Below are 70,947 nucleotides of genomic sequence, written 5' to 3' on the forward strand. Positions count from 1 at the left end.
GCTGCTTAAAGGTACAGGAGGGCTGCAGGCAACCCCAAGTCTTTCATTTCACCTATTTTGAAATGACCCTGGTGATGCAGGCTGAAATACAAGTGAATGGACTTAACATGTTACGGAACCTTATAAAGATGCTGCATAGTAACTTCAGGGCACTTTCTTTACAGGCTAACATTGCCTGCGATTGCTGCAAAACTGGTGATTGAGTTAATTAGTGGTGGATGTTAATCAGCAAAGCCTCCTTACACTAGGGCTGAACTACGGAGGAATCTTCCTGCATCTAGTTAATTTGTCAGCCACATGGGGGCACTGCAAGGCTACGAAAGGCTTCTGTCTGCCTTGAGTTTTTTTCCATTGATGCAACATGGAGGGGAAAAAAATAGATATATAGTTCAGAGTCTAAAGAATATGCAAGCTTCTCAACTTACACAGGGCTCTTTGACGGGCAGAACAGATGGGTTCTCTTTTGGGTTCCACAGGTTTGCAAAGTGTAAAGAAAAAGATACAGCTGCAAATTATGTTGCAAAGAATGTTGTCAGATGAAGCATGTTTTGTTCCTGTTTTCTTTTAATAGTTGAGGTGCAATTTTAAAACAGTTTGGTTTTTCCCCAGCATTGAATGGCTGCCTTTATTTAAAAAAGTGCTGCTTGCATTTTAAATATTGTAAGGCTTGATGAGGTTTTTAAGATCTGTTGGGCCTTTGTAAGGTGGGCTGTTTTCAGAATTGTGGGGTAAACATATTTCAGGTAATATGTTTAGGGCTGCAATCCTTTAGTCTCCTGACAAATGGAACACAGGTGGAATGAATTCAGAGTAGGAGTATGCAAGATTGCATTTTGGAATAACCCCTATAATCACAGATGCCACTTCTGTGTACTGTGCTTGATCTTAACCAGAGTGCCATGAAATGTTCTTTGCACAAGATTTATCCAGCCTTTCTTATTACCCAGCCCCCCATTCTCCCCCACCCCACTTCCTTTGATCAGAACACTATGAAACATGAGTGATAGCATCCAGACTGGGCCATTCACAAGTGCATTGGGAATGAATCAGTTAAAAGGGTTTATTTGCATCTCACAGGGGACCCCTCAGCTTAAAAACCCCTCAGGTCTGAGTTGTCCACTTCGCAACGTGGATCAGGTACCGTGCCTTTCACAGCTATACATCTGCAATGCCCATATCAGTAAAGCTGAGAGATGGTGATTGCACTTTTACAAAGGGAATCTGTCCAGGAAACTGAACCTGAGTTGTCCTAATCCTAATGTCATGGTGGGCATGTTATGAGTGCAGCCAGCTGGAGCTGGGGGTCAGACTAGATGGCCCAGGAGACCCCTTCTGCCTCTGTGTCTGTTTCTAATCTCAGTCCAAAAGGCTGGTCACTCCTCTATTTGTTCATGGCTCTGAGGGGTTTGAGGACAGCTGGGTTAGCCTGTTCCTCAGTGGGAAGCAGGTTCAGGGCAGGTGAGAATGATGGAGTTTGTGACAGAGAACAGATGTGTCTTATGGAACTCACTGTCACCAGATGGAATTAATACCAGTACTGCAGAAAGCTTTAGAAGCTACCTTTGGGTTTAGCTGCAAAGTCATGCCCAGCCCATCACGCCCCCATGGACAACATTCCTCCAGGCTCTCCTGTCCTCTGCCATCCCCTGGAATCCTCCCAAGCCCACACCCACTGCCCCAGTGACCCCATCCAGCCACCTCATCCTCTGCCATCCCCTTCTCCTGCTGTCAAGTGCTCCCAGCATCAGGGGCTTCTCTGGTGAGGTGTTTCTTCTCGTTAGTTGGCCAAAGTATTTGAGTTTCATTGTCAGTATCTGACCTTCTAAATAAATAGAGGTCCACCTAGCGCAGTTGTTGTTTGTTTTTCGGCACCAGGCTAAGACCTTTTTATTTAAAACTTACTTTAAGTGTTAATGTATTGTGTAGGATTTTAAAATTTTTAAGCCGAGATGCACCGGGTTTTAATATTATTAGTGTATAACTTTGTTTTTGTATAATTTTGTATATCTTTGTTTTTGTTGTAAGCCGCCCCGAGGCTTTGTTGCAATGGGGGCGGCATAAAAATGTTTTAAATAACCAAAGAGCAGTCAGGGTTGATTGGGAAGAAGTGCTGATCCCTAAAAGGGTGGGAGCTGTGGCAACCCCATGTCATCCCCATGCGGACTTGTTTTCTGGCCTGTCCCAGCTCTTGACCATCGCATGGTCCATGTGAGGAGCAGCATGGGACTGATGGACGAACTCATTGACATCTGGAGGTCAAACCTGATCGTTTTAATAGGATCTTACCCAGTGGCTTTCCAGTGCTGGGCAGGTTGACACTTTCAGAGCAACTTCCTCGTTTAGCCTAAAGCTCCTACTGTCAGTAGCTAAACCTTTGGAGAGAGGCATTTCGGCTTTGGGATGTGGGGGAAAGGGAACAGAAGCTGGGAAGGCTACAAACAACTGGTGACTGGAATGGGATCAGAAGTGATGTGGCCTCCCCCAGGGCATTGTGGGAAATTTAGATGCTGGCAGTTCTGGTGGGAGCTGTAGGGAATTCAAAAGCTTATCAGCTGAATTTAAATTCAGGAAACCAGAAGGGTAAACACTGATTCATAATCAGGTGGAGAAAAAAATTCTCAGGTGTTTGTGGCAGGGGGGGGGAGTTTGTTTTGTTTTTTAGGGGGAAAAAAAAAGAATACAAGACATTTTTCTTCCTCAGGGGCTTATCTATCTACAGGTCTACCTGAAGAAAGATAAGAGTCCAAGGAAGGCAAACAAATTGTCTTCCAAAACAAACACTTTTTCTTCAAGACTTTGAGATCTTTTCTCTATTTCAGTGAGATGTTTTGGACAACATCAATACCCAAAGAGTACAATTCAGCCTGGGTCCAACCCTAGGGAAATGGCAGAAACGGGGTTGGTTCTGTGTACTTTCTCTGCACCACACAATTCTGCAAACATCTCCCAGTTTCAGGCTTCCAGAAAGCTGCTGCTTTAGTCTCGCTTGCTCTTCACCCTGCTTTTCACAAAACTTCTCTCTCCTTGAGTTAAACTTGGAGGTACCTTTCCAATTCCACCCACTTGCCTGACACTGGAAGCTCAAGATTGCTTGGGTTGCTTCTTCCCGCCTAATTTTTCCTCCTCTCAGCATGGAGATTTCTTTGTGGCAGGTCTGTTTGTTTTAAACTGTGCCTGATTGATTTTCTCTTTCCTGCTTGCACATGCACGCACAAACTCCTTTTATGATAATATAAATAGATTTAAGCCAAAGTGAAGCTATTAAGTTCTCCACTGCCAATTCCTTTCCCACCCCGGCTCAGGATAGTTATTGTCTTGGTTTTCATTTGTTTTTGTTTAGTTCACCCCGCTGTGTTGGAATTGCAGGAGTAGTATTTAAAGAAGTAGGGTTTTGTTTTTGGGTGTGTGGTGTTCTTCCTTTCTGTGCCCTCGAATCAAAGGAGATACATGCACTGCTGGAACGAAAGAATGCATTTTGGGTAACAGTTACGCCAGGCAGTTTTGAAGGAATTGGGATGGTGCTTGTAGATGCAAAACCAGGGGAACAGTATTTTGTTTTCTGCTGGTGGCTGTGTCTTTTGCAAGCTTGGTATGCTTTCATTGCCCTTCGGTGCTGGGAAGCTTGCTTTCTTGGAGTTCTTCTTGGTAATCCATCGGTTCTCTCATTCCGCAAGAGTCTGTCCTGTCCCTTTTCAAACCAGGGCTCTGTTCCTAACATTGTAGGATCATAGAGGTGGATGGTACCTGAGTTTATCTGAACTCACCCACAGCTTTCCCACTGCTATTTCACCCTGGTAGGTGAGTGTCAAGTCTCTGCCTGAAAGACAAAGGAAAGGTTTGAGGCTGTCTGTTCTACTCCAGGACAGCTCATACCACCAGGAAACTCTTCTGATGTGAAATTCCCTTTCTTGTAATCAGTACTCATTGGTTTGAGTACTTACCTTCTGGGTGATGAGAAAATATGTCGTCTAGAGAGACAAAAGAGCCAGGAGAGTTTAGCAGATCCTGGGAGATCCTGGTTCTCGTCCCCACTTGGCCACAAAAATCTTTGGGTGACTTTGGGCCAGTCGCTCAGCCTTACCTACCTCAAAGGTTGTTGTGAGAATAAAAGCAAGGGGAAGAATACCCTGTAGGACAAATAGGCTTCATTCTTTCCATAGCACCAGAACCACCACCAAAAAGACACTGCCTTGGTCACCCATAAATAACATCCATGCACCTCCGAAATACTGTCTCAGATGGTCTTCATGAGTGAGGAGACGTGTGCCCATGGAAAGAGACTTAGCACTTTGGAACCGATCCCAGGCTGAATCCTTGGATTTGTGGGATTAAACTGCACCCTTGGGCGGCAGGGCTGGGCCATAATCCCACACAGTGTATTTTTTGTATTTTTGTATTTAGTGGTAATTTATTATGTTCTATTTTATTTCAATGTTTCTTATTGTGTTGTAAGCCGCCCCGAGGCTTCGGCAAGGGGCGGCATAGAAATGTAATAATGATAATAATAATAATAATAATAATAATAATAATAATAATACACCCATGAGACATGCTGTGCAAGCTTAGCAATGGCGAAGTCGATTACTGGAGATGGACCAGGCGGTCAGGGCTGCCTGGGGTGGATTCTTTGCATGCCTGAGGATAATTGTTTTCTTAAACGAGTTTCTCTTTTTAAACATTCTGTAAGTTGGCCACCATACAGTTTACATTTCCTGCTGTGGAGACAAATACTAAATTATATATATATATATATATATATATATATATATATATATATATATATTTATTTATATTTGTGTGTGTGTGTGTGAATGAGAGATAGATGGGGGAATAGGCCTACTGTACCAAGTGAGGGTGAGTGAAAACAGTCTAGCTGCAAACAAAGCTGGATCCCAGCTTGAAAAACAACAGAAAGGGGGAGAGAGATTTCTTTCTCTAGATAGGAGAGAGCTGACATGCTACGGAAGATCATTCAAGACAGCTCACCAGCTGCTGTGTTTATACAGCAGAATAGTTAGAATTCAGCAGGCCTAGTGGTCTCATCCACAGCCGTGGAAGACCTTCAGTTGGGTCTTGAGACGAGCTCAGTGAGGAGCACCTGGAAGACTAGACTCCCTCTTGGGGATTTCCAGGGAAAAGGATCAAATTGGCAATGGTATCTCCCAGAGGCACTGAAGAACGGACACAGTGATAATTTTGTTAATTAGAACATTTTTTTTAAAGTCTGGGTGTTGAATTCCGTTCCAGAATGGCCATGCCAGTGTGCCTCTTCCTCTCTTGCGTGATTGACCCTGCCAATGCCAAGAGAGTCTTTGAGCCAGATGAATGGCTGGAAGTCTCTCGAGCAACCAAGTGGCTATCTCCTGTGGTCAGGGGTGGTACTTGGGCCTACACACAAACATGGCCATTGGTCGCTGGCTTTGCTTCCAATGGCTGGTCTTGATAGAAGTGCCTTTCCTGCTTTTGGAGGGGGGCAGATGATCCCCTTCAGCTCGGGGAGCTGAGATTCGGCTGAGGTGAGGATTATCCTAATGTTCCCAGCTGAGCCTGCCTGAACCTCAGTGAAGTGTCCCTGTATAATTAAGACTGTCAGTCAAGGCTTGCTACCTGAATGCGATGCACTTTGCAGCTCCGCAGGACGGCACAGAGGAGTTCGCTGAACTGCAGAGAGATGCTGTGTATCCTGTCTCTCCTTGCCGTCTCCACCTCCTTATCTTTTATTGCATTTCTTGGACTAGAATTAAGGTGGCTCCTGGCAGAGCGAACGTAAGGGAAGCAGAAAGAATGGAGAAAACACTCTCTTTCCAAGGTGGGTTTTGGGATCTTTCTCACAAAGGTCATGAGGGTTGGCCCTACCCATAAAGACAAGCCAGGAGCATCCTTGTTGCCCCTTTTTTAAGCTGCTTACTACTTATTACCTTGGCAGTCTCTTTAGCTCTGAGGCATGGTTCATTGGTCCCCCATGATGTAACATGCAGTGGATTTGCATGCAGAAGTTCCCAGGTGTGGTCCTGGTTTAGATTCATTTAGGCTTTTGAAGTATTTGTGTACAGTTCTTCAACCCATTGTTCCTGTGGTAGATAGCAGTGCAATGAAATGAAACAAATGCAAAATAAACAAGGCGAGTATTTTCTCTCTTTCTCCCCCACCCACAACACCCAGAGAGAGAGAGAGAATTAAAAGAAAATGTCTCAAAGGTTTTCCCTGGCACTAAAAAGAGCATGGCAGACCAGAATGGCTCCAATGCCATGTCTTTGTGTGCAGGTCTCAGGGTATACCTGTGCTAAGTACGGGTCTTGAACTAAGTCTAATGGCATGGTATAGGGCTAGCCAGGCTATGCTTAAACTAGGGTGGGGAGAGACTAGCCATGAAATGGAGCCTGGTACTGGGATCAGGGCTGGGGAACCTGGCCTACTCTGGATGTTCAGCGGTGGTCCGCATTGTCCCTCCTAACTGGCTATCTTGGCAAGGCCTGGTGGCCAGGGTGGTGCAACAGCTCCTGGTGGGCCACAAGTTGCCCAGCCAGATTTAGAAGGCTCAGATCTGTGCTTTGAAGAACTGGAATAGTAAGAACACTCAGCCTGGACCAGCAAACTGGAGCGAGCCAGTGCTGGGGAGAGAGAATCAGGAGGAGTGATGAATACACGGGATGCAAATGAATTGGGTTGAAGTTTCCAGCCGAGTATTAAAAATGGAGGATGACACCAAATGGGGGACAGAAGGGAGCATGGGTATAGGTACTGCGTGCTTGTGTTCTTGTGGCTGCTCACAGTTCTCCATCTTATTTGTGGCTTGAGAAATTGTGGGGCATTATTTCTCTCCACGTGAAGCACAAGCAAAGGGAACCGGTTTGGGGTGATTTTATTTCCCTTCTGCAACTGGACCAGTTCATGCAAGGGAGGGCTGGGTGCCCTGGAATTAAATATTGGGCATGATGGCTTGAGTCATCCTGGAGGCCCAAAACTGGAGCTGCTTGCTTCACCACTAGGCTTGCAGGCAATCCTTGGGGTCCCAGCTGCCAGAGCCGCAGAAAGGATGTGAGCCATCATGGGGCTTTTCCAGGTTGGCCACCTGATCTGGAACAAGCACCTCATGGAACCATCCGGTTAGCAACGGTGGCTTTCTGTGAACAGACAGACAAATCTGTAACGTTGCGGGTGTTTGCAGGAAATTTAACTCTGTGTAATTCGCTTAGTTCCCTTTAATGAAAACATCTCCAAACTATGCTGAAATGAGATTTCAGCGAGACCCAGTGGATTCCTGCATTTCATACCTAGTTTGCACCTATAATTAAATTCCAGAGGGATAGCAACATTAGCATGTTACAGCAGAATCCAAGAACAACAAAAACATCTTGTGAAAATATTAGTACTATCAGTTACATCACGGCTGAGACTTTCATGAAGTATTTGCCTCAGTGGGATTCTCTTTGCTTTCCTGTTTCTTGCACGCACGCATGCACACACACAAGACGTCTCAGTGCTAACCTAGAATTTTTGAGCAACTCTGATCCTATTTGGAATGTTTTAAAGGGGGAATGGGCAAATTGATGGAGGCGGCTGCAGTTAAGGGCAGCACCTAGTCTTGCTGGCGATGGGCTACCTCCTTGACCGCCGGTGGCATGCCTGCCTGCACACCCCAGTTGCTGAGGAGCATGGGCAGGAGGAGGTCTTGCACCCGTCCTGCTTGAGGATCCTGTGGGCAGCTGGTCTGCTGCCAAGTCTACAGGGTGCAGGACCGGATGGACCCTTGGTCTGATCCGGCACGGCTTTTCCTATCACTCAGTCAGAAGCAGTAGTCACCTGCCTTGCGTGATACACTCCAGCAATTTCCACACTCCTCACCGCAAATGGGTGGACAGAGTGGGCAGATGGGAAGGTCCTTCACTGCCTGATCCCATGCAGAACTCTTGCTGATCTCCTGAAAGTCAGCTTAGAGGTCCACTGGAGATCCTGAGATCTCTTCAGTGGTCGCTCAGTGGGCAGAAAGTCTGCCTTCTCTCCTTGCTAGTGTGAAAGAGCGCTGGGGAAAATGTTCTTGCAGTGTGGTGAGGAAATGGCAGCTAATCGCTAGCTAGGTGGACCCATGTCCAAGGTCAGTGTGAGGCAGAGTTCTATGCTGATAAATATTGAGAAGTAGGACATTCAAGAAGAGACTGGGCAGCCATTGGAGTGGTGTAACATGGTGACCTGCAATAGATGGGGTTGGACCGATGGCCTTCATGGCCCCTTCCAACTCTACTTTTCTGATTCTTTGAGTGGGACCACAGGGAATGTCCCTTCCACAGTCAGGCCTTTGACATGACTCCATGACACCAACACATGCTATGCTTTCAGCTGCCGGAGTTCCCAGGCCAAGGCCTCCGTAGGCCTGTTTCCTCTTTGCTCATGAATGGGCTCACGTCATTGGAGATTGGACTGAATAAGTAGTTCCCTAACTTGTACTTGACCTTTTGGAGATGGCCTTGACGACTGGGACATGCCTGGGAGAACTTTTCAAACAGAGTCTCTTTGTTTCTGATAGGCCTGGGGTAACAACCGATGCCAAGAGCCCTTTTCAGAGCATATTGGCTTTTTAATGGGCATCAGATGAATCTTCAGATGCATTCCAATTTCTGTGTGTCCAACCTGCAGATTCTGCCGCAAGCCAACCATTTTCATGAAATGAGGGCTCCAGGAACTTTGGGGATCCTGGTCCCCAAAGCGATTGGCTGAATGCTCTGGGAAGCCTTTCAGCTTGTAGGCCAAAATCCTTTCCTGTTCCATGGAATTGCAACAGCTTGCATTAGTGCTACAGTGCCTTGCTCTAAGGACCATGTGTGCAAATCCACTTTTGCACAAGTGGAACAAAACTGTCCTGCAACCCCAAAGGGCATCCGATTCCACCAAAGAGCGAATGATGGAGCAAAACATGCCTGGCAATTTGCATATTTTGGATGGAACAGGTCTAACAAAAGCCACGTGTCTCTAGATCACTGCTATGTGGAATCCGTGGGTTAGGATTTTTCTCATGTGGGCTCATGAAATGTGCACATGCCCCTTATTCATGAAGTCCTACATGAGCAGAGTCAAATGAATGGGGTTTCTAGAATGGTCATCAGTCTAGTCTTTCGCAATAAATGCCAGGAAGCAGCAGCAGCCAATGGCTAGTTCTCATTTCAGGCGGGACACCAAGTGCTCTGTGGGCAAATGGTTCTCTTGCTGACTGCATGACTTGGCCCTCATGTCATGCACAAAAAGGAAAGACAGAGCTCTGCTTTTCTGTTTATAGTGACCAGAAAATGACATGACAGTTCTGAGCTATTTAGGTCACATGTACTAGGGAGGGGTCAGGATATGATTAATCACACAGAGAGGGAACTGTAGATGCATAGCCAGTTAATCTGCAGCAAGGGTGGATCTGAAATTTATTTGTATTATGTTATGCTAATGTTATGTTATGTTATTTATTTATTTAAGCTGTCCTGAGGCCTTCTTAACAGGATGGCACATAAATAAATAAGCCTCAGATGAAATTGTATATTCACATACTGACTGGGAATATTTTTAATTGTCTCCTTCTCCCCCTCTACCTCTTTGCAAGGTAAACAAAAATGATTGTCCTCTATCAGTGAACAAGCATAGTCTTGAGAGAGAATCTCCCAGTCCCAAGAGCCTGGCACCCTTTTCAAGCATCATTATTTCCCTGTTCACTCTCATGCAGATTGGAATGTCCTTTTGCAGGGGAACCTTGTAAAGCATGCTGTCATTATCCGAAAATGGAGGGGACATTCTGTTTCTTCCCCGCAGAATTACTTGGATACGAATGTCGATCTAAGCCAGTTCAACCAAGGAATAAAGAATTGAGTGGCTCAAGTGGATAGGGTTACAAGCCAAGATTTCTTTAAGAAGCCCGTGCCTGCACAAAGCTAGGTCATTTTACCGGGTGTGAGTCCCACTGAACTGAGATTGTTTGCTCAAGAGGAATGCTCACAGCAGTAATGGGGAACTTGTGGCCATACAGATATTATTGGATTGCATCTCGCACTACTCCTTAATGTGGTTTCTGGGAGCTGTAGTCCAACCCTGTTTGGAGGACCACCTCTTTTCCACCACGGGCGTATAGCTGAGTTGGAAAAGGTGTGGCTGCCAGATGTTGTTGGACTGAAACTTGCATCCTCAACTCCTAGCCAGTCTAACGGACAGCAGGGCAACTTGTACTCTGGCAACAGAGGGAGGGTCACAGGGACCATGCTGCTTGTGTGCAGGGTCCACCTCCACCTTCGTCTCGGTCTTTTGCTAGATGTGCCCTGCTGGATTTAGCCAAAGGTCTGTCCATCCTGATCCCCAAAGTGATTGGCTGAATTTCCTGGGAAGCCTGCAAGCTTGTGAGCCAGAACTCTTTCCGGCTCAGGTCCTCTAGGATGCCAGATGCCAGGGTGCACTACATCTGGTTCTGGAGATTCTGGTTCCCTACAGCTAAATGGAGATTCCGCTTACCTGTAGTAACAAAAGGCTTCCTTATGGAGACCAAGCATCCCTCTGGTCCAGTATCCTGTTTTCAACAGGTGCCAGCCCGAAGACCTGGGAACTCCATAAGCAACAAATGAAGGAAGTAGACATCTCTGACCATCGTCCCCACATGGACTGGCATTGAGAGTTCCTGCTTCCAGTCCTGCCAACCAGGCCAAATATTTCATTTCACCCCCAAGGTTTCAGAGAGGAAAACACTGGACCATGCTTGGTATTAACACACAAAGAACTACTGGCTGGGAGTCGATTCCTGCCATTACCCAGAGGAGAAAATGCTGCTATATCTGAATAGGACCCATCGCTCCCAGCTGGAAATGTCAAGAAGGCAATAACTTTTTGGGTAAAGATATGCCTTGGAGAGGGCAGGGGAAAGGACCTTGGGAAGGTCCTGGCTAGTTTGACCTTAGGAGCAAAAGAGACCTGAGATGATGCCACAGAGCCCTTCCTTCACGAGGCTTGTGGGGCAGACTGGAGATTCCAACCAGAGGAATGTTCTGTCGGGGCTCCAGGTGCTCCCATGTGAACCCCTCACAAACTTTGCAATGGGCCTCAGCGTTCTTCCTTTGTCCCACTGCGCTCCGACATCAGCACGCCAACTGGGATTCTTGATGGCATTGGCATGTGCGTACAGACTGCTACACAAATCCTTTCTCCAGGGCCACCTCAAGAGGAAACCCTGCAGCTGCAGATGGTGGAGACACAGCCCTTGTTGCAAGTATCTCAAATCTCAGTGTGCTTTCAGACCTTGCATGGTCAACATTTTCTATCAATTTCTTCAGCTTCTTGCTCAGGATAAAAGCCTGTTGTTTTTATCTGCTATCTTTCCAACATGTCCAGGGGCACGTGAATGGAGGTTGGAAACCAAATCTGAGGAGGAATGTTCGGAAGAAATGAATGGGCTTAACCTGCAGAAGAGAGGAGCAAAGGAGATGAAATAGTCATACTTGGAGGTCTGGCACACAGAAGATGAAGCAGATGGTTTGATGGGACAAGAACTAGCAGGTGGAAACGGTGGGTGAGAAGAGCTTGGCCAATCATTAAGGGGAGTTTTCTTGGTTGCACTTCCATTTCTGGAGAATGTAGACCTAGACGGGCAACCTCTGACCTTCTGTGTAGATGGAAACAGTAAAGTTCAAGGAAGGGGGTACAGCATCCTTTACTCAACTTTTGCTCTCTGAAGAATCGCTTCATTGTTTTCATCTGCCGATCTGTGTTTTTAACAGTCAGTTGGGGAGTTAGCCTCCCTTCCTCCAATGCAAATCGATCCTTCTTTAATAATCTCTGCAGAAGCACTGTGTTTGAAATTGCATAACTGCCCATAATGTGCAGTGAAATGAAAACACAGTCTATATTAACTTTGTCTTAACATTCTGCTGTAAACTAGGGATGGTTGGGTCACTCCATTTCCTTTCCGAACCACTTTTGCAACTCTTCTGTCATGAGTCAATTCCTTCCAATTTCCCCATCAGTGTGAGTTTTCCTTTAAACCATGCATTTTCACACACCCGCATTTATTTTCATGTTCAACATACCTATATATTCTATAACATATTTATGTTTTTATGCAGTTTCTCTAATGCACTCTTTTGTACACCGCACTCCCTAATATCATGGAGGGTTCCATGCAGAAAAGTGTGTGTTTCATCTGCAGCTTTCCCTTATATCAATTTCTATACGCAATTTCTGAGCTGAAAATTTCACTGAAAAATTCAGCAAAGAATACAGATTGAAAGATAACTCTATTCTGATTTGCATCTCAGACTGGGAATAAGGATTTAGTCACATAAAAATACAAAGCAACTGGAATTCTCCCACATGGAGTTTGAGTGTTCTCATTAAAAGAAAAGAACAGGATTATGAATGCATGAAGAAACAAATTTTGGACTAAAAGAATCAGAGGGAAAGGGGTAACCAGCCCCTTTTCCAGACAGATGGGATGGAGGGGAAAAAAGAAAGAGCAGAAGGAAGAATAGCAAAACTCCACATACCTGTAATTTAAGTGTCGTTCAGCTGGAGACGGGGAAATAGCAAGTGAAGGGCTGAGTTCCTCTTGGTCTTTGGTTCATCCCTGCGTTTCTCTCTAGAACTTCATTTACCGGCAGTCACTGCAGATATTGCATAAGAGAGAAGGTCTCCTGGCTTCTTTGTTTTCAATTTCACTTCCTTCCCCCTCGTTTCTCTCTCACCAGCCAACTGTCATGGAGTATACAAGCCCTTACATGGCGAAGCAACTTTCCCCTATTTTATCTTTGCCTTGACTTATTCCACCTGAGCCTTCTTTCCATTGGGAGCAGACAACCTGAAAATGCCCAGGAGCACTCCCTTCTCCTCACCAGGCTGCATCACGTTAAATCTGGCTGTGCTTTTCTGGTCCCAGTGGATCACCCGAAGTCTCAATCCCTGCGTGGAGGTAGGTGACTTGGAAAGAGCAACCGCTGCTTCCTCTGGAGTCTCTTTTCCTGTCTAGAACTCAGCGAACAATTCTGGGGGTCATGGGTGTCTCTCTCTCAACTTAATTCGGGACTGGCCTGGTTTGTTTCCCTGCCTGAGGTGGAGCAACGAACTGCTTTCCCCTGGCCCTGAGAAATCAGTGTTAGGATTCATGTGTCCGCCTGTTTAGACAGTCTGCTGGTTTCAGGAGTCCTCTCTTTGAAGAGCTGTCCAGTCCAAGTCCAGTTTAAATTGAGATAAAGAAGAGAGACTGGGGCACTTTTGGGTACCAGGATGTAGCAGTAGGCATGGGGTTTCCCCATCCTACTGAGAGCAACTGCATTTCTCTTGAAATCATAGTCATAATCTTTAAATGTGTATGTAGACATACAAATCAATACATGCAGGTTTTGTGGACTCCTCTGTTCTGCCTTGCCCCCCTTCCTCGCCAGGTGTCCATCTCTGTCTCTGCCCAGATCTGGTGAAGTCTGTCTCTAACCCAGGGCAGAAAATTCCAGAGTTGCCTCTCCTTCTTCCTGGCCGTAGCCTCCATCCCTACTTACTCATCTACTAAGGGATTTCCTAAATGTCAATCTACACTGATTCCATTTTTACTAGTGTGGTCAAACTGTTATCTTTCTCGATCTTCCTCTCTGACTGGACCAGTGAAGTAGAGAGCAAGTTCAGTGATACTTCCCTCTTCCATAAGGAAGGGCAAATAACATGATCCTCAGTGGTGCTTACTCAAAAGCAAATTGCCTTTAAGTTCAGTGGAACTTAATCTTGGGAAAGTCAGCCCAGGAGAGGGGATTTGGTTGCTTTTGGGTGGAGGAGAAGGGGGGATTGATCCTCCAGGAGGTGGGAAAACAGCAGCTAGCGACAGCAAATATTCTTCTCTAACACTGACTTCATGAGCAGGTAGGAGAAAGTGCCAACGTCCCCCTTTAAAAATCTTGGCTTGTTTGTTCCTCTCCAACTGTACACAACTGATGCCTTGGGAGGGGATCTTTTTAAGAGCTGTTTTGCTCCATGCACCCCCATTTCCAACTTTTCCTGCTTCTCCAGCAATTATGCTCATGCCACAAGTTCACATTTTCAACACAGTGCAAACTATGTTGTATTGATTGGTCTGTGGTCCAACAGTGGTTAATACATCATGCATAAATACTCTGGCAGAGCTTCACTGTGAATAGAAGGGCCTATAGGGCAGCTCCACCCCCTTTGAACACCCACTGAAATTGGTGGGTGAGAGATGGATTTGAACCCAGATCTCAGCAGTTATTTCCTTTCAAGGGCCCCCAGTTATATTTTATTTATTTATTTATTTTTCGATTTATATCCTGCCTTTTTCCTACAAAGGGCTCAAGGCAGCTTATATCATCCTCCGTCTTCTCCCCCCAACAACAACCCTGTGAGGTAGGTTGGGCTGAGCGTCTGACTGGCCCAAAGTCACCCAGTTGGCTCCATGGCTGAGCAGCGACTAGAACCCAGATCGCCTGAGTCCCAGTCCCATGCTCTTCACCACTACACCCCACTGGCTCTCAGTTATATCTTGGTCCAATGCTCACTACATAGATCTCTTTGGTGTTTCCATTTAACTTAACTATATTTTGTAAATGCCTTGTGAATGCTCATGTATTTTATCTCCTCTTCCCAGGTGGTCCCAGGAACCACTTATGAATGCATGGAACGGAACCTCAATGGGATTCCACTGGATATTCCAAATACTACCCAGAGCCTGGATCTGAGCTTCAATCCACTGAAGACTCTGATGGAAAACAGTTTTCTTTCACTCTTCGCATTGAAATTTCTGGACCTCACTAGGTAAGGTGATTTATTTGGTATCTCATGTCACCAGTCCAAGTGGGATTCATGTATTTATTTATTAGATCTGTATAAAAGCTGCTGATGAGCATTATACTTTCTGGGTGGCTATTACAATAAAAATATCAATAGCAACATGAATAAAATAATACAGTTAGAATAGTACAACAAATGCACAAGATAAAACACAATTTAAGCAAAATTTAAATGAATAGAATTAATACTCCACGAGAGGTTGGGCTTCCACGAGAGGTGGTTGAGGCCCCATCGGTGCGGGTGTCCAAGGATAGGCTTGGACGTCCACATGGTGGGCATGTCATGAGCGGAGCCGGTTGGTGCCGGAGGTCAGTCTAGATGGCCCGGGAGACCCCTTCTGACTCGCTCTGTTCCTATGTTTCTAATACATGAAATAAAAACTAGAATAAGTATTGCCAAATAAATAGTTTAAGGAGTACCATAGGTACATAAAAAAAAAGTTTGTCCGGTGTCCAAAACTCAATGAAGTAGGCATCTGATCGCTCTCCAGTGGCAAGGCATTCCACAAATGGTCCTTCTCCTTGCAGCATCCCTTTTAGCCTCAACCTCCCTAGGGAGGGGCATGTGTAGGAGGCCTCCACTGAACATGGTGGACTTATGGCCAGGTGTTCCATGTGAAGGTGCCTGTCTGAGGGTGTCCATTCCACACCTGGAACATAAAAGATGTCCTCTGAAAAAAGTCTAGTTAGATTTATGTGTCCGACACATTGGAGGTCAGTGGTAGAACTCCTGCCATGGATGTAGGAGGTCCCTAGTCGAATTTCTAGCATCTACGGTGAGGGCTGGGCAAGGCCCTTCCTGAAAACCCAGGTAACTATTGTGAGCTATTGCAAAAAATACCGAGCTAAAGTGACCTGTCCTTGTGTTCCTAAATGATATGTGAGAAAACCAGTTGGGGGAAATCCACTGGATTTCCTTGAATCTACTCCTTGGACCCCAGCCTGCCTTCTGTCCACTTCATGCCAAGTGTCTGAATGGGGATGTGGCAGGAAGGGGGTCCAAGCAGAGTCCTGCTTCCTCACATAGATGTCCTTGCATTCTTCATGCAAGGATTACATAACTTGCTCAAACAAGTCACTAGCATTCCTGAGAATGTGCAAACCTGACCTCAGCTCAGCTTGCCTCCTGGCGAGGTCTGGGCACAAGAAAGAAATCAAGTGAGCAGAAAAGAGCCAGATTCTGTATTGCATGTCACATCCCTACCTAACGGAAGTGGGCTCTGAACCATTTAAGCCTTTAGGGGTGAACATGGTTCAGAACAAAGCCAAACGATTCACCTGGCACTAAAGCTAAATGTGGCCTCGTACCTCCTCTCCGGAGAAATGCCATTGACTGGAGGTGGACTCGTTAGCAAAGGGACTTCCTCCTCTGCCCCGTCCTCCTCCCATGCTTCGCCACTCCTCCTCCAAGTTCACTGGCATACTTCAGCCGTGTAAAATGCCTCAGTGCAACGATTCCTTGCCTTTACGCGGCATTATTCCCAGAGGGATTATAGTGTGGGAAAAGATAGCTGTGCTCTCATGGGAATGGCTGATGACTCATGGGGGAAGCCATCTCCACCAGCATCTTTTGAGAGACACTTGTGGCAAGACATGGGCTTCTCCAAACCACTACACAGTGGGAGGCTGATGACTGAGTCAGGCATGGCCTCATCATGATAACTTCGCCTTATTGTCAAATATTCACAATCATGATGCTTACCTTGCCCTGCAGAATATCCATAATGACCGTCCCTTTCAGCTCACAGAGTGGTGAATCTACTTTTTTTCACCCACCCTTTTTTCACCCAATGATTTGCATCATTCATCAGTACTAATGCACCAAAGACCCAACATGCATATTTTCCATCTTTCCAGTGCAGCATGAAAGCAAGGATCCTCATTCAAGTGCTGTTTCCTTCTTCTCCTGCAGATGCCACATTCAGGTTATTGAAGATGACGCTTTTAAGGGCCTCTGTGACCTTTCTGTCTTGATCTTGACTGCCAACCCTATCCAGTTTCTGGGTCCAAGAGCCTTTCATGATTTGATTTCCTTACGACGACTGGTTGCTGTAGAAATCAACCTATTCTCACTGGACAAACTGCCCATTGGGCACCTGAAGTATCTCCAGGAGCTGAATCTCAGTCATAACCACATTGATTCCTTGAAGCTTCCAGAATATTTCTCCCACCTCCTATTTCTCCAGTGGATAAGTCTCCACTCAAATCATATCTCCTCTATCTCTGTAGGAGATCTGGATGCCTTGTCAGGTCAGAACCTCACGTTGGTGTTGTCCAACAATGACATAAAGTATATTGAGCTCAACGCCTTGAAAGGGGTCCATTTCCAGCAACTATCTCTGAGAGACTGCTTTGAAAGCACCACCATTATGCAAGACTGCCTCAAGAATCTGTCTGGCTCACACATAAATAGCCTAGTGTTAGGAGAGTATAGGAACAAGAAGAAATTGAACAGCTTCAGCAAAGATCTCTTAGATGGCCTATGCCATGTGCCCTTGAAGGAGTTAAGTCTTATTAACTTTGAGGGTGACCTGTTGGACACAAACATACTCTCGGCTTGCTTGAACAATATCTCCACTGTGAGGCTGTTGAACATCGGCATCAAACATGTGTCACCTTTCCCAGCAAACACCAGCATACAGCGACTTGAAATCAAGAATAGTGATTTGAAAACAGTGCCAGCTGACAACCTGTCTTCCTTGAAGGAACTGAGGGTGTTGCGTATCACCCACAGCCCCAGAAGGCTCCTTCAGTTTAAAGAGGGCTTCAAGGACATGAAGAAACTTGAGATCCTGGATTTCAGTGAAAACTACATTGATGGTTCTGTTTGCTGGGTCTGCCTCATGCATGAGGTTCCAAATTTGAAGTCCTTGAACCTTAGCTTCAATGTTGCTATCCGTTTACCTCCAGAGTGCTCTGGTATCTCCAAACTGGAATACCTGGATTTTCATTGTACCAGACTCTTTAACCCAGGAAAGCTTTCTGTTTTCCAGTGCCTTTCCAATCTCATTTACCTTGATATTTCCTACACCCATACTGACATTATGATAGAGTGCCCATTTTGTGGCTTGGATAACCTGCAAGTTCTAAAAATGGCAGGCAACTCTTTTGATAACAATCAGTTGGGTAACCAGTTCAACAACCTTGCTAAGTTACAAATTCTGGACATTTCCAAGTGCGAACTGAAGCATCTCTCACTCAGTAGCTTGGCCCACCTTCATGACCTACGAGAGCTGAATGTCAGCCATAACAAACTCCTAGTCCTCCATTCAGAAAACTATGTATCCCTCCATGTCCTCACTGTCCTGGATTTCCATAGCAACCAGCTGACTTCTCTGACAGAGAAGGATCTGAAGAACTTGCCCAGTAGCCTGAAGAGACTGGACTTCTCTCAGAACCTTTTTGATTGTTCCTGCGACAACCAGAAGTTCTTGAAGTGGGCAAAAGAGCACACAGCTCTCCTACATGCCGAAAACGTGTTCTGTCACAATCCCATGAACTTAAAAGGTGTCCCCATGGTTAAATTTGACCTATCTTCCTGCCAGGTCAGCACCACCACCGTGGCTGCTACAGTTAGCATCTCCTTGGCTTTGGTGTTATCCTTGATTTTGGTTTATAAGTACTATTTCCATCTCTATTATATGATGGTGTTGCTCACTGGAGACAATCTCACCACTGAGAAGGAAAATGGCTATGATGCCTTTGTAATCTACTCGAGCGAGGACCAGGAGTGGGTGAAGAGAGAACTGGAGGAGACCCTGGAAGTGGGAGTGCCTCGCTTCCGCCTCTGCCTCTTCTATCGAGACTTCCTCCCAGGTGTCTCCATCATCACCAACATTATCAAGGAAGGCTTCCAGAGCAGCAGGAAAGTCATAGCAGTTGTCTCCAGCCACTTCCTGGAAAGCCGGTGGTGCAATTTTGAGCTTGAGGTGGCTCAGTCTTGGCAACTGTTAGACAGCAAAGCCAGCCTTGTCTTGATTGTTTTAGAAGGAGTGGACAAGAAGGTCATACAGCAAAAACTGGGGTTATTTCGCTATTTACGGAGGAACACTTACTTGGTGTGGAAGGACCAAGAAGTGAACCGACACTTGTTCCTGAGACAATTGAGGGTTGCCCTGCTTGAGGGCAAATCATGGACTGCGGAAGAGCTGAAATTAGCATTATCCAACTAGCTGTGTGTCCACCTTCTGCCTGTTTGAGCTGACCATGGAGTGCAAGAAGATGCCTGGCAGTGGGTACTGTCAGGGGTGCCCCTTGGGAATCTGGAAGATGCTCTGCTGGGATGCACTGGCATCTGCTCCAACTATTCCTGCTGATGGGGGACCACTCCTGGTTCTTTGTCCCATCCATGTAATTTGGTGCTTGTATTGTATCTCTGCTTTTACCTTTTGAGTAAGTCCTGTAGCAACGTTGTTAGCTTGTCCTGAGAGAATCCCCTGTTTCACATCCCCTCCTCCCAGTTGTACATCTTGGCTATTCCTAGAGCTTGCCCACCCACCTTGGGACATCTGGTCTTGAGACAAGCATCTCTGATTGACTCATCTCAGTCTCAGGATGGCCCACAATCCCAGGCCGTGCTGTACGTTCTTCTGAATCTTCTGCAGACCAACCAGTGCTGTACGTTCTTCTGAATCTTCTGCAGCCGCCATTCTCACTCCAAACACAGGCAGGTGAATAGATTCTTGGGTGGTGCCACCACCACACCTCAAATCTAGTCCAAACCAAGCACCAAACTCAGCACAGTCAACAAGCCACGCTGGGGCTATGGAGACAGGAGAAACCTCCTGTGGGGCCATTGACCTGCTTCCCCTGCCACTCAAGTTGGGGAGCACATTGTGTCTTGCTGTGCTTGCTTAGCCTCTGAATTGTAAGGAGACACCTTACTGCCATTTAGATGGCATCATGTATTCTTTGGGAGAGTGTGAAGGACAGCCCTCCTTCTACCCTGCATCTTATTCCTCCAGGTGCAGTTTGTCTGTGATAATCACCACAGTGCAAAGAGAAGAGCACAGTTGTAATTTATGTTCCCTGAGTGGGTAGCACATACCCCGCATCTAACCGGAATTCTCCAGGTGTGTCTCTCATTGCCATGTCATCTGTTTATTTTAAGTATTGAATAGACTGCCTTTTAATGCATAGACCTTCACAAGGAGGCATTGGAGGAGATGCACCACAAGAGACAGCCTAGGAGGACGTGGATCAAAAGTAAGCACAGAGGGTTGTGTCATTATTTACTTCATTTTACACTGCTCAATAGCCCAGGCTCTCTGGGTTGTTAACAAAAGCCAAAATCGAACCACTGCTAAAACCGCACGTTAATTTGAAAGAGTAAAACTATAAAAGCAATTGCTATGATTTGGCATAAAAGCACGACAGCAGTAGGTAATAAAAAACCAGGTTTCACATGTTGAACTATTTAAAATACTATGGTTTTTGCTATAGAAAGTTCTTTACCTGGCACCCAAAAGAATGCAAAATAGACACCAGGGAACTCTTCTGGGGTGCTTATTCCAAAACTGGGGTGCCACAACCAAAAAGCCCCCCTTCTCATAGCCACCCACCTCCGTTTGTTTAGAAGGGGCTCCTGGAGAAGATGGTCTCATGTTCTGGGTATGTACGTATGTTAGTCCTACTTTGTTGTGGTTACCTGTTGTCAAGTTGCCCACTTTCCAAAAAACATACCTGTTCTTTGGATACTGGGAGAAAAGAACATATTAAACCATGTTTAACCCCAGATATACCGAGAGCAATAGGGTGCAAGCTAAACCTTAGCTCTGATTCAGCATGGCTTTTCTTAGGTTCTGAATCCTTGGCCAAGCATCATAATGCCCTCAAACCGGATGCCTTTGGAAAGAACTGTGTGGTGGGTCAATGGCCCCGTCATTGTTAGCTTCTCGGCTCCCAGATCTGGTGAAACAGGCAGTTGATTCCAGAAATGAGTCACTCTTTGATCGTTCACCAGAAATCGAGGGTGGGGTAATTGCCCATCTGCTGGTGGAACTGGGTATCTGCTAGGAGTGCTTTTCAGAAATGTGTTTGTATGGTGTAAGCACACAAGTACTTATTTCAAGTATATAAATTATTATTTTTTAAATATCTGTCTTGTTTTGTTGGGACCTTTTGGGCCATAGCAAAGATTGCTGGGAAAGGTGGGGGCGTGGCTAGAGAAAGCGTCTGGGTAAGCTTTCTTCTCCAGTGCAAAGAAACACCCATCTTTTCTCTGACATTTATGAAACAAAAGACCCCTTCTTCATTTCAAACATTCCTTAAGTCCGTTGGAATGATCAGGCCTGAATGTGAGAGATTAGACTTAAGTCCCCTGTCAATGCTTCCTTCCGACTAGCTGACAACGTATGTCTTCAGAGATCCCCTGAACTCATGGCTGAATATATTAGTCAGAGGACAACGGACGAGTACCAATTAGGCTGCAAAGGATGCAGGTGGATTTGCTAGCAGCTGGGTGCATGGTTGAATGTAATCACAAGGAGCAGTGGTAGGTTTGCGCCTTCCTTGTCGGCCTCGAAGGGAGACAACCAAGGACAACTTTGGTCCCAAAGCTCTGGCGTGCAAATAAGTGAAGCGAGATGGCAGCGACTTGCTATGCTCCTTCAGGCAGCGTGGCCGAGAGATGCCTCCACTCAGGCAGCCTGAGGGCTTTGGCCCCAAGTTCAGCTTTTGCTTGAAGGAGGGGGTGTGGGACAGGAACTGGGAATGGCATCCCATGGCGCAGCATGCTTTGCGTGCACAAGGTCCAGTCCTGGGCATCTTCCATTAAAGGATGGGGTGTGAAAACGGTGGAAAAGGTCCCTCATTCTGGAGAGTCAATGTCAGGATCTAACTACAGAGGAAGTTGGATGCAGTGTCTGCAATTCTTCGAAATTTATGATGAATATGTAGCTCTCCCACTAGAGTACTGCAGCTTGCACGTAGAGAGGAGTAGGGGATGCTCTTTCCTCTAACAAAATCCCCACGAATTCCACCTACTTTGTGGCAAACTTTGTATATTTTAAATTAGGGTGTCAGTGTAGAATGCATTAAAAGTAGTGCATGATTGCATCTAGAGGTTTTGTTCGGAAACGATGTGCATTTTCATGGATTAATCAGAGAAATGGTCATAGAATCATAGAATAGCGTTGGAAGAGGCCGAAAGACCGTCGGGTCCAACTTCTTGCTGTTGCAGAACACCAGGTTACGTGACCCCACTCAGATGACTGTCCAGATGCTTTTTGAATGTCTCCAGCGAAGGAGAGTTCATGGTTTCCCCAGGTAGCAGCTCCCGTTGTTGTATTGCTCCGACAGTCAGGAAATTCTTCCTGGTGTCTAGTCTAGATCTGGATTCTTTTAACCTGAGTCCATTTCACATGGCAGGCATGTCACAAGTGGAGCCGGTTGGAACCAGGGGTCAGGCTAGATGGCCCAGGAGACCCCTTCTGACTCACTCTGTTTCTATGTTTCTATTCCATGTCCTGCACTCTGGAATGGATGAGAAGAGATCCTGGCCTTTCACTTTGAGACATTTCAGGTACTTGCAGAGCATTAAAAGAACCTAAGGAGAAGCTTACGCAGAAAGCATACTGATTCGTGCCCCAGAGCCAAGACCACCTGGTCACTCAAACCAGGAAGACATGTGCCGGGCTGCCACATAGGATCAGCATCAGTTTAGTATGTTTCCTCAAGGGGTTTGAACTAATACTCCCATCATCCCCAGACAGCAGGGCCAATGGGCAGGGATGAAGGAGGCTGTAGTCCAAAGTATCAGGTGGCCACTACGCTGAGAATCTCAATAGCTCCAAAGCCCCTATCCCAGGTAGTCAACTTTCCCATCTCAGATGGAGAAGGAACCTGGGGGCAGATCTGAGCAGAAAGCCAGGAAGAAGGGGCAGCTGGTCTGGGGGCTGGGAAAGTTATAGGAGGCGTCTACTGCCCCCCATGGGGTATTAACTCTCAGGGTAACTTCAAAAGTGTCCCTGAGGGCCGGGCACCCAACAAAGAAGAACTGCTCCCCAAGGAAGCAGTTCAGAGGAACTCCCTACAGGAGAACCACTCTGGAGGAAAGGGAAGGCGGCTGCCCCCTCCTTTTGGAGCTTGGTATGGAAACCGGCTGGCAGGCATCGACGGAGGTTTTTGTGCTGAGGGCAGATCTTGTTGTCTTTCTTCCCCCCGCCTAATCTCGAGCGCTTCCCTTGCTGACCCAGTTTCGAGAAAAAGACACACGCAGCACCACAATCCTCAACTTTAATAGGTCTGTGGCATCGAAAGCGGGTCTTGATGCAAAGTGGAGCTGGCAGGGGAGTGGAGCAGCGTTCCTGCCACTTCTCGAGCGGTGCCAAGTTTGTATTCAAGGTGGCTTCAACCTTCAGCTAGACATGCTGTTATTTTCATCCATCTGCGTGCTTTTATTTATCTATTGTCTCCTTTTAATAGTACAGTTGCTACCTGCATATATTAGTTGGATCCATACCTAGTGCGTCTTTCGAACCTGACACAGAATCTTCCTAAAACATGCAAGCAGGTAAGCGCCTCTTCAGTTATCCAAGTTCCATGACTTGGAAAGTAAAACTATCCACACAAGCACTTTACAACTTTTACGGAAGGGTAAGAGTCTCTCTCGTTTCCAAGACTGCCATCAACCCAAGAAAGAGTGAATATTGTTTTAGTGTCTCTGCATCAAACAGGTTCCCTTTCTGAATGTTAAACTGTTCTTCTTCCTGCAAAATTTGTTAGATAAGTAGACTCTGCAGGGTGCATTGTTCCCACTTTTTTTAGGGTGGCCAAGAGGGACTGGTCCCCAGCAGCAATAATAGCCAAAGCTAGCAAGGTTCTCCCTTCTCACTTTCAGTTGACAGACCGTTCCTTGCCAGAGGCTCTTAATTCTCCAGTTGGACATCCAGCAAACCATAACTCACAAAGAAAGCCTCTGAGCATGCACAGAGCAGTTCATTGGACACAAGCTAGGAACTAGTGAATGCTCCTCTTGAGTAACCCTGGGCCCCACCCTTCTAGCTGGCTAACCCTTCTCTTTGGATGTCACGTCATGGGGTCGAGGATCATAAGCCGTCCAGTGCCTGTCACTTTGGGATGGGGCACAATCCAGGGTGGATGCCTGTGACCCTCTGAGCTTGGAAGATTGCAGGCATTCTATGGAGGATGGGGGAAGCCCAGCAGGGCAGCATTAATAGTGCTACTCTGGAGGGGGAAGGAAGGGGGGTGCACTAGCTGCACAGATTTCTTTCCTGCCCTGCTCTTGGGGAAATGGCAGCTTGTGTGCACGTCTGTGCACGTCTGTGCAAATTCACAAATGTGCCATTTTGTGGTGCAGCTGCTGGGGGGAATGCATTTTTGGTAGTTTTCTATAGTGACCTTTGCATAAAGCTCCAGACTTTTTTAAAGTGCAGTCTGCAAGTCCATGGAATCCATGAAACTTGAGAAAAGCAATTTCACTGCACAATTCATGCGCTGGATTTCTAGAAATCTGGAGTCTTTGGGCATTGCAGACCTTAGAAAAAAAAAGACAAACCCTAAACCTATTATTTATTTAAAAAATTGTAGGCCGCCCATTACTGTTGTCTCTGGATGGCTTTCAACATTATTTCAATCTTCAATAAAATAAGATAAATCAACTATTCCACAATGACCATTATTTAAAATAAATTAGTCTTACACAATTAAAATTACTATGTGTTAAAATGTTGGCTGAATAAAAAGGTCTTGATCTGGTGCTGAAAAACATATGACAGCACCAGGCAGACATCTCTAGGGGGCACATTCCATAGTAGGGGCACCACCGCTGAGAAGGCCCTCCTCCGAGTGCTCTGTCTCCTGACCTTGTATAGGATTGCATCTTAAACCTTACTCATTTCAGATCCTAATGGTGAATTAGCAAGGCCTGCAGAATGTGGAAGGGTGTTGACATCCCTTTAGTCACCATCCTGAAAGCACAAGAAGATTCCGTCATGCAGGTAATGTGACAGGCCAGATGTCTTCAGCTGACCAATCTGTACCCTGGGAACCTCTGATGTCACTTCTACATGTCATTTCTGCAGCACTTGCTGCTGAATCAGCTTGGAAATACAGACAAGTGAAAGGCTTGGAGGTCATCCCAGCCTGTATTGTGCCTAGCTGTTGGTAGGAGTTCTTTCCAGGAAAAGTGGCTGGCAGGTTTGGTTTATCTCAGGTCCACAGCTGGCAGGTTCAAGAGCTTTCCAACCCTCCCTTCCAAAAAGCAACCTAGCCCTTAGATGGATTCCATCATTTTCTTTCACTGCTGTTCTAGTAACTCTGAATATTTGTCAAGAGGTTTATCCTTTTTTTCTCATTCCAAAGTAGTTCCAGGTTGCTCTCAAATTGAGTGGAATAAACAGAGTTAATAAGAGCACCTATCTCTGGAAGCAGAGAGGTTTTTGCATGGGGAGATGAGGAAAGAATGGCTGAGACTAAGCTGCAAGATTTTGTGGTTTAATGGGAATGGTCTGTGGAAAATTTGCCCTGCAGAGTGCCTCAGGGGCCTGTCCCCCATTCTCGCCATTTTCCCTCTGCCTTCCCTCTTCCTGTCTTTACCACAGCCTCTTTTATAATAGGGTATTGCAACTGACAACTGTTCAGGTCTGTAGATGTGGTAATAAAATACTGGCCTATTTGCGTTTAATGAAAAAGGGAGTTTGTTTTCACAGCAATTTATGCTGCATTAGCTACTGCTGAACATGGTTCAACTTCACCTTTCCTTCCCCTAAATATTCCGGTGTCTTTAAAATGTTCTAACATGAATTACTGCTTTGAACAGGAGTGGGTAGGTATAAGCTGCTGAAGAGCTGATCGTCTTTCCAGGGTGGGCAAATAGAATAAGTCCACTAAATGGCTGGTGAGGGCGATGTGGGAAAATTAGCAGGACAATGTTTCTCCATTTGAGATGCCTCCCTTTCAGGGAGGAACACAATTACTCTCCGTGTTGGCATAAGGTTTGCTAAGTGCTGGACTAAACTCTCCTATTGTCTGTAAATTCAAGCTTCGGGTTTTCTGTCTCATTTTCATGGCACTTAGGAATTTCGCTTGCTGCTAGTTATTGAGTGCATCATACTGTGAAGAGGGCAAGGGTTTCTTGTGTTTTCCCACTTTTGCATTCCATCATTCCTTTACTGACTGCAGCTGCCTGAACTTCTTGATCAGGAGAAGCCCCATGGGGGGTGGTTATCTCTTGGCATCTTCCTCTGGGCTGTAACTGAAGAGTAAAAAGCCAGGGAGGTTGCAGAGCACTCTGGGAATGATTGCAGAATGGATGGCAGGACGCCCATCTACACCACAGTCACGAGCTAGGGATCCCCCTTCGTGTTTCCAGAGTCACGGAGAGTTCTTCAGCAAAAGCTCTCTCTTCTCCAGTGCACTTCCAGGAAGCACAACCAACACAGAGTGAGTCTCTGAGCATGCACAGAGTGGCTTGTTGCACCCAGTCTAGCAACGACCTCCAAGAACCCTCCTCCTGAGTACCCCCTTTTGGAGACAGACAAGCCTCTTCTCTGCCCATCTCCCCTCTGCTTGATCGCCCCATCTTTCTTCACACTGCATTGTGGTGCCAAGAGTCATACCAGGCTCAGCTGGCCGTAGGACTTTGCTTCCATGCCCCTTCCCTGCATTTGTAAATCCCGACCATTCTCAATGTCCTCCCGAACACCTGGGAACAGCGTCCTTCAGATACATCCCTCTGCTTCTTCCATGTCAGCGGCTGAGAGTTCTGCTTCCCAGGGACCCTCTTGCCTGATGAGTCTGAATCTGTTGACCTTGGACAGCACGCCAGGAGTAGCTGTCCTTTGCATTCCCAGCAACCCCTTGGACACTCTTAGGAGAAAGATGAGTGCGAGAACCAAACTCAGGGATTTGACCAGCACTTCATTCTTTGAATTCCCTCCCTACAATTTTATTTCTATCAAACTGAATGAGAGCACTCAGGAAAAATATGGAGGGAATTTATAACTGAAAGCAATTGTCTGGTTACCAGGACCTCTCCGATGCTGTAGGCAGTTGTATTTACTCTCACTCTGCCTGACTGGAGAAACTGGAAAGTGTGGGCGCTTCTTCCAGTAGTTCATAGATGAAAGTACGAAGGCTGAGCCGAACTGGGCTCAGATTGTGGGCACAATGCCTCCTAGAATCAGGATGGGAGCAAACATTTGGGTTTGCTTTTTTTTCTCGTGAAATTTGCATTTGTATGAGTTCAGGGGGCTTAATTTTTCTCACTTGCTTCCATTTTAAAAAATGACTGCAAGGCAGGACTTGACACAGCTCTTAGCAACCAGACCGCTGTTCATATGCAAACGCAGACTCCGATGCATTGTTTTCATGAGATGTTCTGCCCTGTATTTACATAAGAGGACCTGGTGACAGACCATTCCAAGCTACCTCATACCACATCGGTTTCGCTTCCTTTTTTAGGTGGACAAAAATGAGAGAAAGCCATCTTACTGTACTGTACAGTTGTGTCTATTCAAACCTTCTCACTTCCTCTTTATGACTGTATTGCCTTTCTTGGGCCTTTGAATGTGTTTTATTGGTTGCTGAGGTTCTTCTTCTGTTGGTGGTACCCTGGTGCAGTTAAATTTTTGTCAGGAGCTCAAGTGTGTTTTCATACCGATCGTAAGCTTTTGATAATGATAGAAAGGCTACATACATAAAACAGGTTTTTGAAAACTTGCTGTAGATTGGGAATCATCTGGGAGAAACTTGGTCACTTCCATGTTGCACATGAAACCAAGCATCTGGAAATCAGCGAGCACTTGGGACATGGAAGCAGCAGTAGTGCAGAAGAGAAATGTGGGGGAAGGCTGCTGGAGAAGGTTACGAGGGCAGACTTTTAAGTGGGTGGAGAGCACAGAGGTACTGATCATGTTGAGGGAACAAGAGGGATAAAGTACCAAATAAAGAAATATCTCAACAGTGGAGCACCTTTACCTCTCTCTGGTGGGCTCTAATGAGAATAGAAATGGCAAAGATAGCAACCCAACACAAGTTGCTATCTTAGTTAGAGCCAGAGCTACAGAAAGCACAGTCATTACCCACTTTTGAATGAATGGGTGAGTACGGGGAAATGGAGCTGCCCTTCACAGTCACTTGGGCCACCCGTCTGTGCAGATTCGTGCACTTGGGTGATGCTCTTCAGGCGTCCTGTGTGGACTTCTGCAGGGAGGACCAGCAGGGAGGCGCTGGATTTCTATTCCATTCCTAGAGGGCATATTTGAAGCACATTTGTGCATAGATGCCCCCCTGAAGTTCTCCACCTTTTTTCTGTGTGGCTCGGGTGGTGGCAGCTGGCTAACTTCCCCAATTTTTTCCAGGGAACAGAGAAATCTTGCAATGGTTTCTCAGAGACCCGGACTCCCTGTTAACAAATCTGTGCACGGCTTCTCTTTTTTCCATTAAAAAAGCAAAAACAAAACCCTCTTACTGTTGTAAATGCTTTGATAGCAGCAACTGGGTCATCAGAACAGCTATCATTTTGCTTTCTAGCATCGTTCAGCTACTGCCAAGGTGCAAAGTGTCAGACTCGGGGCAAATCCAACTTTCCAGGGGCGAGAATTCTTCCTGCCGGGGTTCCTTTGGTGGGGGGGGGGGGGAGAGGGGCTTTTGGTCAATCACTTGTGACTTTACCAGCTTTTTCCATTTTTCCCCATTCAACAAGATTGGCTTAGTTACAGCCAATAAGAACTTTAAGCAAAGATATCTGGGTGCCTTGGGTATTTTTTTTTACCCTGATCCTTTTGCTCTTAGCCTTGCAAATTCCTGGCATGGAGTCTTGTCAAACTTGCACCAGATAAAATCCAATGGTTAGACTTAAAGAGGTTTTGTGTGTGCAGTGGTGCGAGTGAGGGATAGACTTTTCTGACTGATGGAGTGAGAAGACGACATCTCAGAAAGTGTTTCAGAAAAATACCTTCTGAGAAATTTCGCCTTACCATTTGACTTGAAGTAAATGCTGCTTTTTTGTGCTCTCAGGTCATCTCCAACTTAAGGGATGAATGACTTCCAAATGTCCCATCCTTGGCAGTCCTGCTTAGATCTTAGAATCATAGAATAGCAGAGTTGGAAGGGGCCATGAAGGCCATCTAGTCCAACCCCTGCTGTTGCAGGACACCAAGTCACACCATCCCACTCAGAGGGCTGCCCTGTTTCTCATTGAATGTCTCCAGTGTGGGAGAGCCCCCCACCTCTCCAGGCAGCTGGTTCCACCATCCTTGTCAACTCCTTGAAGGAGCTGATCCATTCCATAGTTGGTCTTCCCCTTCTCCTCCTGTCTTCAACTTTCCCTAGCATGACGGTCTTCTCCAGGGAGTCTTGACTTCTCATGAAGTGCCTCAAGTATGGCAGACGGTGTTGTCAGTTTTGCTCCTAGGGAAAAACTCTGACTTGATGAAGTGAATAGACTTTCTATGGTGCAGTGCTACCTGTTTCCATGACAATGCACAGAACTTGGATCAAGGGTTCTGCAAAAAACCCTGTGCTTCTGGATCCTTTCCATCCAAACCATCGTGCTGTTACCACCAGATATGTTAGCTTACCCCACTTTGGGGAAGTGAGCAGGAGAGAATGGAGAGTGTGTGAGAGAAATAGACACAGGCCCCTGGAATAGATCCAGGAATGGATGGTGGAGATGATTAAGGGCTTAAGGAAGGATTGACCTATGAGGATGGATTAAAGGAACTAATTATACACAGCACAGATAAAGGATGACTAAAGAGCCGATTTAATAGCCGCCTGCAAAAATAGTTGGTGTCAGCACAAGAGGAGGAGGTAGTAATTCTTTGGGATAGTTCACGAGGAGTAAGAGATGCAGGGAAGTGGGTTGAGGAAGGGGTGCTTAATCCAGTCACTGGGGCACTTGGTTCAGTGATACACAGACGGAGGAATGCGAATGTGATGAACTTCGAACCTCAGAGGCCTTCCCTGAAGTATCTGGTGGTCCCTGGCAGAACAATCTTGGGGACCAGAGAATTACTTTCTTAGTTCCATTTCAGGGCAAGGTTACAAAATCCAGTTTCTGAACCTAAACATGAACTGGAATGCAGTTTGCTATCAAACTTGGTACAGTTTTTAAAGTTTATTCTGCATCTTGGTGGGAGGAAATCTGTGCTCCAAACACATCTTTTAAAAATGCTCACAGAAAGGGCTTTATTTATTGGAAAATCAGTTGAAGTGCTTTTGGAAATGGTGCACTTAAAAAAACATATACTAGGGAAAGTGGCGTACAAAATGCATTTGTACTGGATAGAGATAGGTGCACAGCCGTAATCCAAGTACTGCTTGCTTCACAGTTGGACTACTGCAATGTACTCGGTTTGGAGCTGGTTTGGAAGTCCATGTTCAAGAAGCGCTTGGAGCTTGCCCTGTTGTCTGTCTTCCCTCCCATGGCAGAAGGTGTTCTGTTCCTCAGGAGGCCCTTCTGACCTGCTATTCCCTGGCACCATTCTGCTGGTACCAGAATTATGGAGAAGGCCTCCTTTGGCGATCCCAGGGATCTGATGGATAGAGGAGAAACTGATCTGCTAAGCATTTAGTTTGTGTAGCTCTTTGTGTACAGCTCCATATGCCAACCACAGAACCTGAGCCTCAGTGATTGTCAGTGGCCGACCTGAGACTTCGTGTAACACAAGTGTGAGACACAGAGCTAAGTAATCCATTGATCCTACTAATTCGGTAGCACCTTCAATTATTCCTATTGCACCTTGATTAGGATTTAGGTATTTTACTATAAACGGCCTAGAGTGCATTCAATCAAATGGCATAGAATAAATTCATAAGGGTGCAATCCTGAGTCTATTGTAGACATAGGAAAGGTCCCACTACTTCCGTATGCCTGTTCCAGGTCTGCTGCAGTTCATAGTTGGGAACAGTGAAACGAAGCAGAAATAGGCCAACAACACGAGTTTGTAGTCTTCCCTCCCCTCCCACTAATTGTAAAGAGGAAAATTTGCTTGAGAAATCGTCTTTCCATCAAATGTTTCTCATTGCCACGGTCGCCTCCTCAGAGCGAAAGGAAGAAGGGAAGTTGTGCGATTCTGTGCCACGACTTGCTGAAGAACACGTTGGCAGACAGAGCAGGAGAGTCATTCCTGGTGTGTTGTACAAACCATGCACCGCCATGCACAATTACCTGGTGAATCAGCAGGACAAATTGCCTCAGGAGCTGCTCCACGCTTCCACAGCAAAGTTCAACACAACTAATGACGATAATATAGTAATTTTTTAAAAAGGAAAATAAAAGGAAGGAAGAAATGGGAAGCAGAAAGTTCCGGAGATCTGATAAGCATCGATCAGTCCTCCCTCCCTGCCATTGATGTGGAAATGGAGACTGGGACTTGAGGGTCTGTTCCTCATTGCATTGGTTCTCCCAGAACGTTGCATAGTCATAATAAGAAGAGCTGAAGGAATCTCTGTGGGGAGCTTCGCATTTACACACCTCATTGTGTAACCACCCCATACCAGCAAATTACATTTGAGATGGGCTTTCAAGCCACCAGTCTCTTTCAAAACAGGACTTTGAAAATTTGCACTCCCCTGGCTCTCTGGTGCCTTAGAGCCTTTGAGAAAATGGGTTATAAAATATATTTCTTGCATGCTTTTTTATTAAGGGGAAAAAAATAAGAAGAAAAAGAAGAGAGAGGGAGAAAAAATATCCTAAAAGCATAAAGACTATTTTATTATCTGCTCTTTCCTCCTTTTCTTTATTTACTAAAAGAACCTCCAGGGCTAATGTCGGTGCTTTTGGCCGCTGGGAGAGGAGAAGATTGAAGACTGACGCTTGAAAGGCATTCGTCTTGACTGGTTTTGTACTCCGACATTTTTTTTTAAAAAGCCAGTTTGGATCGTGCTAGTTAAAATCTCCACTGGGCTCAAAGCGGAAGAGAAAAAGAAGAGACCCGTGGAAAGGTTTAACAGCTCATCAGACTCTTCAGTGTGGAGGACGGAGAAGCCAAGATGGTGGTTTGGACATCCCTCTAGAATTAGGGGCGGTGTGCCACTGAGAACCCACTGCTGAATATCTGGTAATAAGGGCTATTGCCCTCATGCCCAGGGACATCTGATAGGTCAGCACAGGATCCTGGACACATACACCCTTGACCTGATCTACCAGTGTTCTCCTTATATACGAGTGGTCAAGATGCCGGGATAGATGAGGTAGACAGCCATCCTAAGCAACTTTTTTGGAGTATCTTTAACATCATATGAACTGGACCTTGAGCCAGAAATCAGTTTGTGGGATTTGCCAAGATAGTCAGGATGTTGTAAACCCACAGAGCACAAGAGTCTCTGAAAACTGGGTGGATGGGCCAGAATTGTTGCATTTTGCATTCTCCGACATTCTCCACCAGAATTTTTTCTCACCCTCCCCTCATTGGTAAATTCCCATCATTGCAAGCTGAAGCAAAGTTCCCATTTCACTTCCCTTGCCAACTTCAGTAGGTACAGCTATTCCCAGTATGAAAACCATCAGCGCGTGGTTCTTGTTCATTCCACAGGCCCCTGAAAGTGAGAGAAGCACCAACATGGTGTAGTATGTATGTATGTATGTATGTATGTATGTATGTATTTATTTCTATCTTGCCTTTTTCCTACAAAGGGCTCAAGGCAGCTTACATCATCCATCTTATCCCCACAACAACAACCCTGTGAGGTAGGTTGGGCTGAGAGTCTGTGACTGGCCCAAAGTCACCCAGTGGGCTCCATGGCTGAGCGGAGTAGTTTTCAGTCCCCTTGCAAAGCCTTTTAATCCTCAACTGATCAGTCAGATTTAGTGACCTTATGCTTTCGGACAGTGTTTTATTTTTCCTACGTTTTTCTTTTTCTATTCTGGATGTTGTTTGAATACAGAGTGGTATATAAATATTGTAAATAAATAAAATAGGGTGGTTGTTAAGGGAGAGGAGGCTGTGAGATAAAAAGAGAAGGCAGCCTTTAATGGACCACTAAGGTTGGTTGAAGCCTGGATGGATATATCTCTCAGTTTTGGCTTTCCCCACATTTGCAGTGGATGGGACCCTGACCTTAAAGTGTGCATTTAAAAAATCAAGCTTCTTAAAAAGACACTCTTTCAAAAGGACATACTTCAAAGTATTCACACTTCCCCGCTTCAGTACAAGAAGTGTGCATTTTTAACACCTTTAAGATGTGTACTTTAAGTTGTACATGTTCAAAATAGTGCATTTTCATGTTTTCGCTAACAGAAGGTGTTTTTTAAAATGTTCACTTCACCCTTTCAGGTAAACAAACAAAACACACACACACAGCAAATGAGACAGGCAAAGAACCAAACTGAGGGTTGAAATAAAGTGGGGAGAATTTCAGCATGCTCTTTTCCCCATCACTAGTGTTGAAACAATGGGAAAGGCAAATTCATAGAAACATAGAACAAAGAAACAGTGTGAGTCAGAAGGGGTCTCCTGGGCCATCTAGTCTGACCCCCACCTCCAGCTGGCTCCACTCAAGATATGACTACCATATGCATGTTTAAAATTAAACTTGTTTTAATCCATTGTGGATTTCTCCAACATTTCTAGTATGTACACCCAAATGCACATGTATATTAATATTTTATTGTTGTTGTGCCTATAGCCAAAGCTGTCTGGGCAGTTTACAGCAATAATCATAGAATCATACACTCAGGTCACCCATCCCACTTCTGACCAGGCCTGGCTCTGCTTAGCTTCCAAGATTAGGTAGGATCAGGCACTTCAGGCTACATGGAAGATATGGAATTCTCTGCTTCGGACTAAAAATGAAATAAAAGCAAATACTGTAAAAATGTCTTTTTACAAAATTCTATTGTGCAGCCACAGCATTTGGAACGCTTCTTACAGATCTGGTGACTTCATCTCTAAGAGGTTATCAAAACTGGAAAGAGTGCAGAGAAAGGCTTGGAACAGACGAAGAGGTGGAGAACCTTGACTATGAGAAACAGTTTTGAGTTCAGAGGTGTTAAGAGGTTTGAATTCCATATCAGAGTAGCACTCTACTCTAGGCCTTGAAGGAGGAAAATAGATGTGTTCAAAGCACTATTGTCCAGCAGAAAGAAGAATAACTGGATCCTGGCTCAAATCAAGCTGTCATACTTTAGGTGCATCATGAGAAGACAAGATACCCCAGAGAAGACAATCTTGGTAGGGAAAAGGAGAGGCTGAAGGAGGAAGACCATTTATGAGACGGATTGGCTCCAGAAGAGAATTCACCAACTTGAGATTCCAAGGGTTCAGCAGTGCTTTCCATTCCTCTGCATGGAATCCAGAGAAGGCTTTCATGTGTCCTCATTGTGAAGATTGTCCAACCCTTTAGTCTCTTGGATTGCCCCATTAACACATGGGCAGAGCATCCTACAAAAGGTCAGCAGATGTGATCGTCCACCAAATCACCACCAGTTCCTTGAACATCAGCAGAACCTCAGGCCAGGGGCCCACCGGACATTCTGCTCCTACAATGGCCAGCAGGTGGACCAAAAGGAAGCCCACAAACCGGGCATGAGAGCACCTTCCTGTCCATGTTCCACAGGAACTGATATTGAGAGGCACGCTTTCTCTGACACTGGAGGAAATGTGCATTCATTGTGACAAGCAGTCACTTTGCAGCCACGTTCCCAGGGCCTCGGAGCTGCTCTTCTAGCTACTGTTTTAGCAACATTACATAAAAACATAGAAACTGAGTGAGTCAGAAGGGGTCTCCCGGGCCTTCTAGTCTGATTCCCAGCTCCAGTCGGCTCCGCTCATGACATGCCCACCGTGTGCATGTCCAGCCTAACCTTGACCACCCACACCGATGGTGCCTCAACGACCTCTCGTGGAAGCCCATTCCACACCCTCGGGGTCCTGACTGTCAGGAAGTGCTTCCTGGCATCCAAATGGAACCTTGGCTCCCTGAGCTTTGCTCCATTGGAGTGCATCCTGCCTTCCTCTGCAGGGGAGAACAGGCCTCTACCCATCTCCGTGTGACACCCCCTCACATACCTGTATGTCGCCAACAGATCCCCCCTGAGTCTCCTCTTCGCCAGGCTGAAGAGACCCAGTTCCCTCAGTCTCGCCTCGTACGGCATCCCCTGCAAACCGAGTCCTTCCTTTTCCCAGTGTCTTGACTTAAAATCCATGCCTCTGTACCACCCGCAATCCCTCCCTTTACAACCTTATCTGGTTTTCCAGGTGGTTCCTGGCCCAGGGCCATGTGCTGAGCAAAGCATTTCCATTCTTCCCCAGTGGTTCAATGAAGGCTGTATTTGGGCCCTGCACTATTATTCTCACTAATGGGAAGGAAATGTTAACGAGGAGAACCATGTGCTAGCCTTTCAGATTAGAAAGTGGCATTGATCCCCTGCTTTTGACCCAGCATGGCTTAGTGGGCCGAAAGCGGTTTTTAAAAGCCCAAAGGGATGAAACATATAATTGAAGCATTTATACAAAAATCACACTCATTCAATCTTGCCAAGAGCTATGGTTGATTACCTGAGTCTTGTTTAGGACTTGTGCGTTTGAGAGGAAAAGGAGTGTCCTGCAGGGAAATGCTGCAGTGAGTATCAGAGCCCCTCTCTCTGCTTCCATTTTCCACCCTTTCCATCATGCTTAAACATCTTTAACCCTTTATCCAACACATGCGTTTGAGGCGAGGGTGCTTGGCATTGCAGTGCATGGGATTAGGATGTGAGAGTGTCCAGCCGCTAGGAGCTTGGATACATTGCAGGTTGCTCCCCCTCTGCACCCATTCCCCAAGCTTTATTCTGCCTATGCCCAGCCAGAAATCACCAGAGCAAGTTTTGGAAGCTGTGGGCCTTCGGGGATCACGAACACAAATAGACTTGGGTGATGTCGTCTTCGCTGCTACTCTGGGAAGAAGCGGGGCAGCTGCAACACCTTTCAGATGTTGGTCAAATGTTTCTGGAGCGTCACTTGTATGGGCTCTTTCCTGTGACAACAGCGCCCCTGCTGGCCACCCAGGAGATGTGCTCCTCAAGAACGTTGCATTGCGACTGGATTATTCAACACACTAGGTATTCTTGTGTGTGGCACCATTCTGGTTGGACCTATCCTCCCTTGCACATAACGGGCATGCCATTACGTATGTTTGAGATGTGCTATGGATCTATCCAGCCCGGAACTGCTCATTCCTACAGGCAATGTCTCTATGGGATTTTAGGGTGTTTGCCTCTTTGGATATAACTGGATATGCAAGGGCTTGAATCTGGAAAAATCAGGGTCTCTACCATTGAGCCCCCTTTCACTGATCACAGATGAGGCTCCTTGCTTTCCCTTTCCAATATTGCCAGGAAACAAGGAACAGTGTACCTAAGCACCTTCTCAAATCGGAGGAAGTAGCTAGTGGGGTGCCGCAGGGTTCAGTCCTGGGCCCAGTGCTCTTCAACGTCTTCATTAATGATTTAGATGAGGAAGTACAAGGAAAGAGAATCAGATTTGCAGATGATACAAAACTGGGTGGAATAGGAAACACCCTAGAAAACAGCATGAAGATCCGGGGTGATGCTGATAAACTTGAACACAGGGCTGAAATCAACAGAATGAGATTCAGTAAGGACAAGTGCCAAGTCCTCCACCTTAAGAAACAGAAACCAAAGGCATCGATACAGGATGGGGAATACGTGGCTCAACAGAACTGAACAAGAACAAGATCTTGGAGTAATTATGAACAATAGGCTAAACATGAGCCAACAATGCGATGCAGCTGCCAAAAGGGCAAATGCTATTTTGGGATGCATTAATAGAAGTATTACTTCCAAATAGTTCCTCTGTACTCCTCTCTAGTCAGACCTCACCTGGAATACTGTGTCCAGTTCTGGGCATCAAGATTTAAGAAAGATGCAGGTAAATTAGAAAGGGTCCAGTGGAGGGCAACAAAAATGATCCACAGTTTGGAGACACTGCCCTGTGAGGAGAGACTGAGGGAAATGGGCATGTTCAGGCTTGAGAAGAGAGGACTGAGGGGGGACATGATATCCCTCTAGAAGTCCCTCAAAGGCTGTTAAAAAGAGGAAGGCCAATATCTCTTCTTGCTGATGCCAGAATGTAGGACACGGAATAACCAATTCAAGCTGCAGCAACCCAGATTCAGGCGGGACATCAGGAAAAGTTTCCTCACTGTCAGAGCAATATGGCAGTGGAACCAGCTGCCTGGAGAGGTGGGGGGCTCTCCCACACTGGAGACGTTCAAGGAGAAACTGGGCAGCCACCTGAGTGGGATGGTGTGAACTGCTGTCCTGCAACAGCAGGGCCTTCTGACCCCTTCCAATTCTACGATTCTATGATTTGAAGCTTAGTCATCAACTCAGACAGAGGCCGTAGCTGAGAAATAGAAGACAGAGACATGGAACGGTGGCAATGAAGGAACTAGAAACAATCACCAAGTGCAAGAACATTTAAGCAAAGACCAAGGCCAGTATTGTCCAACCAGGTATTACTGATTACTATTTATGAGTGTGAAAGCTGGATAGTGGAGAAAGCTGACAGGAAAGAAGATTGATGCATTTGAGACGTGGCGCAGGAGAAGAGTTTTGCAAATACCCTGGACTGACAGAAAGACAAACAAGAGTCTCCTAGATCAAATCTGGCCAGAACTTTCCCCCTGAGCAGAAATGAAAAAAGTAGGGCAGCCATATTTTGGCCATGTTATGAAAAGGGAAGACTCCCTGGAGAAAGCAACCTTGCTGGGGAAAGTCCAAGGCAGAAGAAGAAGAAGATGAGGCAGAAGCTTCAGCCTTGAATATACAAGAGCTACACTGGGCTGTGAAGGTCAGGATATTTTAGATGGCATTCATTCCTAGGGTCGCCATGTGCTGGACCACTGGACTATCAATGGCAGCTTCTCAGTGAGGTCCCTTCAGGTCCTTGCCTGATACTGCTCAGGAAGGTTTGCCCTTTGATTCTGCTGGACAGGAAGGGGCATGGGATCTTCCTGTCCCAGATCAGCCTTGACTGAGCAACCAGGTATTTCTATGCTCCGCCATACTTCTGAATCCTTGCTTGTTCTTTCTTCTAGATTCCTGGCACGCACCTTGACCTGGCTTCCTGGCTTGTCCTGTGGTTCTGGCCTTCTTGTTGGTCCTGTCTACTCATGGGTCCTTCGGCTTGTGGATCCTAGTAACTGGCACACAGACATCTTTCAGCGTTGATTGGATTATTCAACACACTGTGTAGCACCATTCGGGTTGGACCTATCCTCTGTTGGCCAGAATAGGCATGCCGTTATGTATGTATAATGTTCCCTCATGTTCAGCAAGGTAAGTGGAATTCTCTTTTCTTTAACAAGTGGGGAAAAGCCACAGCAATAGGTAAGAGGTGGGTCTCTGAACCAGGCATGGTGCAGACGTAGCTCGAACGGTGATGAATCAAATGTGAAGGGAATTTATAGACACACACGATCCAGTCCAATGCACTTCAATTTAGCTTCTTTATCATGCATCCTGAGGTGCAACAGAGTCATGGAAACATTTCTGAGAAAGAACGAACAAGTGGGAAAGGTGGGGGAAGATTTATGCAACAAGAGGCACAGCTTTGCCGTTGAGATTCAGCGGAGGTGAAGGATAAGCTGACTAGACATTGACCTGGTGTCTAGGCTGCCTTGTGCAGTGGGTTGTAATAGACAGGCTAGGAAGTTTGAACAGAAAAAAGGTAAAAATAGTGATGAAAAATAAAAATAAAATTTAGGAGATTGAAAAGCTTAAGAGGAGGAGGAATGGCAGCAAGCAAACAAGCCCTAGTGTCTTTAAGCTGCCACCAGATCTTGCTGACTTCCATGGGCCAATGATCCATGTAGCCCATTTCTTACTTTGCCTTTGCTTTCTGGGACCACCATCCCACCACCAGAGCATCCTTTTCCCTCCTTGTTGTAAGCCGTGGCACCCCTAGTACAGCCTTCCTCCCAGTGTTTCAGACTCCAGCTCCCACCGGTCCCAGCTAGATGTGGTCAACGGTCTGGATTTCTGGATGTGTGGTCCCATTTATCTGGTGTGCATGAGGGTGGGGGAGGCTACTGTAAGTGAAGATACAATGGATCAAGTAGGTGGCGTCGTCATGATGGCTTAGTATGGGTTGAAAGGAAGCTTCGGCAGAGCCCTGTTGTGCTTGGGCCCTTCTCAGCTCTTCTGAACTGCCCAGGATTTCTGGACACCACACAATGCAGGTTAGTACAGTGGAAGAAAGGATCAAGTCACACAGCAGCACACTCGAGTCACATCTCTGCTCTCCCGTTAATTTCATTACTTTTATCCTCCCAGCCTCCAGCAATTTTTGGTGGCCGTGGAACTCCAGCTGCGATTAATTGGGAGATCCCCCACTGATTTCTGATGAGCTGCTTTTGATTAGGGTTTAATGACTTCACTCAGGCCCCCAATTCACAGGGATGAGCTGCAAAAATGTCTACAAAATGGCTCAAACACAATTACATTTCCTCTTAGCCCCGGAGCTATCAGTTAAAAGCTCTGTGTAGACAAAGCTGTGACTCCCTTAACCCCGCAGAAAACAGCCCCTTTCCTGTCCGTAGACACCTGCCCCAGTCAGCCATCACTCCAGTGCTTACCATGAGCTTCACCGTTGACAACAAGCAACAGGTTTGGACACCTCTTGCAAAGAGAACCTGCACTGCAGACCCTTCCACGAGGTTTACTGAGTGTTTAAGGCATTGATCTTCCTGGCTCACCTGTAATCTTCTCTCCCTCCTCCACCACCATGAGGCAGGGAACAATTGTGCACAGGAACTTCGATGGCAAACTTGACAGTAACTCTACAGGCTTCTGCTTCACATGCTGATTGTTAGGCTTTTAGCATGGACAAAGAAACGTCCCCGTATCTGAGTTCTTGCAAGGTCTTCATTATGGCCTCATGCTTAAGAAGCAAGGATAGCCCAAGACATCCTGATCCTTGGTGTGCACTAGCATTCGGACCTCAACATTCCACCCCAAGTCAAGTTGTGGACCACCATGTCCACACCAGCCAGGCCTGCTTTATCTGGTCTGATCACACCAATCAGCACCGTATCATCAAATTCCGTAGCAGCTATCCATGCTGGCACGCTCCATCTGAGACATTTGGTTGATCCCAGTGTTCTCATAGCCAAACAGAGTCCAGATCATATGGGCCCAATTTTCACTTGCTCATATTAATTTTGTTCCTGGTTAAGGTGAAACTGATTCATAGAAAGGAGGAGTTTTTTACCTGTGTTGAGCACGGTGTATCTGGTGCTAGCAGGTGGTGTTCTCGGTCAGACGCCAAGTCCATAGAACGCTTTCAAGGCTAACCATCAGTCACCCATGCTCAAGGTTCTGGGCACTGCTGGTATCTCCAACAAATCTCTTACCCAAGACCTGGTGCTGTTCTTTCTTGCTTTTCCTTCTGTCCAGTGACCTTAACAGCTGAGGCAAAGGTGATGCCAACCTCTCTCTTGCTGTGTGGAGACCAGGATGAATATCACAAATGTCCCTTTGGCACATCTCTTTCTTCTTAATAGCTGAGGATGCATTGATCTTCCTTGGGACACATGCTAATCTGTCAGCTCCAGGCGAAGATAAGTGGAGAGGAAAGAAAGATGAGAAGGGGGAAGAGGACCATTTCATCAGCATGAAGCATTTAGGCTTCATGCTGAACACCCCCTTTAAGACCAGAGCTTGATGTTGAGCAATTACCAGGTTTATCTCCATTCTTTGCTCCAACAGGATAATGTGGCAGCTTGTACCATCAAAGGTACCTCTGAGACACACCTTGAATGTCCCGATTTAGTCTTATAGCACCCCCAGAGTGAACAAACTCCTATAGGAAAATAAACCCACTGGAGAAGATGGGGCATAAAGCACCAAATTGCTTTGGTGGGTATAACGGATGTCAGGCTAGACATCTTTCTTCTTGCATCCCACGGTACATGCATGATGAAAGAATGAAAGCTCTGTTCATTTCCGAGACTCAAAATAAATTCCTAGGCTCAGTATTCTTCAATTTTAAGTGGTGTTGTTGCTGCAGTGGGTTTTGCTTGCTGGAGCAAAGACTTCTAATAAAAAGAAAGTGGATCTCAGAAGCCTAACTTCGGCCTACTCCTTGTCTGGGAAATATTGCTGACATTGGGGTAAGGTTTCTTTTCCAAACATGAACCTGTGCCTCTGGATCCAAGATGCATGGATGAAGCTGCAAATATTTACCCTTTCACCTTAGTTCAGTTTGAGGAGGCTGCTTCTGATGGGCTGAAGCATTACTTCTCATCTGTATGGAAAAGAGGAGTAAAATTTTAAGTGCTTAAGTGCTTGGTGTATTATCCATTCACTGCAAGCTCTTGATTGGGCTGTTCAAAGTTTAATGGGATTCATGGGGCTAAACTGCTTCACAATATATTGGAAATGTAGCCACTAAAGACTTAATTATATATATCTATATATCCCAAGCTTCCAGAGGGCAAGTGAAACTTTCTGTTCGCCAGCATGGAACTGGATGACTTCTTTCACCACACGGGGCTATTCCGCTTAACAGTGCAGATGAATCCGTCTCACTGAATGATTCATCCCCCAAAATTCTTCTGGCAACTTTATTTCTGCATTGTGAAAAGGAGGAAAGGTATTATAATAAGAACCCCAAGAAAAATATAAGCAAGTCAGTATATTTCCAGTTTGTGTCACACCCACATCCATCCATTCACAAGTGGATGACAGTAACCGGAAGATTCCACACCACTAGAATCAATAGAAAACTACCCGATTTTCTATTCCTTTCTTCTTCTTTTCATCCTCTATCTCATATGCTGTGTATCTCCTCCCTCTTTCTCCCTTCTTCATAAGTCTTAGATATCAAAAAGCAACATGCATCAAATAAAAACACAAAACATAGAGTTGGGAGAAGGGTGGGCACGTGGGTGGGAGATCGAAAGGGGGGAATTTAGTCAAACCTGCTGTAAAAAAGATCAGGAATAAACTTTAAGAATTCTAACAGGTAATTGCAGCGTTGACAAGGGAGTTTTTAAATCAGAACCATGGCATACGGCAGGGAGAGTTTTAACCCTTTTTGATGTAGCCCTAGTTCTGTTGAAAAGATCTGATGTTAGCCATAGGGTGATGAAGAGCCCCCATTGACATAAATGGGAACCCACTGTTCCTTTGCAGACTAAGAGCAATAAGGGGAACGTAGGGACATTTTTGTCAGGATTCTGGTTGGAAAGGGTAGGATCAAGCGGCTTCCTCCTTCCCGTGGGGTCCAGATTGCCCCTAGCTACCATTAAGTGACAATGAAAACACAAATGAAGAAAGAATTCCTGCTTTCAAATTCTTAGTGTTAGCTTGGCCTTCGGAGGAAAACAAACACCTCCCAGGCCAAAGTTAGAAACTGTCTAGTAGCTGATTTTGTGTTTCTGCAACCAGGCTTTGAAAGAATCATACACCAACCATCTCGAAAACATATTTTCCACTTGTGTAATACAAATCTAGCATCAAAACTACACTAACAGCAAATTTACACGATCAAAGACCCTTGTAGGCTTTTTTTCTCCTTATCTGTATTCCACATGGGCCTTTGATCGATTGAGTTAAAGCCCAAGTGGGTGATTTTTCCCTCCAACTGTTGTGTGGAATTGTGTGTCTCCCTCCCTCCCTCCCTCCCTCCCTCTTTCTTCCCCCAGTCTTCTCTACATGTTCCATCAGATTACTGTTTTCTGTCCAGTATTTTCCGTTTCTTTACCTCTCCTTCCCCAAATCCTGCTCTTCCTCCACAGTTCTCAGGACAGAATTGTCCTCACAAGAACCCTGTGAGGTAGGTTAGGCTGAGAGGTCATGGCAAACCCAAGGGTACCCAACAACTGGCATGGCCGCCAAGCAAAGATTAACAGATGCCTCTTCCTGGGCTGTCCGGCAGCCTAGCCAACTAACACAGAGCCTTCCGACAAGGATGTCATGCACTGGGCAGCTTGAATTCATGGGAGGGGAGCAAGTTGTCCCACCCATCTCTCATAATGCAGAAGACAAAGCCCTTGGGAATTTTACCCTCTGTCCTGTCTTTAAGAACATAGGAAACGCCCTCTTGGATCCCGCTGAAGGGCCATCCAGTCCAGCACTCCATACACGCAGCAGCAAGCCAGCGGGGTGCCTCCAGTAGGATTGGTGCAAGACCTCCTCCTGCCCAGCTCCTCAGCAAATGGTGAATGCAGGCCTCTGGGGAAGGAGGTAGCACGTGGCCCGCAAGGCTAGTAGCCACGGAGAGCCACCGCCACCTCCATGAATCTGTCCAATCCCCTTGAAAGCCATCCAGATGGGCGACCGTCGCCACTTCCCGTGGCAGTGAATTCCATGGTTTAACTGTACACTGTGAGAAGGAGGTCTTCCTTCCTAAACCTTCCAGCCATCAGCTACATACAACTTAGAAGGGTTAAAATTGTAAGGTGAGGGCTTGTCCTTGCTTTTTTGGGGAGAGGAAGGGGGAAACTGTGTAAAGGCTTTTAAAAGCCCCCACAGCCTCTGCAGGACTTCTTGGATTGTGACATCACATCATCCTAACCTCTTCCTCTCACACACACATATGTTAAGGCAGAAAATGTCGCTGGGTCAACCCAAAAGATGTGGAGCTCAAAAGATTCAGGGCACATACTTCTGGGCACATACCCTTGTCATGCCCCTGCTCAGGCATCGCATGCACCACATTCCTTGCTGGCCATGATATGAGCATCGTTTATCCCCAGAGGAGGGGTGAGACTGGAAAGGCTCACAGGTGCTCCAAAGGGTTGCTTATTTGCCGCCTGACTTGCCCCTATTTCAACACCAAGATAGCGTTGCTTAATTCAACCATCAGACCAATTAGAGATCAGTATGCTGTGCTGATCCCTACCTTGTGCTTTGGCGATAGCTTGAAATATGCACTGCGGGGTTTTCCAATCAGCTTCCAGGTTTGCATGCCACCCCCCTTGTAGTTGCAATGAGTTCAATGGGCCGGATCCAGGTTGCCCAAGGAGCGATTTCTCCCCTGACGTCTTGCCCATCACCTAAGATGGGTGTGCATCTTTCTTTGCACGTTGATAATTCCTGTGGCTAAGTTGGTGAGGATATGTGAGAAGGCCTGCATCCCGATTGCGAAATTCCCATCCTCCGGGAAAGTATGTTTAGTCCCATATTTCTGTCTACTGCTACCTAGCTAAGTTTTTGTTATTCTCTCCAGGAAAGCTCTTCATTTGCCTTGTTAGGGCTTCTTAATGGCTTATCCAACTTTTATAAGTCTGTGGCAGCTCCCTCTAATTGTTCCTTATATTGTTTTATGATGCATTGCTAGCTTGTTCTTAAATGAAGCAAAGCACACTGAACACTGTTTTTCCGGATTGCCGAGGGGCAGAATTTAAATGTCCACAAACAATCGGATTCATTTGAGCTATAGGTTAGGGTTCTTTGATTCAAATGGTCCTGCAGCTTGTCTCCCCTCAACCCCTGCCTGACCTTAAACAAAACCTTCTGTGTAATGGGAGCCATCTGCTTATAGATATAAGATTTCCTCCATTCAGCAACACCACCGATATCCCATCCTTCAGGTCCTTCCCAAGCAGGTCACAAGTAGCATCACAGTGCATTGGACATCCAGTGGACACTCCGGCTCTGTGTTTACCCTGCTCATTTCTCCTCCTCCCAGAGTTGTTTCCCCATGATTCATCACTGTTTAGGCCCTCAACAAGGAGCCGATAAAATTTGTCTCATGAAAGGAAAGTGTGTGTGCATGCGTGCGCTCTTGCAAGCAAGCAAGCAAAACATCCAAGAAGGGGAAAATAATACAGGCTGAAATATACAGCTGCTATCAATTGGTTGCTCTCCTAGCTTTAAGAGTCTGTTGAAACAACATAATAAAAGGTAATAAAGGGAAGATTTACAGCTTTACCGGCAAGTAATAACTTGCCACATTCTCTAGGGTGGGGGGAATACTGTGAACAACCTGGAAAGAGGGGGATGGGTGCGTTTGATTGTCACCTGGTGTGCTGAGAGCAGCCCGGAAATGGCAGGTGACCCGGTGCCCGGAAAGCAGTGTCACTTTCAGCACTGGGATGCGCAATCCATTTTGCACTAGCTTGTCCGACCTTCGGAGGCCTGTGATTTATGACCTTGGTGTTTGGGGTTTTAAAGACTCCGTTTTGTTCGGTTTGACTTGCAAACCCGAGATGATTCATAGCAATCGATGGCTGAATGTAGGGTGTGTGTTTATTTTTTTTTAATGGCCGGGTGTTTACCACCCTGCTCAGTACTTCCAGCTAAGGGGGGGAAGAAAGGGAGGGAGGTGGCACTCCGGAGTAGTCCCATAAAATTGTAGCACATATTTAAATAGGAATAAAATCATTGGGGAAAGGAAATCAATTGGTGGAAGCACAACACAGACACAAGCGGACAGTTTTACCACCTAGTTCAAGACAAAAAGCACCCTTTAAAATCACGCCTGACGGTAATTAGGAAACAACAGAAGGGCTTAATACCGTGTGTTTCCCAACCGAAGGCTTGGATTCGTAGGCAAGAATGCAGAGAGACATGTCGGCCATTCGGTCCCATCTCCACCCGTTCAGTCCAATTTCTAGAATGCCTGTTCTGGGCGTGTGTTGTGCACATTGCTTGTGCCTGGGCACAATTTAGAGAGTGAGTTTCTTGGGCAAATGGAGAGGCAAGCAAGCGGGTTCTAGGTCAAATCAAGGCAGAGCTTTTGCTAGGAGCAAAACTGACCAAATGGAGGCCACCACATTTGGGCATGTCATGCGAAGGCAAGACTTGCTGGAGAAGACAGTCATGCTAGGAAAAGCTGAAGGCAGGAGATGACCAAATATGAGATGGACGGACTCCACAAAGGAAGCCGCGGCCATACATTCAGCCATAGCTAAGCGGGGCTGTTGTGAAGAAAACATTTTGGAGGGTTTTCATTCATGGGGTCACCATAATTTGGAGGCCACTTGATGGCACATAACAAGAACCACATTTTTGACCTAGGAGGCCCTAAATGGTTTGAAACGGGGAGGATCTTTTCCTCCTGTGGGAAACTGCCCATACAGCTGGGTTCCTCAGCAAAGACCTTCTCTAGGAGTCTGTTCTAAAAAAAATATGGATGGTTACCAGAAAAGGAGTCTTTTCTGTGGCTTCATGTACTTAAGTATCTCTCCATTCCCCTTTCCTCCCTCCCTTTCTTTTTTCTCTTCCATAGGACATTTCTCTAAGATTGATGCCAAACAAACTCTGCCAGCTCCAGACAAGGCAAACTTTTCTCCCCATGTTGGTGGTGCAAGAGAGCTGTGGAACATCTCCAGAACATTCACCTTGGAGCTCCCAGCATCCAAGAAGCTCACTGGTAGGTCTGGAGGGTACATCTCCCTCTCTCTTAGGAGGGCACTTTCTTTGCTTTTAGAGGCCTAGCAATCTAAAAACCAAGTTGTTCCAATGTGCTTGTTTCTCCCAAGCCTTCCCTTCATTCCTCACTTTGCTTCTGCAGGGAGCAGAAAGAGTTTTAGTCTTCTCTCTGGTAGTTCTGCTTTCTGGCCACACAATAACAATTTTTTCCCCCCTTGAAGTATGATAAATTTCTTTTACGGGAACTGTCAAGCTCTCCTGTAGCCAGATGCTATTGTTCCTTCCTGAGGAAGTGCAGGTATGTACTGTATGTGTACTCGGCTTGCATGTAGCCTGTGAAATCAATATATGAGAAAAAGATAGAGAGTGGCGGCAGCCACAGGGAGAAATGAGTAATGGAGAGAAAAATATGGGGAAGTAGAAGGTAGGGCAGTCGACTGTGGCTCAGAAATGATCTAAGCGGCAAATAAACCAGAGTCATAAGTAGAACAAAAAGTAGACAGAGTTCTCGTAAATATGCACCCTCCTTATCCAGCACTGATGCAAAATTTTGTGAGCTTCCACAAAAGCTCCAAGGAGGGTCATTGTAGAGGGAGCTTTCCTTGGATTCTCACCAGACCTATGGAAGGTTCCAGGCCCTTACTGGGAATTTCCCCAGCATGTCTAGGATTTGTCTGGATACTTTCTAGTCTTACTCTGAATTCTGGAATCTGGGTCACTTTCATATCCGGGGAGGATTCTGAGTAAGGGGGCTTGTTCTCCAAACCCTCACAGCTGACCGCATCTTCCAGGAAATTCCACATATGGTGTTCACTCGAATAAGCAGAACAAAAGCTTTGCATGGGCAGTGTTGAGATGCATAAGTGCAACTTCTCAGCCCCCCTTTGCACATCTTCCCCCCCCCTTAGAACACTCCCTCTTCCACAGCTTGTGCTTCTGCCCACGTTTACGACTCTCCATTCAATTTTTCCCCGACTGACCCAATTCTCAAATATTAGTTTCTACCACCAGCCAGAATAACTACCTTTTTCTAATTATATTGTAAACAAATGGCCTATTTAAGCAACTTTACCCCTTCCCACACTAGATTTTCCTGGGAATCTATTACAAACACACAGGCTTGAGTTGGCATCTTTGCATTCAGATGGGGAAAGCATTGCGGTTTGTTCCAAATGCAATTAAGCAGACATCCCCCAACTACTGTATTAGCAGATAAATAGCCCCATTCTCTCTCCATTTTCCTGATAGTTTTCAAATTACCCCTCCTGAAATGGCTCCACAGTAGTTTAAAAAAATGGTGGTGGTGCGGCGGAGGGGGGCGTTGAAAGAAAAGGACAGGAACAGCTGATGGACTTAAGAGGTTTTTCTGCTGAGGAGAAAAACTGAAAAGGAATTCCTCAGAGGCAGTAAATCCCCTGGGGAATGAGCATCTGGGCCAGCCTTCAGTCTTACCTTCTCCAGATGCTCACCTGGGGTGACTTGGCACTCCAGGTGATGCAGTGCAAGCAAGCCAAGGGAGATTTCTACCTGTTCCCCTCAACTCCCTTCCTGCCATTGGGACAGGTAATGAAAGAAAGGAAAGCTGTCACCCAGTTCTAATGTCTCCTGGGATGCTCCACAGTGGACTGGGCTCAGTTAAGCCTCTGGGAAGAAATACTTTCTCAAGAAGCTACCCAATGCTGCAGGAGAAGTTGGGGCAGCTCTGTTTCCTGGGGAAATACACCTGGATTTAGGTCTGGGCAGGCTGCCTACCTGCCTGCGGGAGGGTCAGGAGCCACCCCCTCTGCAAACCTCTTCTGAGAGCTGTGGCCCTTAAGGCCAGTGAAAACAGTAATAAAACCTCTTTCTTAACGGGAGCTGCAGCAGCGCTGGAGCACCCAATAGGTCAAACGCGCCTTGCAACAAACTACACTTGGATCCCTGGGAGCTTCCGTGGCCTTCACAGACCACAAGTTTTTCAAAGAAAAAAAGGGAGTTTGGGGGCACTGGTGGATGGTGGGACTCACTGATTGGGCAGCTACTACATGTCACCCCCGTTTGTTGCTTTCCCCCCCTTGTTTGTGCATTTTTAACTTTGGTTAACCATCCAGAAAGCCTCGGCTGTTGGGCATCATGCAAAGGAATTATACATCAATCAATCAGAGTATGCCATGACCAAGACAGGTGGAGGAGCAGGCAAAAACCTTCCCTTTCTTCTCCCTCCCTAGTAACCAACGGGCCTGAAATGACCGGGTAGGTGAGGCAAGAGAGAAGGAAGGGGTGGGGTATGACTGCTGAGGACAAGCTGACTCCAGAATGAGATTCCAGTTGCTACAAACAACCCAGATGATTTTTCCAGCTCAGAGTGAGCAGCTCTGAGCAGGTTTGAGCCCCCGAATTTCTCATCATGCTAGCATGGGGGTGGGGTGAATCTCTGTGCAAGGAATCCTTTCCTGCCTCATCCTTTATGCATTGCAGCCACACCAAACACTGCCCTTTCCTGATGTTGCCTGCAGCTCTCATTAGCTGCCAGATGGGGACAATGGGAAGTGGAGTCAAAACGCTGAAGGAGACCAGCTTGAGCAATATCCCCAGCTGCCCAGGTATTCGACCAAGCCGACATCTCTCCTCTTATTCCAGAGCTGAACTCAGCAATCGGCCGCAAAACTTTGAATTCCACCGCCTGCCCAACATGCCTCCTTTTGTGACTTATTCAAATAGCAGCATTTCCTCTGATCCATCACAGGCAGCCGCCTTATCAAAAGGGAATGCAGTCAGAAAGGAAGACGGGGAAATGCTGATAAACCAGGCCCAGGGCCCCCCACGGCGAGCTGGCGTTTAAATGAGAGCAGGAGAGCCATGCGTGTCCTTACCGAGTCCTTAGCAAGGACTCGAGTGCTGTAACTTCTACCGGGCTTGCTTGGATTCCCAAGAGGGGGGTGCAGCTCAAGCAACTGGGGGGTCCCGGGCTCTCTGAATGCTGCCAATTACTAAAAGCCACTCCAAAATATCCAGTAAATGTGTGGGGTGCAGAGGGGAGAGAACGGCTTGCTTTGCTTTGAACTGTTACAGAATCTGAACCCTTCGCATTGCAGTGCTGAATTTGACTATGCCAAGAAGCTTTTGTGGGGTGCATGTAAGTTTTCAAAGCCAAGTGGTGTGTTGAAGGTGACCCCACTTGGGGTGGGTGGAAAATATAGATTAAGTTTTGCCTATATTGTACTGCTTTTCAGCTCCCTTCTGTTCTATTGTCTGCTCAAGGAAAGAATCAGGTTTTGTGCAAACTTGCACAAATTCGCACTCCCCTGAAAAACTATATCCCTTCAAATATATGCAAATTCCTTCAAAAAAGTGTGTTTTCATGCTTTAGCCTATGGGGTAAATCTGCCATTTGGGCCAGTGCTTTGTATTTTTCAATTTTTTAATGAAATATGAAGCATAAAACATGTTTATGTTTGCTTCATACATACGAATGAAACAAATCCACCCATAAATTTGTGTATGCAGAATAATAGCAGCAAGAATAACAATACTAAAGAAAGTGATCCATGCAAGTCACACAAATTGGGAAGATCAGTGTGTGGCACAAATGGTGGATTGGATTCTTAACACCTGAGCCAATTTGACTCCATTGCAGTCTTGTTTTGAGAAATCCTAGTCATACTGTCCCTAAACTTTCATTATCACTTTCTTCGGGAGCAAACTCAGCTGCCAGGCACCAACAGGGCTGTTGCCAAACGGTATCTCTGGGAAGTGGGAGGGAGTCAGACTCATGGGAATCCCAGTGTTCGCAGATGTACGTTCTTCTGCGGTGCTGGAGGGAACTAAAGGGGCAAAGCACAGTATGGGTACAGACGCAACAGAGCAATGAGCGTTGTGCGTGATGGGTGGTCACAAAATGCACTCTCACGGTTGCGAAAGAAACAGGAAACAGAAAAGAAAGAAACAGGAAAAAGCAACAGAGGTGATGGAGTGGATGAAATGGCCTGGAAGAGGACTTGGCTGACTGGTTTGCAGAAAGCGCCCAGTGATGCTTCTACTGGTTTCCTTCAAAAGGTAAGCCAAAGCACACGGGACAACACTGAGTTGTCCTTTCCCATTTCTTGCTGATTTGTGTTACAGTTTAGACTGCAGACTCATTAAGACCGTGGCCTGCCCTCTTATTGCGACCCTGGAAAAGGAAGCAGTGTGCATGCATTAATCCCTCCAGAAAGATACATTGACAAAGCCATCGTGACAACAAGGTACGCCATGTACGTAAGGAAGCCCACGTTAGGTAATCAAAGAGTTAGACTGGCTCAACCAATGAATTGGTTTCAGGCCGTAACAGTCCTGAGGTGGGGTGGGGATGCATTCTTTCTCCCATGCAGCATGCTATGCCGCCCGTTGGAAAGCAGTTTTCTGTCCTGTGTGAGGAAGAAAGGAGAATGCTTCTTTTGGGTTTCTCCCTCCCCTTTTCTTAGAAAAGGCATCCTTTTCTAAGCAGGTACCGGTCACCCACCTGTGCTACATGGTGATGTTCACCATGGCAGGAATCAGAGAAGAGGCTTTCCATAAGCATGAGATATGAGGGCTACCTCTTCCAAGATGGACTCTGCCATTGACCGTTTTCCCTAACCGCTCCTGTTAAAAGCAATTAACTACTTCTCTTTCTTTTAAAATGATTTGCTGATTGGGGAAGCCTCTTGGGCATTTATATCAGATTTTGTAATTGACATACTTAACTACTTAGTGATTGTTTTTTAATATCAATTTTTAAAACTTCTTTCTCTCCTTTATTTCTCATGCTCAATTCAGGACCAAGTTCGGCCATATCTCCGTTTACAACATCACAGTAAGTCCTTCCTCTCTGCCCACTTGGGAGGAGGTCTGTTTCTCATTCTGGTGATCATTCACCTTGGCTATGGCCAGTGTCTTCTCTAGCTCATCTTGGTCCCTTCTCACCATCCTTCTCCTCCTCTTCTCCTTGATCACTCTGAAGGTCCCACATGGGCTTCCTGGCTACTCCTGGATTCAGCATGAACTCCCTGCACTCAGCTTCCACATGCCATGTCATTGCCCACAACGATGCTCTTACTTCCTGAGGGATCCCTCCCTTTGGCTTTCCTTCCGAGATTGAGCACAAGAGGCGGAAGAAGAAGGGACACCATGAAGCCGGTTGGATGGTAACTTTAGATCCTGGTCTTCCACTCTCCCATGTTTGGGAGACGATGAGCCATGCATCTCTTCCCCTCCCCCACTGCCATCGATTCCCCTCACGGCATCTTCTGTGTGCTGGATACAGCAGAGCAAAAGCAAAGCCAACAACATCCCATTTGCCAAACCTGACAAAAGCAACAGAAATGCTCTGAGCGTGTGCAGTATCACCTGCCAAACTTACTTAAATGATAGCACCGGCATCATTACAGGAATAAAATGGAATTTGCCTCCTCTGTCCTGATGCTAAATACATTTACTGGGAAATAAGCACTGTTTCGTTGTTCATGTGTGTGGGAGGGGGAAGGATTTTTAAAGAATAAATGAAAGAATGAGTGTCTCTATTATTGTACAGGAATGCCTGCTCAGCTGCTCCCAAGCATACAACGATTTTGAAAAGAACAAGGAGCACTGGCTTTGTTGGGCCGTGAGCCTTGTTGGATTCTGGCATACCTGTGGTCGTTGAAGGGCTACAGTCAGGCCTTTTGACCCGTGTCCCCATCACCTTGGTGGTCATTTAGCCTGCTGGTCTTGAGTCCCCAAATCCAATCTCAGCTTCACTGCAGAGATGGGCAGTAGGGAAGCACTGACGTTTTCTCAGCAGGGTAACTGAGGTTAGGAGGTTATGGCAAACATGTTCCAGAAAAGCTGCTTTTTTGGAGGGGGTGTGAAGGAAGCAAGAGAGGGGGCAGCACACGGGCATTGGGAAGGTTCATGGAGGGCAGCAAGGGAGAAATGGCAGAGAACTTTGGGGGTGTGGGAGATTTTCTGCTGGTTGAGGGTGGTGGGGCTGAAGGAACAAAGCCCACAGGCAGGAAGAAGAGCAGAGCAACGGGGTGCCAAGTGGTGTGGGGAAGAAGCCAAAGATATGGGAGGCTTGGTGGGGAGGCGGGTGGGTAACTTCATCTTAGGATCGATTCATGCAGCCTGAAAGCCATGTACCCTTTTTGTAGCCCCACCTTGTTGTATATTCAGCCTGCGATCTTCAATTCCAAGATCCTTCTCACTTGCAGTCTTTCTGAGCCATGCATTCCTCATCTCGTAACAAGGTGTTTGGTTTCTTTTTCTTTTGCAGTCATCTCCCACTGTATTTCTGAACAGCAATAACCAAAAAGGCGATGGGCAAGATCTTCATCAACAAGTCTCGGATTTGCTGAAGCCTTCCTTGCAGCCTCTCCTAGCAGTTCTTTGTAATTTGTCGTCCCCACCAAAGGGAAACCTGTTCACACATCTGGACTGAAATCCAGCCAAAATCCAGAGGTTGCTTTTCCCACTTCTGGTGCAGTGGTGTGGCCTGCAAAGGCATTTCTGAGCACAGCAAGCAGCAGGGGGCACCAGAGCTCCACCACCAGGAGTGAAGATTAATACAGTGCCCATGTAAATGTGTGAAGCCGACGCCGCTGAATAGGCCTGTCCAAAGCAGATACAGCGATAGATGCGTAAGTGTTTCTAATTTATTTCTGGGGATGCGTGTTGGCTGTGCATGCAAACCAAGGCAGCACTTCCCAGTAGCTTCTGGGTTCAGAAAAACGCAAGAAAACAGCTGGATCGGATCCGAGGTCCATCAAGTCCAGAGTCCTGCTTTCTGTAGTTGTCATCCTGATGTCCCGGTGGGAGACGCAGGAGCAGGATGAGGGGACAAAACCCCTCAGCAGCTGGAATTTGGGATATGACCTCTGGAATGTTAGGCTCCTTTGGTGAGAAATTGCATGTCAGCATAGAATCGTAGAATGGAAGAGCTGGAAGGGGCCGTGAAGGCCACCAAGTCCAACCCCTGCTGTTGCAGGACACCAGGTCACACCATCCCATTCGGATGGCTGCCCAGGTTCTTCTTGAATGGCTCCAGTGAGGGAGAGCCCACAACTTCTCTGGGCAGGTGAGCACAATGAAGGTAGCAATCCTATCGTTCTGCTTTCTGGGGAATAAGCCCCACCTAATGGATTATGCTGTGACCTGGTAAGTTTTATGGCTGAGGATCAACTTGAATCTGGGTCTGCCTTGACCAAAGGGGGCTATGGCAGCTCTACCCACCTGCCCCCTTGGGTCCACCGTTTGGTCCAAGAAAAGCAGACTCCCTGGAGAAGACGTTCATGGAATCATAGAATAGTAGAGTTGGAAGGGACCATGGAGGCCATCTAGTCCAACCCCGGCTGTTGCAGGACACTATCCCAATGACATCTCCCAACCTCATGCCCTCTGGATACTTTTGCCCTCAGTTCCCATCGTCCCCGGGCATTGACAGTTCTGGCTGGGACTGATAAGAGTGGTAGCCCAAGGCATCTTGAGGGCACTGGGTTGGGAAGGTTTTTCTATGAATTGTCTACAGAGTTGAGCTTCTTCTGACCTTCCGATCCCTCACCATGGGTTACCTAGGCCAGAATAGATGGGAGTTGTAGGTTACGGTATCTGGGAGATGGCAACTTGGCCACTTCTGGTCCAATCCACCTAAAAACTCAACTGATAAATGTTTAAATGCACTTAGCGTATTTTTATTGTGGTCTTGTCTTCAAAATAACAGAAATGGATACATGTGTTTTCATTTTTCAAACTTGGAAGCATAGCTTACTGGGGGGTGGGGGAGTAGCCCTTTCCGCCCTATCATGGTGTTGATGAAAATTAACCCATGAGTGGGGTGCGACTGTGTGAGAGCATTCCTGGAGTAACAGTTTTTCTATTACTGTTACTAGAGTAATAGAAAACTCTAGTAACAGTAATTTACTGTTTCTCAGCAATGTGTGTCTGAGAAATGTGTGCCTATTTCTGGTGTCACGGAACTGAGATCCAAGTGCCACACAAAAAGCATCTCCTTTGCTGTTTTTCTGTGGCATGACCTCTAGGTGGCACTGTGGTATAGTCCAAATACTACACGTACACCAGTGTAAATAGTCTCCTTTCACTTTCTTTAAATCATACCACATTTCCACTGCTCATAAAAGACATTTTCAAAATGCTGTTTGAAAGGCAGAAGTTGAACCCAGAGGGCCGTGACATCGTCTGAAGAAATGGTAAACAACTGTGAGCAAACAATGGCGAATGCACGAATGCCTTGTATAGAAAAGGTCTAGCCCTGATTAACCTAATGAGATTTAATTCCAAGCAAGTGAATTGCATCTTTTACATTGCCATTCTAAACATGCTTACTAGGCACTAAGCCCCTGCGGAAGACAGTGACCCTTGCTCCTGAACAACAATGTGTACGGAATTGTGCTGTTGGCCAAGCGATCGGTTGAATCGGTTACATATACACAAAGCCTTTAGAAAGACAGACAGACAGACAGACATGGCCCCTGCAGACAAAGGGGGGCAGTCCCTCCTGTGAGAAAAGGGGGAACTCTAGCTTTATGGTATTTCCATACTTCCCAAAAGCTGCAGCTCTCCAGGCAGTTTACAAAGACTAAAACCTTCAATATGCATGATGAAAAAGTATATACCCACAAACATAAACTGTCAGCACACACTGGAGCATACACAGATCTAAAACCGGTGAGCAGGAACAAGAATGATCTTGTCATCTGGAGTTTTTATAAACTCTTACTCTCAAGTCAGCAGGCTCGAGGTCTGAGTCTGAGGTTTCCAGCTGGACAAAAACTCATGCAGAAAAAAATCTTTCTTGAGCACGGGGGGAGCCTTGATACCAGCTCATGAACATGAGCGTGCTCTGTGGCAAATGAGAATCCAATGCACTGCTGTTGGGGAGTGGAAGAGACGGGCAGGGCTGCATTGGTATCGCAATATTTGACTGCAGGACTCACTTGCCTGCCTATTAAAGATCTGCTGGGAGATTCGCTAGGGCAGTGGTGGCGAACCAATGGCACGTGTGCTGCAGCAGGCACGCAGAGCCCTCTCTGTCAGTAGGCAGGCCAAGTCACCCCAGCAGCCGAGCATCGGATAACAGCGCACATAGGGGCCATGCGCATGCTTGGAAAGGAAATGGCGCCAGGAAATGACATCACGAGCCTCTGAGCCGCCGCTCGTCCGAGCTTTTGCATGGCCGGTCTGCGTGCTGCCAAGGATGTAGCTATGTCTGCTTAGCCTTGCTGAGTTGTTTTTTCTGAACGAAAACCTCAGTTTTCAGGTTTTATTGCAGTGTGGCCACTTTGCGATAAATAAGTGGGTTTTGGGTTGCAGTTTGGACACTCGGTCTTTAAGGGTTCACCATCACTGGCCTAGGGTAACTTTTGCAGTCAAGCATTTAAAATAATGGTGCAATGCTATGCATATTACTCAGGAATAACCACCAATGAAATGGGTTGGTAGCATTTCCAGGGCTGCAGCCACTTGGCTTGACTGGCTAGTTTCCAAAGCTCTCATAGCCGTTGATTCCCCTAACCTGGATAATTCCAGGTGCAGGTTTTCTGCACCCCTCACTTCCACCCAGGGCTGCCATTCCTCAAATGGTGATGTGCAGATTCCTGGCCTGTTAGGGAAATGAGCCTCTGTGGTCCTGAGCCTCCAGTCCTTCCCTGTCAAGACCTAAGTTTCTGGATGAATGACGCAACCACCCTCCCTCGCATAAGGCAAACCAGCACATAATTGGTTGAGAGGCAGTGTGGTGTAGTGGTTAATGGCATGGGACTGGGACTCAGGAGATCCGGGTTCGAGTCCCCACTCAGCCATGGAGCCCACTGGGTGACTCTGGGCCAGTCACAGACTCTCAGCCCAACCTACCTCACCGGGCTGTTGTTGTGGGGAGAAGATGGAGGAGGCGAATGATGCAAGCTGCCTTGAGCCCTTTGTAGGAACAAGGCAGGATATAAATTGCAATGTAAATAAATAAGCAAAAAAAGCAAGCGCATAATTGGGGGTGAACTGCACTTGTCTCAGGTTAAATCCAGAGATGCCGGCACAAGGATGTCAGATGATTTCTGGCGCTCGGAACTAACAAGTAGAAGGAACACAGAAAGTTTCTTTTGGAGAGCTCACCCGTGGCCGTCGGCTGCAGGTGCACCATGTGTCTTGTGTCAGATACCAAGCTGCCATTAGGCAAATGAGACAGGCTGAGGGACACCGATAAGGCAAGAGGAAAGGGACGCCTTGGACTTCCTGGAGAGGGTCTCTTTGAAGGAGTCGCAAGGAGCCAGGACTGCTTGGGGAAGATAGGGAGGCCCTTGAAAATCAAGCAAATGAAGGTCCCTTCTCTAATCCCTTTTAGCATGCGCATATATATATATATACACACACACACTATTACTATCGGGGAGATGGCTTGTGCTGGTGGAAAAGCAATAACTACTCACAGCAGGTTGCAAATGCGCAAGCTGAGCACAGCCGCCTGGAGAAGAGGTCTAATCTTTGAGCAGTGCAGGTGACTCCCTTGCTAGGCAGCTGCTTTTGCTCTTGTTCGGAAGACTTTGCAGCTTTCCCAGCTGCCCAGGTAGGGCTGGAGAAGGCTCAGTTTGGGGCCTACTTCTTATGGACAGCTCCTGTCTGGGTCCACTCTTATTTGTTCACAATATCCTTTGCTTTCCTTGAAAATCCCATTGAGGCTTGGTCTTGGTCTTGGTCTTGGTCTTGGTCTTGGTCTTGGTCTTGGTCTTGTCTGGTTCGGTTCGGTTCGGTTCGGTTTGGTTCGGTTAACAGCTCAGAATTATATACCTTTCTAGTCTTCCATCCCCTTCCCAAACAGACATTTCATTTGTGAGAAATGGGGTGTGCAGACTGACCCCAAGAAGAGCTTGTAGAGTTCCAGCAAGTTGGGGGTTTAGAACTTTGGGCACATTGGAAGTTTTGGCTTATCAAAGTGGAATGGAAAATGATGAGATTGTATAGAACATCGAGTCCATCCTGGGATGATGGTGTTTGCAATTCCTTTTTCCTCTCCCCTCTCTGAGCTCCATAGCAGGGGTGGGAAAATGTGGCCCTCCAGATTCTGTTGGATTACAACCCTCAGCTCTTGCCATTGGCTATGCTGGCTAAGGCTGATGGGGAATGTAGGCCATCATATCTAGAGGGTTGTCCTCTGCTTAACAGAGGAAAGAAAAAAGACACATGACCATCCCTACAACTTCTGCAGGTTTAGATGCCTCCACAAATGTTCCAGCCACCCTGTTTGCAAGGATATGCAGCTATTTTGGAGCTTGCTCCTGAAAAATTCACTCTCCTTCCTTAGGACTATTGGGAGTACCTTGTAAAAGTGGAACAGTGCCAGACTATAAATGCGCAATATCCCAGAGGGAGAGCAGCTTCCAGGGGACATGGAGGCATTTATCTCACAGTATATAGCCACTTACGAACGGGTTCTTGAAATCCTCCGCTAAGTCTGGGAGGGGAAGGATGGTGGTGTTGCTGGCACCCACCTAACCAAATTCTCCGTGGGAGGAGAAAGGAGCACTGTGCCTTTTGAGGGCAGGAAGTTCCATTAGCACAGTTCATTTCTTTGTTCTTAAGCTCTCCCTCGCTCCCCATCCGCAGGTACACCCACAACGCATAATTTACAGTCTGGTCAACATTCTGCATCTTCCATGGTGCAGCAGTCTTGACATGATTCCTGGGCATGATGGGACAAAAATGGCCTCAACCATGCACACACACGCGCGCGCGCACGCACACCCCATTTGGGGGAAAACCCTAAGCTTGCCCTTCCTTTCAGAGGTGTGTGGATGTGAGAAAAAGACAGGCTTTCAGGACTTTTCCCCAAACACTGGATTCATCCGAACGGAGGGCCCTTGGGGTATTGAATATTTGAGTGGGGTGCTTGCAAAGCTTTCACCACTGGTCTCTCTCCTCTGTGACCACTCATCTTTCCCGAAGGAGATGAAACTTTTGCCGTGGGGAACAGGGGAAGAAACGCTGACTACCTTCCTCCCCACTTGCTGGCTCTTGTTGTCCACTAAGTATGCTCCCTGCAGTGGGGCTACCGGAGATGGGGGGACCTCCCCAGAGGCAGAACAGCGTGTGGGGATCTGCAGAAGTAGAAATGCTTCAGGGCATCAGCTCCTACCTGAGAATGCAAGCTTTGTATTTCCTCCTCCTCGCTATTTTTTTTCCTGGCTGAAAAGACCTACAAAGGTGATCTCTCTTCTTCCGTCTCCACACCAGGGACAGGTAGGCAGAGAATCTGGGACTCTGCAAATATTGCAGAACTACCGTTCCTATCACCCTTGACAATGCTGGCTCTGTCTGATGTGAGCGGAAGTCCAGCAACATCCATTTCCTGAACTCCTGTTCTGTATGTGCTTTTTGCAGTCAGTGCCTGTACTCCACTTCACAAAATCAAGATTGGTTTATTTGAAAATGAGATGGCATGCATTTTTATCTATTTTGCACCAACAAAAACTCCAAACTATTCAATGAATTTTTGGAGGATTTGCCATTTAACTATGTCAATAAGTAAGCCCATTTAAATAAACAGATCAAATGCATCTCTATTTCTAAGCAAGTTGTAAGATGGGTTGGAGATGGTTTAGTGGTACCCCTCCCCTCCCCTCCCCACATTTTGCATGCAGTGGGTTCTGGGTTTAGGCCCCAGCATCTGCTGGTAGGGCTGGAAAAACTCCTGGGAGTGAGGCTGCCAGTCTGTGCTGCCGGTATTGGACTAGGTGGACCAAGCTCTGACCTGGCTCAAAAAAACTGCCAATGAGCTCGCTCAGCTGGTACCGAATGTACACTTAAGCCTCTGGAGCAGAGCAGCTATTCCCCCACCCCCTGTGGGAGAAGTTTCTAGTCTTCTGGAGTCTTCATTTGGCTTGAAAAATATATGGGCAACACCTCATCAAGCCCCATAAACTGGGATGGTCTGACGGGAGTTTGAATGGGCCGGCAGGCAGATCAACTTGCTGATGGTCGTGACTGGTTGGTGCAGATTCATGTAGGAAAATACATGCGGATTGCCTTAATTTGCTCCTCACTGTCTCCTGCTCTGTGGCCCCTCGAACCGGCACCTCAGGGCTGAACCTGCAGCGTTCTGATGCAAAGCACCCGCCCTGGCATGGAGCTGCGGGTCCCTCCCTGATCTGACAGAGTGCCGATATCCCGCTTTGCTCTCTTGGGCCCTCCCGGAAAGTCAGTCTTTGCAGCACCTTGGCTGCCTGGGGTTATGCAGCTGCTGCAGGAGCCGGTGGTTGATCCTTCTCCCGTAATCCAGACCGCTCTCACTTCCAGAGCAGCTTTGCCTTCATCCGCAAGCACTCCGGGTCCTGCTGCCTGGTGCTGAGTCAGTGACGCTGCCCCCACATGCGGTGTTGCTTTTTTGGTCTGCCCCCCTCCCCTGGCTGGCAGCAACTGTCACGGGACCGCTTCCTTTGCTGCCCTGCATTTGCAGATACTCCTTTCCACCGGCTCCTCCTTGCCTCCTCCCTCCGGTACCCTTTTTGAAATGGCATTTCCTGGGGGGAAGAAGCAGCGTGTGTTTGAAGGCCAGCTTGCCCCGCTCCCATAGATCACTGCTGAAGCGCTCTCGACAAAACCATGCGATTCATTCTGGTGCCAACCGACTATAAATTTATTTGCTTGTTAATGGCAGCTTCCCGAGTTTGAGTTTTCCCTAAGTAGGAGCATCAAAATGTCAATCTGTCCTCAGGGGTGTATCAACCTCCTGAACTGAACTTGGTAACGAGATTAAAATCTTGGCTGTTCCAAAGGACTGATTCTCTCTCTTTGTCTTTCTCTCTCTTGCACACTCTCTCCCTGCCTCCCTTCCCTCTCTCTCTCATATGCGTTCATTAAGCTCTTTTCTATACTCCGATGGCCAATTCATGTAGTGTGTTTTTCTACCCTGCGTACCCAGTGAAGTCGTGAGCAGGCTTAGAGGCTGTCCCTGCGCCCGTCTCACAAGTACTCTGCTGTGGATTGAAAAAGTGGCCAGCCTTCTTCAACCAGGTGCCCACCAGGTGTTTTGAACATCCTAGCATTCCTCTCCAGGGACTGGCTGGGGCAAATGGAGGTCCAAAATGTCTGGAGGACACCAGTCTGGTGAAAGCTGTGATAGGAGGTCTCTTCCTGAAAAGGCGTATGCCACTTTCAGGGTCTGGAAGGTATTCTCGTTGGGAGGCGACTGCTGAGCAGCGTTGGGTTGGACCCTAGTGGGATCCATCCTCCTGGACTTTGTGAGCATCTTCTCATGCTTAGCCTGGCCTTGCAAAACAAGCTGCGCCAAGAGGAAGTGCACGAATGCTCATGGGACGAAAGTGGCACAACTGACAACCTTCCTCCACATCTGGTGCAGCAGCCCAAACAGCTGCGATATATGACATGGAGGAGGGACCATGCTTGCTCCGTGCCCGGCTCCTGCCTCACGGATCCTGGGTGTGCTTGCCAGAAACCCAGAGTCAGAACCCTGCGAAGTGGACCAGAGTCCAGGGAGCTGAACCCACACATGGGTTTCTCTCGCATCCCTACTTTGGGGCATAAAACTTCTGGGTCCCCACTCAGGTTGTCTACCCAGTTTGGAATGTATTTCGTGAAGGATTCCGAATTCCTTTCACCTTGATCTCTTTCCATCCCAAGCACCAGAAGTGGGTGAAATTTAGTACGTCCTTAAATGAACAAAGGAGATGCTCACCCATCCCACACCATGGTGCGTGGACTTCTCACATAAGCCCCAGTCGGGCCAGGGACTGAGATATCTTTGAGCTGTGCTTTGAGCATGAACTGATTGTCAGATACCTTCCTTCTCCCTAGCTGGAGCATTGCTTCATTTAGCACAATACTGCTGGCATGGATTGAAAGGAACTAGTAAGACTTTTTCCAACTGAATTTAGAGATGCTGATGCGTAAAACTTGGACTGGGCAAAAATAAGGTGGGGCCGGGGAGTCCCAGCTGAGAAACTGTTACGAGAATGATTCATGCTCATACAGGTACTGGTGAAACTTCAAAACAGGGTGGCGATGGCAGGCCTTCTCCTCTTCGGCCCTGCTTCTCCTGCGCATCTCTGGGAAGCCCATGCAGAATCTGGCTTTCTCTCTTCCCTACATGAAAGGCTTGCCTGGAGCAACAGGATCTTGCGGGACACCTGCAAAGGCAGCATGACGCTCGCAAGGGCTCCATTCGCGTCTCGGAGCTGCAGGCTTGGATTAAGGGCATCATCAGCTGATAATTACTCAACTAGTTAGAAATATTCTGCTTTCCTATCAAAGTCACCCAAGGCAGTCGACAACACGGGGAAGCGATACGATACAGCAATGAAACAAAATGAAAGATAAAAATGGTAAACAAGAGCAGCCATCCGCCAGGCAGCTGAAACCGGGGATGTTGTTCAATCTGTTGCATTTGTGTTTCAAGGATTGTCAGGTGCCTTTTGTTCCATTGTCTGCTCATTGTCAGAACCAGATCCCCCCCGTCCCACTTGGAAAGGTATGCAAAGCAGTCTGATTTCATAGGCATGTAACATTTTGCATATTCTTCTTGTTTACTTACGCTTTGCGATCCAGACCCATGCAAGTTGAGCGCGACACGGTGGAGCCTGGAGAAAGAGATGCATCCAATGGGGGTTGTGTGTGTTAAGAAGGGATACCTATTAGCATATTTGCCAGTAATATATGTATTTCTGTATGACTGTATTTGCATACCGTTCCAGAAAGTAAAACAAAGGGAAGCACATCAGAAGACGCTGGTCTAACCTGAACCCCGATATCTCTAGTTGGAACCACACGCTTCCTGAAAAATCAAACTTATCTCAGTTGAACAACCCCTTCTCATGTTCACCGAACATGGAAGAAGGTTCTTGGGGCTGTGTGAGCTAGCTCTGTTTACCGCTGGGATTCCCTCCTCAACTAGTTATGTGAGGGGGTATCATGGAGAGGTGGATAGAGACCTATTTTCCCCTGCGGAGGAGGGTGGGATGCATTCCAATGGAGCAAAGCTCAGGGAACCAAGGTTCAGTTTGGATGCCAGGAAGTACTTCCTGACAGTTAGGGCCCCGAGGGTCTGGAATGGGCTTCCACGGGGGGTGGTTGAGACCCCATCGGTGAGGGTGTTCAAGGACAGGCTGGACGTCCACATGGTGGGCGTGTCATGAGAGGAACCAGCTGGAGTTGGGGGTCAGACTAGGAGGCACCTTCTGACTCAGTCTGTTTCTATGTTCTAACTGTGAGAACCCCACCGCTTGGTCCTCCTCATAATGGATCGGTGCCAGGGTTGGCCAATCAGAATCAATGGTGACAAAACATGCCCATCTTTGCCTAAGTTGATCTCTGGCTACATGGGATTTTTAATTGGTTAGGTACTACCTATTTCATCATTTTTCTGTTCTTATTGTGCTTTAATGAACCTTTTGATGTTAAGTTTTACTTAAGATTTTGTTTTTAATCTGTACATTATTGCCACCATGAGCACCAGATTTCGGTGGGAAGCCAAGACATACATTAAAAAAATACTAATAATGGTAATCATTATTATTGATTAGGCACTGCTGTTGGTGAGAAGCGTCCAGAAGCATTCAAGATTCATTGCTTATAACAGGCAGAAGAGCTTTCCAATCTGCCTGTGAAATCAGGTGAACAAAATCCCTCACCGGAGCCTCGGTGGGAAAACAGATGCTGCATTTTGGGCCATGCTTTCCCCAGGTAAATAAATTTCAACATAATTCCAAAATATCTTTTTAGCTGCTTATAAAAACACCAGAGTGAATGCCTTTTGCCTAATTGCTACAATGGGCCCAAAACAGCCATTCTGGTTTGCGTTTTCATATTTCAATAAACTTTTATTTATCCCCATTTAGGAAAGAATCTTCCTGCTTGTAAAACACACAGTCACCGCCACTAACCACATTTGCCAGGCGTTTCGTTCCATTTCATGTGGGCATAGCAGAAGCATTCTCTCTCTTGACCGGTCCTCATCTCTGCTTCTCCTGCAGGTAAGTTTCAAAACACCCCGGGGGAAGTGCATAGGTGATTTCTAACCACAGCTCAGCTGCCCTTACCTCCTGCAAATCAAGCCATATAATTTGGAACCCTTGCATAAATCCCCCGTTTTGTGCCACAGAGATGTTGCCTTGACACCCTGTGACGGTTTTCGATTGATTGCCTTCTGCTTTGCCCTACAAGGAATCAAGGATTTCGAGCTACTGTGAAGATTCGAGGAGGTTTTGAAAAGTCTGGTTCTTACACGAGAGAGAGAGAGAGAGAGAGAGAAGAAAAAATCCACTTTCACACAGGGCACTGTCACCTTTTCCTTGTGCGCCAAGGTAAACGTTTCTTCTATGTTTGGTTATTGTTTGCCTGGGGATGTGTTATTCAACATGTGTGGATATGAATGGTAATCCATAGTGAGACGTTAAGAGATGCCAAGGTGGCTGAGGTGGGGATGAGCCGTCAGGCAGAGAAGGAGGGGAGAGAAAGACTAGGTTGCTGCTGGTGTGGAAAATGTGGGTTCAGAAGAGCTCGCTTGTGCACTGCGATTCAGAATCCACCCCACCTTCTGGATCATTTTTGGACAGGTACTTGAGGACTAGCGAGTTCTCCAAGGGCAGCCCTTTCTTGGTGCTCTCCAGGCTGCTTTGCCAAATCCAGGGGCAGGCCCTCTTTCAGACTGTGCCCAGGGGGGAGAATCAAAGTTTGCCAGATTTAGCTAACCCTGGACTGGTCCTGCATCGTCGGTTTGATCTTGGTTCCTGGCTTGCTTCTGAGTCCACTCGACTGCTTCGTCTTCTGGCTTTCTGGTCCTGACTGCTCTTTGGTCCTGAGTTTGGCTTTGTTCCACCTTACCTTCTCGCCCCAGGGAAGCTCCTCCAGTTGCTCAAGATTACACCGTATTGTGTGCACGCAAGTTGCTTTGAGGGTGTTTGCTCTTTGCCGAGGTGCACGCTAATCTTTCTGATTTCATTCCCTGTCTTTTCCCTTTCCAACTCATACACTGGAATGTGTTTTTCTTGGCCAAAGAACAGACAAGAAGGCCCTTATTCAAAGTGTCTTTTCCAAGTGGCAGATTTACTCCACTTTCACAGCTGTTGCAGCTGCCACATGGAAGAAGCCAAAAGAAGAATCCCCAAATTCATTGATTCTGGCTTTTATAGCAGCTTCTCCCTTAAGTTACTCCGAGTTTTGTGAGGAATTCCAAAAGAGATAAGGGGTCAAAAGTTCAGAAGAGAGGCACCTGTTGGTAGCCCAAAAGAGTACAATATACCCTCCATGGGGATACAGGAAAAACACTCACACATTTATCATGGCATAAGCTTTTGAGGACCAAAGCTCATTTCTTCAGATGCGTTACTCTAAGCTATCTTATATTCTAGTGTATCGCACATTGGAAAAGAGTAGCGGAACAAGGACCAGGCAGTCTCAAAGCAATTACCCTTTTTTTTTTGGTTTGCTTTTCTTAATGTTGGCCTTTAAGAAAAGAACATTTGAAGTGATAGACTAGTGCTTTGCAGAGGCTCAAACCCACCTTCTTTATTTATTTATTTGATGAGCAGCCCGCCCCATTAGCCACATGGCTCCCTGTGTACCCTGCCTCCCATGGAGGTAATGGCTGGGTCTGTCGAACACAACCCTCAAGGGCTGACTCCATAGGACAAGCGTGTGTCGTCCCTGAGCAGCCCACAATCTGCCTCTCAGCCAGGGGCTCTCTCCACGTGTTCATGGTTAACATGCCATGGCTGGTTAGACCTGCAGGGTTCAGACATGATGATGCCCCATGTTCCTGCAGCAACCAGGGCAAGCCATCCTGGACCCTGAAGTGTGGGTTGTCGCTTTGTTTGAACCCAGTCAGTGATTAACCCTCTCACGTGGGTGCTTTGCTGAAACGGTCTTCCCTCTGTGTAGTTCTGAACTTTATCCCCAAAGTTAAGGCCAGACCTGCCTTGGACCAGTTTCTGAGGCAGACCATGTTAAGGAAATTGAGCCTAACCAGAGTGGCTTAATAATAGGACGGATGGATACAGCATGATCCTCTGCAGCAGATCAAAAGATAGAAAAAGTATGATATTTTCACAAGCAAACAGTCATGTCAACCCCCCCACCCTTCAACGGCAGTCCTATTTTCACCCCCCTCCCCATGAAAGGGACCCCTGGCAGATCTTTAGGGACACAAGACATTTGCCTGGACAAAACTTCCTAGCTCTGTTTCTTTATCTCTCCCATCACCCATTAAAGCAGTTCTGATGTGCATTTCTTGTATCTGAGGTCCGACACCACATCTGCGGGAAGAGCTAAATATATCTGATCTCTCGGAAGAGGTCCTAAGCCTTTATACTCTTACCTCCAAAATAATGCTTAAAAAAAATCCACTGATGTGTTCTGTCTTCATTTTGTCAACTGCCAGATGTTGTCAGAGATTAGATTTTTTATTTTTTATTTTATTTTTTTTTGCAGATCAAAACAAGTAATAGGCCTTTCTGTGATATGGATGATAATCATAAGCCAGAACTACAAGGGAGGGCAAGACAGTGTGTGGAAAAGAGATGGGAAGCAAGTTACAGGACAATCAGGTGCCCTGCATATGTGTATCCAACCCAGGCTGGAGGAGTCACCCAGCAGGGCTAGAAATGTGCATGGCTGAAATTCTCATTTGCTAATGGAAAATCCAGCTGTTCTTTGAAAACTGAAAATTCTGACTGTCTCTTATGGGAAGGTGGCATGAAACTGTGCCCTGTTTAGCCGTTGGCCGAGTAGCACCAGCTAGGAAAGAAGAAGGGGCAGGAAGAGTGTTTCATTCCTGGGGAGACCCCCAAACTGACCTCCGGCAGGCTGAAGAGAGCCCCCCACCCTGAAACACGCACTTGGAAATGGCCAGAGCAGGATGAAATGAGAAAGCTCTTTGAGAAGGTTGGGGCATGGCTCTTCTGGGCTGAAGGAAGACGTGTGGGCAACGAATGAAAAGGACAGGCATTTACAATGGGAGCTCACAGCCGACATGTGAAAACGCACTGATTTAAAAATAAAAATAGAAATCTCGGAGCAATGTAGGCAATGCTTAAAAAAATCTCATGGTGCCATTTGCACAAATGTGAAGCCCTGGAGCAGTTAAAAACAAGCACAAACAAAGTGCAGATTAAGGGACCCTAAAATAATATTGATGATAATTATAGGAGATGCATTTTGCAAAATGCCAAACCATTAAAAAAGGAGCACATTTGCTTATTGCTTTGACTCACGACAAACTGAGTGGACACCAGTTAGGAAAAGAAACCCTCAGAAAAGACCAGCAATCCCATCAAGATGTCACCGCTGAAACATGGACCTCATACAGCCTTACTCCTTCCTGTTCACCTTGCGGCAGTTCTGGTATGAGGCAGGAAGGACCTTTCTTTCTGCCCTGATACCTGAACCTTGCCCGTTACCAACAGTGCCACAAATGGACCGCTCCCTGGCAGTTCTCTGGACCTCTCAGGAATGTTGTGGAGAGAAATAGGAACTGCCACTGGAAGAACTGCAGTGAGGTGGGTGGGTGGGAAAGGAGCTTGTCTGACTCAGAGACATGTCTCAGCTGTGGGAATTGTAGTGCTCATCTCCTGTTGAGGCGAGACTCGCAGCCTGCCAGAATTTGTAATCTAAGCCTGAAGGAATACAAACTTCAGTGACAGCTCTAGTCTTAGACAATTACTGGGGTTGACAGCAGAGTTCAAGTCCAGGTATGAGCTCGGACGAAGGAAGAGGGAGAGAGGCGGAAAAGGGGCGGTACTGCAAAACAGAGAGAAAGAAATAGAGAAGGCAAGCAGGCCGGTTGCTTTTGTGTGTCGCCCTTGGACACGTTTGTACACTCCCGGCTTCAGCTGAACCCACAAGTTTTCCCCTCCCCTGGCCTTTCTGATTCCACATGTCTTTTCCAGATTCCTCTGACGGAATGAAACGAACTACCTTTGCACTGGTGGAGTCATGAACATCACATAAAGCAAGTCCCCAAAAAGCAAAATCCTGCATTTCCATGGATCTCAATGCAGACAGGTGTGTGTCCTACTGACTGCTTAGCATTTTCAATATGGTTATATCTTCCTCAAGTAATACTTTGATTTTCCTGGTAGTGTGTTTTGCTGTTTTCTTGGTGGCTTCGTGGTTTTGATGCCCTGGAATCATTTGCCAATTGGGCAATATGTTGTTGCTGTTATGCGCCATCGAGTCATCTCCCACTTAGGACTAAAGGCCCTTCAAAATATCTCCGTGATACCCTTGCGCAGCTCTTCTAAATTCAAGCCTGTGGCCTCCTTGATGGAATTGGTCCATCTCATATTTGGTCCTTCTTTTCATAGAAACAGAGCGAGTCAGAACGGGTCTCCCGGGCCATCTAGTCTGACCCCCAGCTCCAGGTGGCTCTGCTCATGACATGCCCACCATGTGGACGTCCAGCCTATCCTTGAACACCCACACCGATGGGGCCTCAACCACCTCCCGTGGAAGCCCATTCCACACCCTCGGGGTCCTAACTGCTTTCTTGGACAATATACAAATCTAAAATAAAACAAAATAAAAATCCCTAGAAACACCCATGGTCTCATAGAGCTAACCCAAGGTATTTTTTGCCTTGAGGTAATGGTCAATAGAATGTGTTGGTTCAGTCTACATGACAACCTATGTGTTTGTTGTTATCCTCATCATCACCATTGACCATGATTGGTCTGTTGTAGTTTCTGTTGCCTTGATATGCAACTACCAGAGTCCCTCGGACAGAGCAGCAACTTAAGAAGTCATCCCAGCTTCTGTGTGGAAGAGTGGAAGAATCTATGTGGAAGAATCAGGAAGAGGTAGGCAACATAACAGGGAATGATATCCTTGGGTCAGAATCTCAGGTGCAGTGGCTGATGGGTCATATGCCGGCACGGGGAAGGCTGAGTTGGGATGAGGGAAACCACAACAACATCAATCACCACCACAACAAGGACCCCAAGGGTGTGGAATGGGCTTTCATGAGAGGTGGTTGAGACCCCATCGGTGCGGGTGTTCAAGGATAGGCTGGACGTGCACATGGTGGGCATGTCGTGAGCGGAGCCGGCTGGAGCCGGAGATCAGACTAGATGGCCCGGGAGTCCCCTTCTGACTCACTCTGCATTCCATATGCAGAAGCAGACTGGACTGAAAAGCAATTCTTCAAGGCGAAGTGGTGGGGGATTTCAGGGTACGTCCTGTGATGTGCACACACACATCTGTCCTCCAGCACCTCACTCCTCCTCCCTGCACCCATCATCCACCACCTGAAGCACACACATTATTGTGCCTAATGTTTGCTCCTGCCCCACTCTCTGGATGCAGGTCTCACGTGCCTGTTCAGGAGGCATTCTCAGCAGATCTGAGAAGATGCACAGAGACTTAGGTGAAGGAACAGTCAGCGAAATCCACATAGCACTGTTGACGGAGCTCAGCCGCATTTCTGAGCCAAGCTGGAATGAAGGATGACCTGGAGACCCCAAGAAGAGCAAGGTGACACAGTTCTGAAATTCGGCATCCACCTGGGACGTCCCCAACTCTCCAAGAGTTTTCCCCAGCTGTTTTATGCTGTGAGAGATGGAGAGCAGGCAGGAAAGTGGTGGTGGAGGTGGGGAAGAGAGTGAATTGGCACGCACCGTCTGTTGCTGGAGATAACGCAGTCCTAGTTCAGAGGTTACTAATTGGGTTTCTGCTTCCCTTTCATATTCAGCATGACTGAAAATAAGAACACACATTTTAACTTACACCTCAGCCACCCAGCACCCATTTTCCCAACGACACATGGGTGCCCCCCTCCCCCATGCAACTGGAGTGGCTGAACATGGAAAGATACGCACTATTTAATTTGCATACCAGTGGAAGGAGCGAAAACAACCCCAAAAAAGCAGGAACGCGGTGAACCTTTCTGGCAATTTCCTGAGATGGAGGACATCTCTTCCACTCAAACAGAGCTTCACACTATGTGGCAGGGCCAACTCTAAATGGCTGACTGTATGACACATCTCCAGCGAACAAAATGTAGCTTAGTTACCCAGATTTGAGAGCGTGCAAGAGATGCGCAGTGGGGAAAGGGAGAAACTCTGCTAGCTCATCACATCCTTTCCATAGGAACCATTTTCTCTGGAGTGTTTCTGACCCTTGCCTGTCCCACTCCACCAACCAGAGCAGTTCAAGAGAAGCTACCCAGAAACAACCGCCCCACCCACGCAACTTTCTGTGCTGCCCTTTATGGCTGAAATGGCCGTCTTGAAATATCTCAATGAACAACCTCCCATATTTCCATTAATGCTCTCCTCAGCACTCACATTTTCAGAGAAGTCTTTAGACGGCTGCTCTTCCCTTCATCCTTATACCTTCTTGTAACTTAATCCAGGCATTGCAAAGTATTAAGGATAGATGATTCTATCAATTTTAGTTTCATGTCGTTTCTCATTTTTCCAACTGTACATTCATTTCCTCTCATTTCTGCATGACTGTTTTTTTAAGTCAGCACGAAAACCTGTGTGCATTTTTGCATACCTTTCTGCTGATATAGAATTTAATATGCACATCTTTCCTTTTTTTAATTTTGGCACACTTTTTCCTAATGTCCATATTTTGCAAGCAGTTTTTGCTAAGATGCCATGCTTTTTTAGGTTATTAGCTTTGATATACTAATTTTTGTAAACACTTGTGCTCACAGTTTGGATAGAAAACCATCTTGCAAAATTTGGAGAGTGCCAATATCCAAATACAACTGTTATTTAGTTCATTGACTGGCTCACAAAGTGTGAATTAGGAAAGTCTGTGGCACCTCAAACCAAGCCAACTTCTCTGTCTCTAGAAATCTTCACATATTTCCCCCTGACTCTGTCACTGCTTCCTCTGTACTCTGTTGCCCTGTCTCAATTTTATATGCGAGTACCTCGGACAGATTTGGGAAAAGTCTTCTAAATGTTTTAGACTACAAATCCCATGATCCATAACTGTTTGTCATGCCGGCTGGAGCTGACGGGAGTTAGACATGAACCACCTGGATGGGACCATGTAACCTACTCCTAGGCTTGTCCAACGCCTTTGCTTAACCCAGGGTCACCAACACAGGTTGTAGTTATAGAGGTCCTGAGATGCTTCCATCCAAGGAAAGCCCACCGTTGCTGCAGCTGTCCCTCGCACTGCCCAACAGCTCTCATAAGAAGGACGTTCCCCACATGTTCAGCTGAATTCTGCATCCTTGCCGTTTCCATTCACTGGTTCTGGTCTTGCCATCTGGAACAAGATAGACCAAGCCTACTCTCTAGAATAACCCTTCAGATGTCGGAAAACTGGAACCATGTTTCCACCATGGTGGTGATGGTGATGATGATGAATTACATTTCTATACTGCCCATAGTCGAAGTTCTCTGGGCAATTCACTAGAATCATACATTTGGAAAGGCCATTGGGTCCAAACCCCTGCTCAATACAGGACTCAGGTCCCCCATCCAAACTCTAACCAGGTCTGACCCTGCTTAGCTTCCAAGATTAGGCAAGATCAGGTACTTCAGGCTACATAGAAACTGTTTTTTGATGACTGATTCTTCCAGCTGCCTCCTGCCCCAAGCGTTTCTGCTGTTCCACACCAGACCAGGATCCTCACCATGCTCTAGACCAGTGGTTTTCAACCACCAGGCTGCAGACTGGTGCCAGTCCATGAGAGATGCCCTGTCTGTCCGTGGGGGTGGGGGGGGCACATCCTGCTTGCCACGGACCAGCACGGGGGCTGGCTGTGCTCCACCACTTCTTCCGTGGTGTCCCTGGGGGATGTACCAGTGCCACTCACCAATTTCGGTGTTGTGTTCTTTTGTCGGCATTTTGTTGTTGTTGTTGCTCTGTTTCTGGTTGTTGGAGAATTTTCGTTTTTGTGGT

At 46.7% G+C, this 70,947-nt stretch overlaps 1 protein-coding gene and 3 long non-coding RNA genes across 7 annotated transcripts in view; all 4 read left to right on the top strand.

Moving 5' to 3' along the window:
• The first annotated feature begins 12,753 nt into the window (after nucleotides 1-12,753).
• Nucleotides 12,754-39,558, top strand: TLR4 (toll like receptor 4). Of its 4 annotated transcripts, none has more exons than XR_006415672.1 (4): nucleotides 12,754-12,922; nucleotides 14,600-14,766; nucleotides 16,714-19,471; nucleotides 37,809-39,558. XR_006415672.1 is itself a non-coding variant. In XM_044440158.1 (3 exons), exons 1-3 carry the CDS (start codon nucleotides 12,818-12,820, stop codon nucleotides 18,971-18,973), a joined length of 2,532 nt encoding a protein of 843 aa, XP_044296093.1. In that variant the 5' UTR covers nucleotides 12,754-12,817; the 3' UTR covers nucleotides 18,974-20,895. The 4 variants fall into 4 exon arrangements, 1 of the variants encoding a protein (XP_044296093.1); XR_006415671.1 differs by lacking the exon at nucleotides 37,809-39,558 and adding an exon at nucleotides 19,766-20,895; XR_006415670.1 differs by lacking the exon at nucleotides 37,809-39,558 and having other exon boundaries at nucleotides 16,714-19,193; nucleotides 19,285-20,895.
• Nucleotides 39,559-45,969: 6,411 nt separating this feature from the next.
• LOC123028400 lies at nucleotides 45,970-52,591 on the top strand. Its single transcript, XR_006415674.1, has 5 exons — nucleotides 45,970-46,093; nucleotides 50,194-50,315; nucleotides 50,869-50,905; nucleotides 51,053-51,236; nucleotides 52,343-52,591. It is a non-coding gene; the product is annotated as an uncharacterized LOC123028400 (long non-coding RNA).
• Nucleotides 52,592-62,636: 10,045 nt separating this feature from the next.
• Nucleotides 62,637-63,383, top strand: LOC123028289. The gene is made up of 3 exons (XR_006415642.1): nucleotides 62,637-62,769; nucleotides 62,925-63,059; nucleotides 63,250-63,383. It is a non-coding gene; the product is annotated as an uncharacterized LOC123028289 (long non-coding RNA).
• A 3,647-nt stretch (nucleotides 63,384-67,030) lies between these two features.
• Nucleotides 67,031-70,947, top strand: part of LOC123028287 — a 9,239-nt gene continuing 5,322 nt past the window's right edge. Inside the window, exons 1-3 of the long non-coding RNA XR_006415640.1 lie at nucleotides 67,031-67,086; nucleotides 67,764-67,880; nucleotides 68,386-68,553. This is a non-coding gene — a long non-coding RNA (uncharacterized LOC123028287). The remainder of the gene's footprint in view (nucleotides 67,087-67,763; nucleotides 67,881-68,385; nucleotides 68,554-70,947) is intronic.

This window comes from Varanus komodoensis, unplaced genomic scaffold, assembly GCF_004798865.1.
Source record: "Varanus komodoensis strain SLA01 unplaced genomic scaffold, ASM479886v1 scaffold36, whole genome shotgun sequence".
Taxonomy (NCBI): Eukaryota; Metazoa; Chordata; class Lepidosauria; order Squamata; family Varanidae; genus Varanus; species Varanus komodoensis.

Bases quoted from the DNA above. Each gene is read 5' to 3' on its own strand.
- TLR4 (XM_044440158.1), top strand. From the start codon at position 12,818: ATGCCCAGGAGCACTCCCTTCTCCTCACCAGGCTGCATCACGTTAAAT. The intron at 12,923-14,599 runs GTAGGTGACTTG...TCCTCTTCCCAG, and splicing joins GTCTCAATCCCTGCGTGGAG to GTGGTCCCAGGAACCACTTA. The intron at 14,767-16,713 runs GTAAGGTGATTT...CTTCTCCTGCAG, and splicing joins AAATTTCTGGACCTCACTAG to ATGCCACATTCAGGTTATTG.